General features: G+C 37.1%; 4 protein-coding genes and 1 pseudogene across 4 annotated transcripts; 1 reads left to right on the forward strand and 4 right to left on the reverse strand.

Annotated features, from left to right (window-relative positions):
• Positions 1 to 4718: 4718 nt before the first annotated feature.
• Positions 4719 to 5672, reverse strand: LOC126080213 (olfactory receptor 8H1-like). The gene has a single exon (XM_049891480.1). It carries the CDS (start codon positions 5670 to 5672, stop codon positions 4719 to 4721), a length of 954 nt encoding a protein of 317 aa, XP_049747437.1.
• Positions 5673 to 13650: 7978 nt separating this feature from the next.
• LOC126080214 (olfactory receptor 8I2-like) lies at positions 13651 to 14643 on the reverse strand. The gene has a single exon (XM_049891482.1). The coding sequence runs from the start codon at positions 14641 to 14643 to the stop codon at positions 13651 to 13653; it is 993 nt and encodes a 330-aa protein (XP_049747439.1).
• Positions 14644 to 23382: 8739 nt separating this feature from the next.
• On the forward strand, positions 23383 to 24330 carry LOC126079860 (olfactory receptor 8H1-like). Its single transcript, XM_049891225.1, has one exon. The coding sequence runs from the start codon at positions 23383 to 23385 to the stop codon at positions 24328 to 24330; it is 948 nt and encodes a 315-aa protein (XP_049747182.1).
• Positions 24331 to 40056: 15726 nt separating this feature from the next.
• On the reverse strand, positions 40057 to 41045 carry LOC126080215 (olfactory receptor 5T3-like; annotated as a pseudogene).
• A 21332-nt stretch (positions 41046 to 62377) lies between these two features.
• On the reverse strand, positions 62378 to 63364 carry LOC126079858 (olfactory receptor 1094-like). The gene has a single exon (XM_049891223.1). The coding sequence runs from the start codon at positions 63362 to 63364 to the stop codon at positions 62378 to 62380; it is 987 nt and encodes a 328-aa protein (XP_049747180.1).
• Between the last annotated feature and the right edge of the window lie 8725 nt (positions 63365 to 72089).

A 72089-nucleotide genomic window follows, 5' to 3' on the forward strand; every position in this document is an offset into this window, starting at 1 on the left:
GGGTTATATCCTTTCACCATAATTATTCAATCTGTATGCTGAGCAAATAATCCAAGGAGCTGGACTATGTGAAGAAGAATGGGACCTCATGATAGGAGGAAGACTTATTAACAATCTGCACTATGCAGATGACACAACCTTGTTGTGAAGAGGACTTGAAGCACTTACTGATGAAGATCAAAGACCACAGCCTTCAGTATGGATTACACCTTAACATAAAGAAAACAAAAATCCTCACAACTGGACCAATAAGAGACATCATGATAAATGGAGAAAAGATTGAGGTTATCAAGGATTTCATTTTACTTGGATCCACAATCAACACCCATATAAGCAGCAGTTAAGAAATCAAAAGACACATTGTATTGGGGAAATCAGCTTCAAGAGATCTCTCTAAAATGATTAAAAGCCAAGATGTCACCATGAGGAGAAAGGTACACCTGACTCATGCCATGGTGTTTTCAACTATTCATAAAAATTCACTGAGGCCCTGTTCTACATCCTGGGTGTACAGCATTGAACAAAACAGGTAAAACATTTCTCTTCATAGACCTTATATGAAAGTGGGAGAAAACAGACAAGAAAAAGAATAAGCAAAATACATAGAATGTTAGACGGAGATAAGTGCTATGGAAGACAAATGAAGCAGGAAGTGATGGCACGGGTTCTTTTTAAATAGGATGGTAAAGTATGGTCTCATTAGAAAGAGAATAAAAAGAGTCATGTAGTTATCTGTTTGGGGGAGGAAAATTTCAGGGTAAAGAAGAGCAGACAGGAAAGTCCTAGGCAGTATCAGAACCGATGAGTTCAAGGAGGAGTGAAGGGGTCAGTGTGGCGAAAAAAAGGGGGTAAAACAGATAGAATAGTGAAGAGTGAATTCTCAGAGGTAAGGAACAGGGGAAAAATTATTTTGTACCTTAGGTTCTTTTAAGGGGTTTGGCCTTTACTCTTAGTGTGCTAGGAAGTTTTGCAAGGTTTGTGAAGAAAAATGGCATTTGGCAGTATCACTGTGGCTCCTCCATTGAAATTAGATTTGAGGGGCGTAGGGGAATAAACAGAGACAAGCTAAGAAGCTGCGGCAGTAATTAAAACTGAGATGCTAGTTCCTTGGGCCAGGGAGGTAGCAGAGTTTGTTCTGAGAAGTAATCAAACTCTGAGTATACACCACAGGCAGAATCAGCATGAAATGCTGAAGGATTGGATGTGAGGGGTGTGAAATAAAAAGAAAATACAAGGATGCTTCCTCAGTTTGAGCATGAAAAAGTAGAAGGATTACCTAAAATCAGGTTACCTAAAATGAAGTTTTGAATATTGCTGTTACCCACCTGCTGGTTGAAGTCCCTGGTTGGCACAAAAGGTTAACTGAAAGGTTGGAGGTTCAAGTCTACCCAGAGCACCTTGGAAGAAAGGACTGGAGGTCTACTTCTGAAAAATCAGCCATTGCAAAGGCTGTAAAGCACGGTTCTACTGTGACATCTGTGGAATCTCCATGAATCACGGTAAACTTGATGGTGACTGTTTTATTTTTGTTTGAATCTTATCTTGTGAAGATTAGTCATGTCCATTAATATTATTATCTATTCATCAATTATTTGGAAGAAAAACATTGGAAAAAAACATTTACTGTTTTTTTACTTAATTCATCAATTATTTGGAAGAAAATCATACTTGGAAAGTGTTCACATTTTATCATTCTCTGTTCCAGTCTGATTTTCTTTTTCATTATTTCAATAATGAACTTTTACATTACATAGATTTTTGGCATAGCAGCACGAACAAGAAAATTATATTTTAAAAATATGTAAGAAAACATATTATATAAAACATGGAAAGCACTTATATAGCAGGGAAATAAGAAGGGAAGTACAGATAGTATAACTCATATTTCCCATAGGTTCTATTATTCTTATTTTATAGTGTTATATACATATTTTCTTCACTTCTCATTTGTGTTATAAAGATGATAGTGTAGCCTGAGTTTAGTTAAATTTTAAGCATTTCTTGAGATTAGTGTTGTCTACAAAACCGTAGAATATGGTGGACATCTTGCTAATACAGACTTACAGGATACCTAAAAAAAAAATACATAAATGAAAGCAAGCCAAAGATAATTTATAGAAAAGCCCAGAAAAGTAGAAATAATATGTAAATATAAGAAATGACACTGACATAATGAGCTTATAAATTTAGAGAGAAGCCAACAAATACTTTTTAAAAAATGCTTATTTATCTGTAATGTAATGTTTTATGTATATATATACACACACACACACACACATACATACATATAGATTCCAGGCAATGCAGGCTTTAAAACAAAAATAAGTTATAATAAAATAATTCTATACAGTATTGAAATACGAGGCACATTTTTATTTTTTGTTGTACTTTGGGTGAAGATTTACAGAACGAGCTATTTTCTTATCACTCAGTTATTGCACATGTTGTTCTGTGACATTGGTTAACAGCCCCACAATATGTCAACACTCTCCCTTCTCAACCCTGGATTCCCCAATACCAGCTTTCCTGTTCCCTCCTGCCTTCCAGTCCCTGCCCCAGGGCTGGAAAAAAAAAGCACCTGTTCAATCTTTGACTGGAAGGTAAAACTCAGGAGTGACCTTATTACTGAGCTGAAAGTGTGTCCGGGGCCATACTTTCCACAGCCTCTGTCAGGGAAGCAAGTCTGGTCTTTCTTTTTGAGTTAGAATTCTGTTCTACATTCTTCTCCAGCTCTGTCTGGGACCCTTTATTGTAATCCCTGTCAGAGCAGTCAGTGGTGGTAGCCAGGCACCATCTCGTTTTTCTGGATTCAATCTGGTGGAGGCTGTGGTAGATGTGGTCCGTTAGACCTTTGGACTAATCTTTCCCTTGTGTCTTTAGTTTTCTTCATTTTTCCTTGCTCCCAAAGGGTTGAGACCAGAGGCATATCCTAGGTGGCTGCTCACAGGCTTTTAAGACCCCAGGCTCTAGTCACCAAAGTAGAATGTAGAACATATCTTTTATAAACTATGTTATGCCAACTGAGCTAGATGTTCCCTGGGACCATGGCCCCCACAGGCCTCAGCCCAGCAATTCAGTCCCTCAGGGAGCTTGGAGCTACCATGACCTTGTAAGGCACATTTTTTAAATAAATTAAGAAAGTAGAAAAACAATGTTGATTAAAAGATTTGAATAAATCAGTCAGCAGTTTTCAAATAGTGGAAAATATTTAAAGTTTTTAATCCTAAAACAGAGGTTACACTTCATGTTAAACATTTAAAGAAAAAAGAAGTTTAACACTGAAAAAATATAATTTTAAAAAGAAAGCCTTAATAAAAAAAAAAAAAAAAAATTAATGGCATTACCTGAATGCAAACAACACACGTAGAAACCATAACAGAAATTAAGTATCTACTACATGGAAAATGGAAAAAAAAAAAAAAAACTTACTGAAATAATCTTTGAAAAACAGAGAAAATTAAAACTACAATACTAGTGTATGTAGGCATTATCACAAAATATATATATATATATATTTAGCAATCTCCTTGACCAAAATTTCTGGAATGCTCTAATCCTGAATTCATTATCTATTCTTAACTTTATATTTTTTTCCCATCGACAGTTTTAAAACAAGTGAATGAAGCATTTAACTTGAGAATTTATTTTTACTGAACATAATGAATCTGTAGAAATCAGAGTGAAGACAATGATTTTTTGAAATATCCAGAAGTCCAATGGAAGTAATTTATTGAGGCTTGGTAGGATTTTCAAATGTATGGCAAGTTTACACCAATGATACAGAACTGTATGCAAGGTTTTAACCCGTTGAGTTTACAACTTTCTAGGTCCAAACGTGTTACAAATATTGTAAGGATGTGCATATTCTAATGAAAATGAGCAGCATTTATTAGTACTGTACAAAATGTACCTTTTGTCAGATTTAAACTTTATAGACCAGGAATAATTTCTTTTTCACAGTTAAGAAAACTGAGGCTTAAGATGTTAATAACTTATTAAGGGTCATGCAGCTAAGAGGGTAGCAGACCTGGAATCTACTCTGCCATGCCTAACTCTAAAACAACTGCCCTTAACCATCGTGGTATACTTCTTCTCTGTATAATACATAAACTGACTTCTGAAACCGTTATCATTACGCCAAAAATGTAGCTAATGTCCATAACTGAATTCTATGAAATTGGTTATGCATGGAGGTTGGTATGATATAGTTTTAAAAAACCACCAAATCAAACCCTTTGCCACCAAGTCAATCCCGACTCATGGTGACCTACAGGACAGAAGAAGAACTGCCCCACAGGATTTCTAATGGACAGCTCATGGATTTGAGCTGCCAACCTTTTGGTTAGCAGATGAGCTCTTAACCCCTGGGCCACCAGGGCTCCATTGCCCAAAACTAAATTCTTTGAAATCAGATATGCATGAAGGTTGGTGTGATACAGTTTAAGAGATGATACTATATTTTCTTACTTTGCACATTAATTTCCCTTAAAAGCATATATATTTAAATGACAAGTTTAACTCATATTTACTGGTTTCCAATTACAATACAGATTTCTAAAAAAAGCTTATTGCTGGAAATGTCTAAGATCATATATAGTTAAATAAAGACTGGCTCAACAGAAACAGAGACTAATTGAAAGATTAGATTGTTTTTAGAGAGAAAAACCAAAGAAATACCTACTAGGAAAGAAAGAATATATGAGATTAAATAGGGAACATCACTGTCGTCTTACATGCCTTGTGCTCTCTCTCTTCTGCATAACTCTAATGAGAGCATTTTTCACTTCTTTGTTCCTGAGACTATAAATGAGTGGATTCAGCATGGGGATCACAATCGTATAAAAAACAGAGACCACTTGGTCCTTTCCCAAGGAGTAGGACTTACTTGGCTTTAAATAAGTAAAAATCATGGTACCATAGAAGATGGTGACACCCAGGAGGTGGGAGGCACAGGTAGAGAAGGCTTTTCGCTTTCCTGAAGTGGAATTGATTTTCAGGATAGTAGAGAGAATGGATGCATAGGACACAGAGATTGTGGTAAGAGACACCATTAATGTCCAGCCAGAAACAACAATTACCATGATCTCAATGTTGTGTGTGTCAGTGCAGGACAGGGCTAAAATTGGGGGTGTGTCACAGAAAAAGTGATGGATTACATTGGAATCACAGAAATGCAAAGTGTTTATGCAAAGCACATTGACAAAGGAGACACTGAAGCCAATCACATAGGATGCAGTGATGAGGGAGCGGCAGAGTGTCGTGGACATAACAACTGGGTATTGTAGAGGGCTGCAGATAGCTACGTAGCGATCATAGGTCATTGAAAAGAGAAAAAAACATTCAGTGGCACCCAAGAAGACAAAAAAATACATCTGGGTGAAACAGCCCCTGAATGAAATATCCTTGGTCGAAGTCAGTAGGTTCTCTAAGGTTTTAGGAGTAATGACTGTTGAGTAGCTGAGGTCAAGGAATGACAGATGACCGAGGAAAAAATACATGGGGGTGTGAAGCTGGAGATCCAGGTGGATTATTAGTATCATCCCTGTATTCCCCAGCAGAGTAACCAGGTATATCAGGAGAAATAGAGTAAAAAGGACCAGCCGGATCTCTTCAGAGTCCATCAGTCCCATGAGGACAAAGTCAGACACGTTTGTATTATTCCTTCTGCCCATAGTGTGCAGCTCCTCTAAGCCATAGGAGGTTAGAGTTGATACTTAGCAGCAGTGACTTCAAATAGGCTTTTGTTTGGATGAACCACCTGGTGTTAAAAAAAAAAAAAAATATATATATATATATAGTTTTGTGTTTCCAGAAAACGATAATGAAGAGTGGTTTACAAAATGTGACTAAACAAAATCTTAATTTCGTTGCCATGTATAAATATGGGTATAAATTGACACTGGAATGTTATATAATCAAAAGTAACATATATTATGTAATTAACATGAACCTACCAGCGTCCACAATGCTTCTGTTTGCAAACATGTTCAATCTCCATGGAAATATCATACTGTAGGTGCTACTATCATGCACATTTTTAGATAAGAACATCGGCAAGGAAGTTTAAGCAATTTATCCAAAATCTGAGCTTGTAAATGTTGCCCCTGTGATTACACCATGTTAGGTTTATTACAAAAACATGTTCGTAACACTATATCCGTAATTACAATTAATTTCAGCCATCCGAGAAAATTCTAAACACGGTAGTAAGTAGAAACAGAGTTTTAATGCGTCCTTTACTCTCCTCTTACTTCCAATATTATATAACACTACAGACGAAACAAAATTTTCAGCTTCTGGGGTCTTTACTGTCATGCATTAAAATTAAAAACTGCAGATTATTCATTTCCAGAAGATATTTTGTTTTCTTCACTTGAACGTTAAAAATCAAATTCCTTCTGAAAGTTGTATTTCCAAAAAATGTACATTGCTCATATACAATTGATTCTATTAACTCTGTGTATTTGTTTCCCCAAATGCTGGCCTTAAAAAAAAAAAAAATTAGGGTAAAAAAAAAAAAAGACCGAACCGGTTGCTGTCAAGTCCGACTCTTAGCGACCAGGTATTGTGTTATATTCTTCCTAGAATGTCTCTGTTTTCTTTGATTTGACCTAAACCAAATCAAAACCCATGGCTTTCCAGTTGATTCTGACTCATAGCAACCATATAGGACACAGTAGAACTGCCTCACAGGGTTTCCAAGGCTGTAAATCTTTAGGGAAGCAGACTGCCACGTCTTTCTCCCATGGAGCAGCTGGTCGGTTTGAATTTTTGGTTAGCAGCAGAGCACTTAACCACTGAGCCTACAGGGCTTCTTGATCTGACCTAAAACCCTCTAATTTTGAGAATCATACTTACATTGAGCCAAAGTTGGTGAATTTTTTTTTCTTCCAATATTACCTGACTAGAATTTTGTCAAGCTCAAAATTTTCTTCCAAAAATACATTTATAGAGATGAAAATTTCTGTGATATATTTTTTCCTTTCAGATGCATTAATTTTACATTTTCGTGCATGCATTTTTTTTTCCTGAGATAAAATAAATCAACCTACAAATTTTGTTCAGTTCCTAGTCAAATGTAAAATTCACGAGGAAATTATATCTCTTAAAAAATACCTGCGAGCTACTATGAACTTAAGCAGAGCAGAACATCCCTTACCGCTCACCCTAATAATTCCAGGGCACCTTATATACTGGGAATTGTTGATAATGCAACGTTCTGTCATCCTCGGGGACTGATTTCCAAGAGAGATTTCCTGGCACATTTCCAGGATAAAAGTTCAAGGACTAAAGTATTCATGTTAGGCTTGTAACAGATTGTTGCCTACTCTCTTAGAAGCCACATAATGAGGACCATGGTGGTTTGGTCTTCCTTTGTGATACTCCACATTTTTTACTAGGATGTTAGAGAACTCTTTCTAGAGAAATAATTACTCTGTAACTCAAAGTCCAAGTAGTTAACTATGAATGTTTGAACAGTACATTTTTTACACTGAATTATGTTAAAGTATGATACTATCATAGGAATGAAACATGTTTATTAAAAAAAAAAGTTTAAATACATGAAAATACAAAAAAAAAACTCATTCAATTCTGTTATTAATATTTCGGTTATTTTTTCCAAGTATTTTTATTGTGCATAAAATTCTTACATGTCTATTTACATATTGTATCAATTATCATACTATACATTCAGTGTCTTATCCTCGTTGTATCACTAAACACTTATAATACCCCTTGACCTATTTTAGATTAACCTTCTATAAAACACATAATTTCATGTGTCACGCATTGACTGGTTCCCTGTAGATAACTTATCTCAGGGAATATTCACTAGCAGACTGGGGAGACACTTTGCTGCATCACAAGGAAAGCATGGTGCCGGTTCTCCATTCAGGTCGCCAGTGTCATGTTAATTCATCTACACAGAAATCCATGCAACCTGTTTTACCATTTTAGTGTACTTGGCTTTTGTTTCACAGAAAGAAAAATGAGAGCAAAAAGAAGAAAAAAAAAAGGATCCTGAGATAAATCAACATTTTGCAATACTTTATTATAAAAGATTAATATAGTTAAAAAAATTATTATTCCTCTGAATATGATCAGGTCAAAACTTTTCTTAGTTACAAAGGAAAAGGAATTAAAATATGCAAAAAGCTGAAATATTTTATTTAAGATTATTTGTCCAAGATGAAGAAGCAAAGAACAAATCTGAAAACAAATATAAACTTGGAAGCAGAATAAAATATTTTTGTGATTTGTGTTGCTGGTACCTAGAAATATAATTACTTTTCATATACTGTAACTGTGTGCAGATAATGCGTGTCTTCAGCTTTCATTCATCAGCTGCACCCTCCTCCTGCAGCGCACCCTCATAAGACCTGCCATGCCAATTCTTTTCCACATGTTGCAGTAAAAAAATTCACATAAGGAGCTTCTGAAAATACCTCGAGGGGTTAGGGCATAGCCAACAAACAAATGCAGAAGAAGAGTGTTATTTGTGTAAAAATACTGTATTTACTTTATCTTAATATGTTGTCACATTTTATCTTATAGTTTTTTTTTTTTTTTTACTTAGTCTATTGTTATATTCATTTATTGTTATATTCATTTATTTTATACTTTTTTTGTGGATTCTACAATCAGGAATAAAAAAAAAAAATAGTTTAACTTCTTTTCAAATCCGTATGCTTTTCATTTGTTTTTCTTGCCTTTTTGTCCTGGCTAGGTTAATCCATACAATGCTGAATAGAAGGAGTGAGAGTATATGTATCCTTGCTTGTTTCAGGTCATTGGGGAAAAAATTAGATATGCACCAATTAAACACTAAGTTAGCCATTGCTGTTCCACGATGTCCTTGATCAGATTGAGGAAATTAGTTTTATTTTTATTTTTTATATCATGAATCCATTATGATAACATCTTTTCCTTTATTATTATTTTAATATGGTAGATTACATTGACTAGTTTTTTACTATTTACCCAGTCTTATGTTTCTGAGATAAAACTCACTTGATTATGATATATACTATTTTCAGTGTTTCTGGTTAAATTTGCAATTTTTTATTAAAGATTTTCAAACATATGAGCTTAAAAATGTTGTCTTTTTTTTTTTCCTGCTTTTTTTGTGTGTAATAAATATTTCAAATTTTGGTATTAGGCTTCTATTAGACCCATATAATGATTTTGGAAGAGTTCCTTCTATTCTCTTTTCTGAAAAAACTCATGTAATATTTGTGTTGTTTCTTCCTTAAATGTTTGATAAAAATTACCATTGAACTATATGGGTCTAAAGATTTTAGAACTTCTTTCTTTTTTTTTTTAAGGTAGTGGCACTTGTGAATTTATAATCATAAATTCAATTTTTTATATAGTGGGATGTTTCAATTTCTTTTCCATCACATTCAATTTTGGTAAATTGTGTTTTAAAAACAATATTCCCATTTAATTTCATTTTTTAAAATTCATTATTATATATATGTTTATAATACATTCCCTATTGCGCATGGCATCTGTAGGTATTTGTGTCTTATCTCATATTTTGCTGAACAATCTTTCTAGTGATTTATCAATTTTATAACTTGTTTTTTCAAAGCAGAAAATTTAGACTGTATTCATTTTCTTTATCTGTTTTCTGTTTTACTTATCTCTACACATGTTATTTCCTTCAGTTTCTAAACTTCGGGAAATTTGTTCTTCTTTTACAAACTTGTCAAGGTGAAAACTTTGATCATTGATTTAAGACTTGTCTTACTTATCATGTAAAATTATAATTCCCCCTCCCCCTGGGACTACTTAAGCTGCATCCACAGTTTGTGATACATTGTGTGTTCATTTTCCTTCAGTTTAACACTTTCTTATGATTCAATGCGAAGTTGACATTTGAGCTAAGACTTAAAGAAGGGAAGAGTTAGTGATGCAGGTATGTAGGAAGAAAGTGTTCTCAGCAGGCGGAATGTCAGGTCTTTGATCCAGTTTGAGTTAGCTTTTGTACATGGTGTGAGGTATGGTTCTTGTTTCATTTTGTCCAGGGGCTGGGCTGGGCTGTGCAATTGCAGGATTACTGAAGAGGCCTGCCTAGCAAGAAAGCCATTAGTCAGTGGGGGTGGGGAAAGGATAGACAATAAAGTATATGTGTGTTGATGATTATAACGTTATGCAGACAAAGTGGTGGGAAAACATGGGGACAGTTGGGTTTGCTATCTTAAGAAAGAATTTTCAAGAGATGGAATCTGTGTAACCTCATCTTAAACCTGGGCAGTACATTTTGGACTTCATGCCTGGCTTGTTGAATAAAATGGGGCAGAAGTGACACTGCATGTTTTTTGAGGTCATAAAAGATGGTACAATCTCCACCTGGCCCTCCCTCTCCTTTGGGAAACTCCTTTGAAACCCAGCCACCTTGCTGTGAGGAAGCCCAAACTAGCCCGTGTGAAGAGATCACATGGAGAAGCACTGAGGCCGTCAGGTAACCATCAACTGTTTCAGCGTCAGCTGTCACAAGTGAGTGAACCTTTAGATGATTCCAGTTCCCAGGTTTTGAGTCTTTCAGGTGGAGCTTCAGACATTGCGGAGATGAAATATGTCATTCTTGCCCACCTGAATTCCTGACCTATGGAATTCATGAGAAAAATAATGGTTGTTTTACACCACTAAGTTTTGGGGAAATGTGTTATACAATCACAGTAACCGCAACACAACTGCTTAACTTTGAGATTAACCATGAGTAGCAAAAAAAAGCTTTGAGCAAAAGAATGTTACTAGATGGGTTGTAGCCAAGTCTTAAGATATATTTGTGTTCTCAGGAGAGCCCTCGTGAATGTCTGTCATTGCTGCCAGACCAACAAGCTCCACTAACCTGCTGGTTCAAAGAGGATGAGAGACATGTGGGGCAAACCTGAGCCCAGCAGCAGCCTGGAGTCCAGCCTCATTGAGCCCAGCCCAGATCAATCATTCTAGCCAACGTGCAGATGCGTGAATGAGAGTTTGCAAACACCATTTGAAGCAACTCAGTTTTGGCTGATTTATTGTGTAGTAAATATGTGATCAAAAGTCATCCCCAACCATTTGAACACAACCTGGAAAAAAGAGCCTAAGTTTTAATAATGGCATAAAAATAGAGAAAAATAATCTCTAATAACTCTAAAACACAGCACTTTGACTATACATTCCTAGAAAGATAAACCTAAGGAAAAAGAATAACAATGAAGTCTTGAACTACATTTGGAAGCATCATTTTTAGTAAAAATATCTATTTATTAGTTTGAAAAAATCACACACATACATTTATGCACACACACACACACACAGGAGTATGTACACACTCTAGAATAAAGCAAATAGGTAATAATGACAATGTCTTAAGAGCTGAGATTTTTTAGTTCAAGAGATGCTGAAAATGTCCAGGTTCTATAAGAGCATGTGGAACTGAAATTCTTGCTGAAAGAAATGTTTGGAAATACAGTCTGCCACAGCCAGGAAACTCTACTCAACCACCGCTGGGAAGAAGTGCAAAGTTACAAGACAAAGGCTGGGAATCCACAGGAGGTAAAGAATTGAGAACAATAATGCCATCTACCTACATGTGAAGACTGCTGAAATAGTGACCTTTTTGTTACATACCAGGGAGTCCCCAACATATGATGGGTTTTCCTTCTGACAACTGCTGTGCCATAAGTTGGTTCTGAGATAAGCTATCTGATTTTTTTTTAGGTTTCATTAGCATTTCCTTTTGTTATCAGGATGTTTATAAATCTGATCTCTATTTGTATTTGGGGGTTGGAAACATTGCATCTGAGAAGGATAGCATCAACAAATTATGCACTACAGCGTTCAATATAGTACATATTACTAACAATCAGATGTTAAAAATAATGGTCAGTGGTAAGTGCAGGTAGTTGCAACTCAAATATGTCATACATTGGTGACTACCTGTATATTTATCACAATTAAAAAAAATAACGCTATCTACCATACTTTTTTCTTTTTTGATTTACTTTTTAAGTATGTAAACTTTCATGTGATTCCAAAGAGAAAACAATAAAACAAGATCTATTGAAAAAAATAAGACAAAATTTGCAGAGAAGTCTTCAGTGGACAGATCACATTTGAGCAGCTCGAAAGCAGTGAAGTAGAGAGCCGTAGAGACACCTGGAGGAAGTAAGGGTGTGGCAAATGGAGTAGCCAAAATAACGTTCTGTAAAATAAGACCTCAAACAAAAGAAATGCAAGGACTTTTTTAACAGGGCACCATATACTTACAGACTATACACAAATAATTATCTTTATTTTGAAGCCTGATACATCAAACATATTTTGAACTGAATGGGGGAATTTGAATATGGAGAAATAAAATATATTACTACTTCTTATGATGGGCAAGAAAAATGTAACATTAACATGTTTTTGCTCCAAGGGACAAAACGACAAGAAAATGTAAATACTTTTCAAAGAACAATTAGATGTATGATTATATTAATACTAAAGAAACAAGCATGAAAGCCACTTAACCATAGAAGAATATATATTCAATACAATTGGAAAATAAAAATAACACATAAAAGCTACATGATGGGTAAATATAAATAAGACAGCAAGCCGTGATGTTTCACACAATTATTAAAAACTGAGCAGGAAATTTAGAATGACAATCTCTGGTAGGAAAAAAAATACAAACAGTTTATAATTTTCAATGATGATGATGGTTAAAAGTCTTTAAAAACCCATTGCCATTGAGTCAATTTCAACTCACAGCAAACTCATAAAAGTCTTTAGGGTGACCAATATTAATCACAAGGAACGAACTCGTATGAGCATAATAAAGGGGAATGAATAACGAGGTAGACAGTATCTTCAACACATCCCTCCAATAATGCAGTAGTGTGTTTCAAGGTTGTCCCTTATAACAATTTAAAATACAAAATATTATATTATGAAATGAAGTTTGCAGGAGTCAGACCCCTGTAATACAGATCAGAGAAGAAAAAAGCTAACAAGTACACTCACAGGTGCACACAAACACAGACAGATCCCATCCCATGAACTACCTTAAGTCCTTCCCAAGACTAAAGACTGATTCTCTTTATAGAAGATTTGTTTTAGATATAGGAAATATGATCAAAAATTTAACTATTTTGATGAAAAGACTCCACATGATCAAGAGATTTCCCTATGCGATCCAACGTCCCCTAGCCTTATCAGTGCTGGCACCTCACTGAAATGACCATGATGTTTTATTTTTTTGTCCTGTTTGTTTTTATTAGTTCTGTACACTTTACTGCTTTGCTCCCAAGTTATCTGCTGTCATTTCTTATTGTTAGTGAAACTTAGGGGCACTTGCACCTTAATTCTCTAATTTTCTGCTCTCAATTTGCAAACAGCTGAGAAAACGGAACATCAAGCTGTATTGGGGGTCAATTTACTCTTTTGTTTACATGTTTCAGTGTGACAGCCTTCTCATACACGGATGGCCAGGCAAAAATCCAGCTACTGCTCAGATAGCTCTTTACTTACTTGTACAGGTTTATGTTCTAAATAATCTAATTCACTATACACAAATAAATGATAATTCACCTCCTAAATTTCAAGACTCAAATTGATGATTTATTTTGTGATATGTCATATTAGGTTACCATAATATTTTCCTGAAGGTTAGAGCCATTTAATGTCTGAACCCACCCAGGTTTGTTTTTGTAACATGCATAGATTTGTCATGGAGATAGTTTTTTTATGTATGACTCTCAAGACAGCGTTCTTCACATCCTTGTTCCTCAGACTATAGATCAGTGGATTCAGCATGGGAATGACAATGGTATAGAATACAGATGCCACCTGTGCCTGAGTCAGGGAGGATGTGTTTTCTGGCTGTAAATACGTGAAAATCAAGGACCCGTAGAAAATGGTTACACCCATGAGGTGGGCTGCACAGGTGGAGAAGGCCTTCTGCCTGCCCGCTGCAGACTGGATCCTCAGGATGGCTGAGATGATGGCAATGTACGTGACTATGATGATCAGAAGAGGACTAAGGAGTGTGAACCCAGCTAAAACAAAAATCACCATTTCTGTACTGAAAGCATCTACACAGGACAGGGCCAAAAGGGCTGTGGTGTCACAGAAAAAATGGTTGATTCTGGAATCACAGAACGCCAAACTGCTTATCACACAAACAGATATCAAAGAATTTGTGAAGCCAATCACATAAGGCGTGGTTCCCAGCCAGTTGCACACTTTCTGGGACATAACCACTGAATAGAGTAAGGGATTGCAGATTGCTACATAGCGGTCATAGGCCATGGATCCCAGAAGAAAACACTCACTACACAACAGACCAACAAAAAAGTACATTTGGGCAAAGCAGCCAACAAAAGAGATGGTTTTCTGGTCGGACTGGAAATTGACCAGAGCCTTGGGCGTCACGGTGGAGGAATAAAACACGTCAATGAGTGCCAGATTGCTAAGGAAAAAGTACATAGGAGTGTGAAGTTGAGGGTCCATTCTGATTAACATGATTAACCCAAGATTCCCCAAGACAGTGAACAGATAGATAAGTAGAAATATCAGAAAAAGACTGACTTGAAGTTCAGGGTGGTTTGCGAATCCAGAGAAGATGAATAGGGCCACCTCAGTGAAATTGGACTCAGCCATTTATTTCGACTGAGGTCGGTCGTTGGTTTACCTGGTACTCAAGAACAATAAAAATCAGAGAAGGGTTCAGGTCTAAGGACCTAATAATCCCAGCTTAAAAAAAAAAAAAAAATTTTTTTTTTTTTTTTTTTACTTAGACTCAAATAATGAGATATCACCATAAAGGCAAATATTTAATGATTTCAACGCAGTTAAGGATTTATATGATTTTCATTTCTTACAACAATGAGCTCAAGCATAACAACAATTGTAAGGATGGCTCAGGACTGGGCAGTGTTTCGTTCTGTTGTGCATAGGGCCGCTATGAGTCGGAATGACTCAATGGCACCTAACAACAACAACAAACAGAATTGGCAGCCGCTGATTTAAAAAAAAAAAAAAAAATTCCAAGTTCAAAACTGTGTGGAATTGATAGCATCCCCCCTAAATTTCTCTCTGAAATGATTTAAAGGGATTTCTACTGTGTTATACCATCCTCTAGCCCAGTCTATTATTAAGCCTTAAATTGTGCACTTGTCAGTTTATCTACCGGAATTAATTATACTATTGGAAAATTAAATGCTCATTTGAAGAAAAGGCACTCCAAGATTTGTGGATTGAATGATGCTGTTGTGTGGCAAACTTATTTTTTTTGTCACCTGAAAGCTACTTCGCAGTGTTTTTTAAAGAGCTGAATAAAAGCTTAGATGGTCAAAGTTTTGCAAGAGTTTGTAAAAAGAAAATAAAATTAGGAATATCTTGCTTATTTTACAAATGTATGCTTAAGTTATTCGTACTTTTCTTCTATTACTTTTTTTTTTCTCTATTGGTTGGTTAAGATCAAATTAGGAACTTAATCTGTGATATATTGCCAATTATTTTGTTTGTGGGGGAACAGAAAAAAAGATTGCTATTGTTTCCAATATAAAGCATGTAATTATCTATGACATCAGGCAGTTGCCAATTCCTTGCCAAACATTGATATTCAAAAGTGGTAATAAAACAGTGGTAATAAAAAAAGCTACAAACAGTAAAATAAGTATGGTTTGCTATGTTTAAAAATGTAAGGTGATCTAACATTAGAAGTAAATAAAAATATAGGATGATCGATCAATGAGACCCGTACGGTGACTATAAGTCAGAGTCCACGGAACGGCAAGTTTTTTTTTTTTTTTTTTTTTTTGATTTATCATTAGAAGTTAGATTGCTAATTCAATTGATGTAAATTTGTTATAAATACAATTGAAAGCTACCTGTGCAGTTAATTCCAGTTGGTTTCTGACCTATAACACACTACTTGAATAACTCAAAGGGATTTGATGTTATTTAAGCGTACTAAAACGTTCAGCTGCTAACCAAAGGTTGGCGATTGGAATTCACCAATTACTCCTTAGAAATGCTATGGGCAGTTCTACTCTGTCCTAAAGGATTGCTGTTAGTCAAACTTGACAGGACAGTAGTGGATTTGTTTTGTTTTGTTTTTGATTTAATCATTAAGTATCCACACATTTCTTTCTGTTTATCCATGTATTGATTTAGAAAGCATTTATTCAACGAAGGCATTTTGTCTTGCTTCTCCTTAGAGCCAGTTTTCTTAAGTCCTACTGGAAGATGCAGACAAGTAAAAAGGATACTTTTCATTATGGGAGATTCACACACACACACACACACACACACACGCAAGCACGAGTTTCAGATCGGACACACACACACAAAAAACCGTTGCAGTTGAGTCAATTCTGACTCATAGCGACCCTATAGGACAGGGTAGAACTGCCCCATACGGCTTCCAAGGAGCACCTGGTGGATTCGAACTGCCGACCTTTTGGTTAGCAGCTATAGTTCTTAACCACTACACCACTAGGGTTTCCATCATCAATACAGCATGACAAATAATTTAATGACTAAATATACAAAGCGTTTTAGGAACAGTCACTGGAGAACGGTTAAGCTGTTTTAGAATTCAGAAGTGTTCCACACAGTAGAAGCTTTAGAAGGGAATATTTCTAGAAGAAAGGACAGAGAATTGGAAAACACTGAGGCTGAAAAGTTCTCTTTATTTTTAGCAAATATGGATACATTTAAAATTGTTGAATCATAACCTGTGCATGGAATCTTAGAAAATGGAGAGATTAGAAGGGGAGATTAGTCCTCAAATATTCTCAAATGAAATATGTTTTATTTTTATAAGATAATAAAATTAGACTTACCCAGAATTCAGTCATCCAAAGAAAATCTCCTTCTCTCTCAACTGTCTTCTTAATTTCCGGTTTATGATCAGACATTAAGAAAAGAAAATCACCGTTAATTTTTTGCATATATTTGCCTCATCTAATAATTCTGAATCTTACGAATTGTCTGTTTAATGATCTGTATCTGTTGTTTTTGTTGTTTAGCACAGAGCTTTATTTCCTATATAATGGATGTATTTAGAATTTACATATATAATGGATATATATAGAATTTATTTTAAATATATTGGATCCCTATAAATACGATGTTGATGAAAAATACATAGGTGTTTATGGTCATAGTGCTGGGTATTGTTTCCTTCCATCGATAGGATAGAAAGAGAAAATGAATTAACTAAGATAATTATTTAAACTCTTCCCCCCCCCGCCCCAGCTCAAATCTAGATTTGTAAAAAAAAAAAAAAAAAGATTTGTAGTCAGGGTTAATTCTGTTCTTAGTGTATTTCTAAAGCAGTGTCATGGCAATGAGTTTTCTACTGAAATCTAGTGTGTTAAACCGTCTTATACAGCATCTCTTCCTCAAACTCACAAACGCATCTCATAAAGGAATTGGACAATTAGCATCTTTCTTCTCTCGAGATTTGTATTTTAATTGTACCCCAAGGTCTTTCCTTAATTTGCTTGGAATACTTCTTCAATTGAAATATACAGAAATATATATTTCTTACTTTTATCTATTTCAGTGTAAATGGTTGCACACATATTTAAAAAAACTTAGAGGTTATCATTTTAAAAATCATGTTTATATCCAAATATGATGTTTAATTACTAGTGTATGAGAAATATTTTGAAGTTCTATAGGGATTTTTGTATGTTTGCATATTTGCCTCCAATTACACAGCACCTGCGCATATATTATCATCATCACCATTCATCATCATCATCAAAATTTCTAAACTTATGGAGTTCTTAGTATACGTCAAGCATAGTTTTAAGGAATGCAATTCATAATCTTATCTAATCTTATTACAGTGAGTGAAGTTGGCACTAATAAAATACCATTTTATTAATAAGTAAACTGAGTCAAACTCTCCTTTTTTTCATTTTATTATGTCTTAAGTGAAAGGTTACAGCCCAAATTAGCTTTCTTTTCAAAAACTTTGTACACAAATTGTTTAGGGACATTAGTTGCAATCCCAGCAATGTGTCAGCACTCTCCCCTTTTGCTTTCACCCTGGGTTCTCTGTATCCATTAGTCCAGTTTTCTTGTCCCTTCTTGCTTTCTCCTCTTTGCCTTTGGGCAGGTGTTTCCCATTTAGTCTAGTATACTTGATTGAACTAAGAAGCAAGTTCCTCACGTGTATTATTACTTTATAAGTCTGTCTAAACTTTGGTGGAATGGTGGATTAGGGAGTGCTTCAGTTCTGAGTTAGCAGGGGGTCCGGGGGCTGTAGTCTCAGGGGTTCCTCCAGTCTCTGTCAGACCAATACGTTTGGTCTTTTTTTGTGGATGAGGGTTATTGTTTTACATTTTTCTCCCACTCTGTCCAGGACCTTCTATTGTGATCTCTGTGAGTGCCATCATTAGTGGTTGACGGGCACCATCTAAGTTCTTCTGGGCTCTGGCTGGTGGAGCTGTGGTTCAGGTGGTCCATTAGTCTTTTGGTCTATTATTTTCCTTGTGCCTTTGGTTTTATCTGGAGCCCTGGTGGTCCAGTGGTTAAAAGCTACAGCTACTAACCAAAGGATAAGATGACTGCTCGAAAGCTTTTAAGACCTCACGTGCTACTCACCAAATTAGGATGTCGAACATTTTCTTTATGACCTATGTTATGCCTGTTGACCTAGATGTCCTCTGACACCATGGTTCCCAGCCATCAGCCCCAGTTAACGGTCCTTCAAGGTGTTTGGAATATGTCTAGGAAGTCTGTAGGACATTGCCTTTGTCAAATTGTGCTGACTTTCCCCATATTTGTGTTGTCTTGTCTGCTATCTAGTTAGTGATTCTCTCTTGCTGCCCCTCCCCCCCCTTAACTATCAGATTTTTTTTTTCTGCAAATAAACCTTTTCTTGGGTTTTTACAATAGTGGTTTGATACAATATTTGTCCTTTTGTGATTGATTTATTTTGCTTAGCATAATGCCTTCCAGATTCATCCGTATTGTGAGATGTTTGGTGGATTCATCGTTGTTCTTTATCATTGCATGATATTCCACTGTGTGTATGTACCATAGTTTGTTAGTCTGTTCATTTTTTGATGGACACTTAGATTGTTTCCATCTTTTTGCTATTGTGGATAATGCTACAATGAACATGGGTGTGCATGTGTCTATTAATGTGATGGCTCTTATTTCTCTAGAACATATTGCTAGGAGTAGGATTGCTGTATCATATGGTATTTCTATTTGTAGCTTTTTAAGGAGATGTCCTATTATTTTCCATAGTGGTTATACCATTTTACACTTCCTCCAGCACTGTATAAGAGTTCCAATTTCCCTGCAACCTCTGCAATATTTGTTATTTTCTGTTTTTTTTTAATTTGTGCCAGTTATATCGGAATCAGATGGTATCTCATTGTAGTTCTGATTTACATTCTTCTGATGGCTAATGATCGGGAACAAGTCCTCATGTGTCTGTTAACTTCTTGAGTGTCTTCTGTGGTCGAGCATCTATTCATATCTTTGCCCATTTTTCAATTGAGTTTTTTGTCTTTTTGTTGTTGCGGTGTTGAAGTATTCTATAGATTTTAGAGATTAGACTTTTGTCAGATTTTTTTCCTAGTCTGTGAGTTATCTTTTTACTCTTTTGGTGAGGTCTTTTGATGAGCGTAAGTGTTAATTTTGAGGCGCTCCCAGTTATCTAATTTCTCTACTGGTGTTAGTGCATTGTTAGTTATGGTTTGTACACTTTTTATGCCATGTATTAGGGCCCCTAGTGTTGCCCTTATTTTTTCTTCCATGATCTTTATCTTTTTGAGTTTTATATTTAGGTTTTTGATCATTTCAAATTAGTTTTTGTGTGTGGTGTGAGGTATGGGTCCTTTATCATTTTTTTTTTTTTTACAGATGGAAGAGTCAAACATTTTTAAGTAACCTTTCAAAAGCTATTTCTTAAGTATTAAAGTTCAGTTTAAACACAATTTTCTTGTTTTCAGATGCTATCTTAAGTATCCCCTTTTACTGTTCTTAAGCATTTAATATTATGACAATTATTTTATTACGGGGGTATGTATGAGGGGTATTGGGTTCTGAGATATTAATCACAAAGAGATTATTTAGTGGATATGCCCATCAACCCTTTTTTAAAGCATTGTCAAAAAAACAAGGCTCCAGGAATTAACTTGATACCAACTGAGATGTTCCAACAAATGGATGCAGCAATGGAAGTGCTCACTTGTCTATGCCAAGAAATTTGGAAGACAGCTACCTGGCCAACCATCTTGAAGAGATCCATATTTATGCCTATTCCAAAGAAAGGTGATCTAACCCAATGTGGAAATTATTGAACAATGCCATTAATATCACACACAAGTGAAATTATGTTGAAGATCATTCAAAAGGGGCTGCAGAAATACATGGATGTGATAGAAATGGAATATCCCACCATATACTAAATACTAAATTTATGATTATAAATTCACAAATGCCACTCCCTTAAAAGAAAACAAAACAAAAAAAACCTAAAAACTTTAGACCCAGATAATTCAATGGTAATTTCTGTTAAACTTTTAAGGGAGAAATAATACAAATATTACACAAGTTCTTTCAGAAAAGAGAATAGGGGCAACTCTTCCAAAAATTGTTGTATGGATCGAATATAAGCCTAATATCAAAATTTGAAATATACATTATGGGGAAAAAAAAAATGACCGACACGTCTTTAATGCTCATGTATTTAAAAATCTTTAATAAAAGAAAAGAAAAGAAAATTTAATCCAGAAACACTAAAAATAATTATCATAATCAAGTGGGATTTATCTCAGATATATAGGATTGGGTAAATATTGAAAAATCAACCATATTAAAGTAAGAATAAAGGAAAAGATGTTATCATATTGGATTCAGAAGATTCCTGAGATTTTTTTCATATTTCAATTTCTTTTCCTTTATAATTAAGAAAGCTTTTGACCTGATCATATTTAGAGTTTTTATGATATATTAACATATCTTAATAATTATTTTAATAATAATTTATATTATAATAAATTAATACATTTTATGATATATTAATATTTTTCTTCTATAACACTGTAAAATGTTTACTAGTCTCAGCATCTTTTTTTTTTGTCCTTTCTTCTCTCATTTCTCTTTCTATAAACCAAAAGCCAAGTACCTTAAAATGGTAATACAAGTTGCACGTATTTCTGTGCAGATGAATTAGGTAACACTGCCAAACCTGAATGGAGAACCCACGCCACGGTTTCCTTGTTATCCCTCAAAATGTCCCCCTGTCTGCTGCTGAATACTCCTGGAGAGAATTTATCTACAGAGTACCAGTCAATGCATGACACATGAAATTGTGTGTTTTGTAGAAGACTAATCTAACATAGCCCAAGGGGTATTATTAGTGTTTCGTGATAAAATGAGGGTAACATACTGAATATATAGGATAATTGATACACTATGTAAGTAGACATATAAGTAAACATTTTAAACACAAAGAAAAATTATTGGAAGAAAATACATCAAAATATTAAAAACAGTTTTGAATGAGCTTCATTTTCTTTGAATTTTGTTGTATACTCTGCTTTTTCTAATAAGCAATGCTTTACTCCTATGATAGTATCATACTTAAAAGTATAAAAAGAATTCATTGTAAAGAACGTACTATCCTACCATTGGTAGTCAACTACTTGGCCTTTGAGTTACAGAGTAATTAAGCATTTTTCTAAAAAGAGTTTATCTAACATTCTAGTAAAAAATGTGGAGGATCACAAAGGAAGACTAAATCATCATGGTTCTCATTATGTCTCTTCTAAAGGAGTAGGCAACAATCTGTTACAAGCCTAGTGTGAATATATTAGTCCTTGAGTTTTTATCTTTGGAAAGGTGCCAAGCAATGTCCCTTGGAAATTAGTCCCCAAGGATGATGGAATGTTGCATTCTCAGCAACTCCCAGTATATGAAGTGCCGTGGAATTATTAGGGTGAGAGGCAAGGGATAGTCAGCTCTGCTTAAGTTCATAGTCTCTCGCAGGTATTTTTTAGAGATATAACTTCCTCTCAAATTTTGCATTTGACAAGGAACTGAACAAAATTCAAAGATTGATTTACCTCAGGAAAAAAATGCATGCACAGAAATGTAAAAATTATGCATTTAAAAGGAAAACAGTATTATATCACAGAAATTTTCATCTCCTTGAAGGCTTTATTTTATTTTACTTTATTTTTTTGAAGAATACTTTGAGCTTGACAAAATTCCAGACAGGTAATATTGGAAGAAGAAAATTTTCACCACGTTTGGCTCACTGTAAGTATTATTCTCAAAATTAGAGGGTTTTAGGTCAGATCATGAAGACTGGTGGTACAGTGGTTATACGCTCGGCTGCTAATCAAATCGTCAGCAGTTCAAATCCACCAAGTCCATCCGTGGGACAAAGACGTGGCAGTCTGCTTCCGGTAAAGACCTACAGCCTGGGAAACCCTGTGGGGCACGTGGTACTCTGTCCTACAGGGTCACAATGAGTCGGAGTCAACTCCACGGCAACGGGTTTTGGTTTCGTTTAGGTCAGATCAAATAAAATGGAGACATCTGCATATGCCTCACCATAAGTGACGCTAGGGTTTGTGGAAACAGACTTATGGAGCTGGTGGAATCAGCTGCATATGAGCAGTTGTTCATATTTTGGAACTATAACTTTCAGAAGGAATTTTATTTTCAATAGTCAAGAAAACAAAATGTCTTCTGCAAATGAATATTCTGTGGTCTCCAATTTTAATACATCACAGTAAAGACTCCAAAGGTTGAAGTTTCCGATCTGTCTGTTGTATTAAATGATATTGAAAGCAAAAGGACAGTAAATGATGGTTTAAAACTTTGTTTCTATCACTGCTTACTACACATTTAGAATTTTTCTTCAGGTTGCCGAAATTAATTATAATTAAGAACATAGTGTATGAGCATGCTTTTTGTAGTAAACCTAACATGGTAGAATCACAGAGCCAACATTTACTCGCTTTTACTTTGGATAAATTACTTAAACTTCTGTGCCAATTTTCTTATCAAAAAATGAGAGTAATAATAACACCTAGGGCATGATATTTTCATGGAGATTAAATGTGTTAGGAAAGGGGAGCCTTGAGAACACTGGTCATTTCATGCGAATTACATATGTTACTTTCTGATTATATAACATTCCAATGTCCTTTTACACCCATATTTACATATAGCAATGCAATTAAGATTCTGTTCAGTCATATTTTGTAATCTACTCTGTATTACCAATGTATAGAAACACAAAACTGTTCTTTTTTTTTTAATGCCAGATCATTCATCCAAACAAAAACCTGTTTGAAGTAACTGATGCTAAGTATTAATTTAATCTTCTACAGTTTAGAGAAGTTGCATACTATGAGTAGAAGTAATAACACAAACATGTCTGACTTCATCCTCATGGGACTGACAGACTCTGAAGAGATCCGGCTGGTCCTCTTTACTCTATTTCTCCTGATATACCTGGTTACTGTGCTGGGGAATACAGGGATGATACTAATAATCCACCTGGATCTCCAGCTTCACACCCCCATGTATTTTTTCCTCAGTCATCTGTCATTCCTTGACCTCAGCTACTCGACGGTCATTACTCCTAAAACCTTAGAGAACCTACTGACTTCGACCAAGGATATTTCATTCAGGGGCTGTTTCACCCAGATGTATTTTTTTGTCTTCTTGGGTGCCACAGAATGTTTTCTTCTGTCTTCTATGGCCTACGATCGCTACGTAGCTATCTGCAATCCTCTACGATACCCAGTTATTATGTCCACGACACTCTGCCGCTCCCTCATCACTGCATCCTATGTGACTGGCTTCATTGACTCCTTTGTCAATGTCCTTTGCATGAACACATTGCGTTTCTGTGACTCCAATGTAATCCGTCACTTTTTCTGTGACACACCCCCAATTTTAGCCCTGTCCTGCACTGATACACATGGTACTGAGATCATGATACTCATTTTTGCTGGCTCTACCTTAATGGTGTCTCTTATCACAATCTCTGTGTCCTATGCATCCATTCTCTCCACTATCCTGAAAATCAATTCCACTTCAGGAAAGCGAAAAGCCTTCTCTACCTGTGCCTCCCACCTCCTGGGTGTCACCATCTTCTATGGTACCATGATTTTTACTTATTTAAAGCCAAGTAAGTCCTACTCCTTGGGAAAGGACCAAGTGGTCTCTGTTTTTTATACGATTGTGATCCCCATGCTGAATCCACTCATTTATAGTCTCAGGAACAAAGAAGTGAAAAATGCTCTCATTAGAGTTATACAGAAGAGAGAGAGCACAAGGCATGTAAGATGACAGTGATGTTCCCTATTTAATCTCATGTTTTCTTTCTTTCCTACTAGGTATTTCCTTGGTCTTTCTCTCTAATAACAATTTCATCTTTCAATTGGCCTCTATTTCTGTTGAACTATTTTTTACTTGACTGTATACGATCTTGGACATCTCTAGCCATATATATATATTTTTTTTTTTTTAGAAATCTATAGAGTAATTGGAAGCCAGGAAATATGAGTTGAACCTGTGGTTTAAATACATATGCCTTTAAGGAAAATTAATGTGCAAAATAAGAAAATAGGCTATCATTTTTAAAACTCTATTGTACCAACCTCCATGTATATCCAATTTCAGAGAATTTAGTTATGGGTAATGAAGCCCTGGTGGTGCAGCGGTTAAGAGCTCGGCAGCTAACCAAAAGATCAGCAGTTCAAATCCAGCAGCTGTTCTTTAGAAACCCTGTGGGACAGTTCTACCCTGTCCTGTAGGGTCTCTATGAGGCAGAATGGACTCAACAGTAACGGGTTTGGTTTGGTGATTTTTTTGTTGGTTTTAAATTACATTATATCAACCTCCATGCACACCCAATTTCAGAGAATTCAGTTGGGGATAATAGCTACATTTTTGGCACAATGATAACAGTTTCAGAGATCAATTTACGCATTATACAGAGAGATGTATATATAGCTCAGTGATTATGAGCACTTGTTTTTGAGTTAGACATTCCAGGGTAGATTCCAGGTCAGCTACCCATTTAGCTGTATGACCCTTAATAAGTTACTAACACTTTAAGCCTCAGTTTTCTTAACTGTGAAAAATAAATAATTCCTGGTCCATAGAGTTCCAGTAAAGTTTAAATCTGACAAAAATGCATTTCTTGCAGTACTTAAGTGGTGCTCATTATCATTAGAATATATGCATCCTTGCAATATTTAAGGAGGCCTGATGGTAGAATGGTTAAAGCACTCAGCTGCTAACCAAATGGTCGGAGGTTCCGACCCACCAGGCACTCTGTGGGAGAAAAACGTGGCAGTCTGCTTTCGTAAAAATTCACAGCCCTAGAAACCCCATGGGGCAGTTCTACTCTGTCCTGTGGAGTCGCTATGAGTTGGAATCAACTAGAAGGCAGGGGGTTAGGGTGCAATACTTTGAATGCACAATGCCATTTGTTATGAAGAATTTTCCTGGTGTTTTGTAAATTATTTTTAATTAACTTAATTGATACACACACCAATAGCTTAAAAATTAAAATAAAAAAACTCACCCCTTCACATTTTTGAGCTTGTAATGAAGTAAATATTGTAATATAATTAAGTATAGAAAAATGGTTTACGTTAATATTCAAGAAAACTTGGAAAATATTCAAAAATATTAAAGAAAATAGAGATGAACTAATCTTTCTTGGTATGTTCCTGTTCTTACTAACACCTGTGTATGTGTATATATTACACACAGAAACAAAAATTCAGTATTCTTTTGCATCTTTCTGCTTCCACTTACCTGTATAATATTGTTAATTGCTTTCCATTTAAACCTTGAAATGAATATGATCTTATCAAGGGGGAAAATCATCTTGCAACGCTTTTGAACTTGGAAAGTTGTAAATTCATCAGGTTAAAAATCTGCGTGCAGTGATGTATCATTGGTGTAAATTTGCAGAACACTTGAAAATCCTATATTTCTATGATTGTCAACAAGCCTCGATACATTACTTCTATTGGACTTTTGTCTATTTCAAAAACTCAGTGTCTTCACCCTGATTTCTATAGGCTAATTATGTTCTTTAAACGTAAATTTTCAAGTTAAATGCTTCAGTCACTTGTCTCAAAACTGTCGATAGGGAAAAATTATAAAGCTAAGAATTGACGATGAATTCAGGATTAGGGCATTCCATATATTTTGATCAAGTAGATTGCTAAACATCTTTTTTTTTTTTTTTTTATGTCCCCTACATATCCTACAATTGGGGTTTCAATTTTCTCTATTGTTCAAAGATTATTTCAGAAAGTATTTTTTTCATTTTCCATGTATTAGATTTTTAATTTCCATAACGGTTACTTCATATGTTGTTTCCATTCAGGTAATATCTTTATTATTATTGTCTTTTTAATTTATATTAGGGTTTTCTTTTAAAAATTATACTTTGTTATTTGTGTTAAATTTGTTTCTTTAAATGTTTAACATGAAGTATAATCTCTGTTTTAGGATTAAAAACTAATTATTTTCCACTATTTGAAAACTGTTCATTGATTTGTTCAAATCCTGTAAATCAACATTATGTTTTTCTACTTTCTTAATGTATTTAAAAAATGTGCCTTATATACCAATACCGTATAGAATTATTTCATTATAACTTATTTCTACTTTGAAGCATGAAGCATGTGTTGTCTGGAATCTCTCTCTCTATTTACATTAGAGATAAGTGATAAGCATTTTTTCAGTAAGAATTTGTTGGCTTGTTTCTAATCTTGTAAATGCATTGTGTCTTTTCTTATATTTACATGTTATTTCCATTTTCTGGTCTTTTCTGTAAACTACATTTGGCTTGCTTTCATTTATGTATTCTTTTATATATCCTGTAGATCTGTATTGGCAACAGATTCTACTATTTTGTAGACAACACAAATCTCAAGAAATGCTTAAAAATTAACTCAGGCTACACTACCATCTTTATAATACAATATAAAAGTAAAGAAAATACATATATAACATTAAATAAGAATAGTATAACCTATGGGCAATGTGACTTAAACCATCTGTATTTCCCATCTCATTTTTCTACTACATAAGTGCTTTCCAAGTTTTATGTACTATTTGTTCTTATGTATTTTTAAAACAATTTTCTTGTTCATGGTAACTATGCCAAAATCTATGTATGGTAAAATTTCAACTATTTATGTAGTAATAAAGACAATAAGACTGAGATAGAGCATGACAAAATGTGAACATTTTCCAAGTACATTTTATTTCCAAATAATTGATGAATAGATAGTAATATTAATGGGCATGGCTTATCTTCACAAGCTAATTCTCAGATTTAAATAAAAATAAAACAATTGCTATCAACTTTATTCTGATTCAAAGTGATCCCAAGTATGTCATAGTAGAACTGTGCTTCATAGTGTTTTCATTGGCTGGTTTTTTGAAAGTAGATCTCCAGTCCTTTCTTCTGAGGTACTCTGGGTAGACTTCGACCTCCATCCTCTCAGTTAACCATTTGTGCGACCCAGGGACTCCAGCTTGCAGATGGGTAATAGCAATATTCACAACTTAATTTTAGGTAATGGGAAACCATCCTTCTACTTGTTCATATTAAAACTAAGAAAGCATCCATAGGTTTTCTTTTTATTTCACAAAACTCACAATCAGTCCTTCAGCATATCATGTTGATTCTACCCACAGTATATACTCAGAGTTTGACTACTTCTCAACGCCTCCTCTGCTACGGCCCTGGCCCAAGGAACTATTATATCAGCCTTAATTACTGCTGCGTCCTCTTAGTTTGTCCCTGTGCATTCTCTTACTCCCCTTGAATCTAGTTTCAAAAGTACCATTTTTCTTCTCAAACTTTGCAAGACTACCTAGCATACTAAGAGTAAAGGCCATAACACTTAAAAGAGCCTAAGGTACAACATGATCTTGCCCCTGCTTCTTACTTCTTGGAATTCACCCTCTACTGTTCTGTCATACTCACTTTGTTTTGGCCACACTGACTCTTTCACTCCTCCCTGGACACATCAGTTCTGATACTGCCTAAGACTTTCCTGTCTGTTCTTCTTCATTCAGAAATTCCCGCCCCCGCCCCCCGCCAGATAAATGCTTGACTTTTTTTTTTGTTCTCTTTCTTGTAAGACCATCCTGCCCCATCACTCTTCTTGCTTCATTTTGTTTTCCATAGCACTTATCTCCATTTGGAAACGCTGGTGGTGTAGTGCTTGAGTGCTACAGCTGCTAACCAAAGGGTTGGCAGTTCAAGTCCACCAGGTGCTCCCTGGAAACTCTATGGGGCAGTTCTACTCTGTCCTATAGGGTCACTATGAGTCAGAATCGACTCCAAGGCACTGGGTTTGGTTTTTTTTTTTTTTTTTTGGTTATTTCCATACTCTTATTGAAAAATTGCCTTAGCAAGGCTTGAAAGGCCAAAGTCATCAACCTGTGTTAGAAACAGTAGTTAAATTTTAAAATCACGCTCACATGAAGTATAAATTTTACCTAACACAAAAGTTACTATCAAATTCAAAGCTTACAGCCAAACACTAGGTCCAAATGAAACTTTCTTTTCCTTGAGGAGTATGTGCACTGAGATACAAATTCCCTTTAAAAGAATGGCCTTTTATTCCTATAGTAGCACAAATGTAGTTTGGGGTTAACAGGCACGCTTGCACATTATTCTCGCATCATACCTATTTTAGTTTTGGTAAATTTCAAATTATACATCTTTCATGACACAGTTTATGTGTCTAGCTCCCATTCACCAGTGTGTCATGCTTTATCAATTCATACACTCCCAGTTTCCTGATAGTCAATGATCTATTCTAATAAGGTATTTTTACCTGTTGTCTTCAAGTTGATTCTGACTCATGGCAAACCCACACGTTTCAGAGTAGAACTGCAATCCATAGGGTTTTCTGCTGTTGTAATCTTACTAAAATTTCCCTAGGTGGCACAAACCAATTGTCCTTGACTACTAACCTAAAGGTTGGTTGATTGAATTCACCCAGCATCTTTGCAGAAGAAAGGCCTTGTAATCTGTTCCATAAAGATTACAGCCAAGGAATCCCCTTGGAGCATATCTCCTCTGTAACACATGATGTCACCATATGTCAGAATCGGCTACACTGGCACCAGGTTTTTCTTTTTTTTTTTTTTAACTTTATGGAAGTAGGTCTCTAGACCTTTCTTCTGCAGCACCACTGGGTATATTTGAACCACCAACCTTTCAGTTAGTACCCAAGAGCAAACTATTTGTACTACCTAGAAACTCTCTGTTGTTGTTGTTGTTAGGTGCCCTAGAATCAGTTCCAAGTCATAGCAAACTTCTGAACAACAGAACAAAACACTGCCTGGTCCAGTCCCATGCCCACAATCAATGTTATGCTTGAGGCCGTTGTCGTAGTCACTGTGTCAATCCATCTTCTTGAGGGCCTTGCTCTTTTTTATTGACACCGTACTGTACCAAGTATGATGTCCTGCTCCAAGGACTGATCTCTCCTGACAACATGCCCAAAGCATGTAAGACATACTGTCACCATTCTTGCTTCTAACGAGCATTCTGGTTGTACTTCTTCCAAGACTGATTTGTTTATTCTTTTGGCAGTCCATGGTATATATTCAATATTCTTTGTTAACATCCCAATTCAAAAGTGTCAATTTTTCTTCTGTATTCCTTATTTATTGTCCAGCTTCTGCACGCATATGATGCAACTGAAAATACCATGGCTTGGGTCAGGCACACCTTAGTCTTCAAGGTGACATCTTTGCTTTTTAACACTTTAAAAAGGTCTTTTGAGGCAGATTTGCCTAATACGATGCATCTTTTGATTTCTTGACTGCTGCTTCCACGGGTGTTGATTACGGAGACAAGTAAAATGAGATCCTTGACAGCTTCAATCTTTTCTCCATTTATCATGATGTTGTTTATTGGTCCAGTTGTGAGGATTTTTGTTGGCTTTATGTTGAGGTGTAATCTATACTGAAGGCTGTGGTCTTTGATCTTCATCAATAAGTGCTTCAAGTCCTTGTCACTTTCAGCAAGCAAGGTTGTGTCATCTCCATAATGCAGGTTGTTAATGAGTCTTCCTCCAACCCTGATGCCCCATTCTTCTTCATATAGCCCAGCTTCTTGGATTATTTGCTGAGTTTACAGATTGAATAGGTATGGTGAAAAGATACAACCCTGACACACAACTTTACTGACTTTAAACCATGCAGTATCCTCTCATTCTGTCTGGACAACTGCCTTTTGATCTAAATACAGATTCCTCATAAGTTCTAGAATTTCCATTCTCCACAATGTTATGCATAATTTGTTATAATCCACACAGTCAAATGCCTTTGCATAGTCAGTAAAACACAGGTAAACATCTTTTTTTATTCCCTAATTTCAGCCAGGATCCATCTGACATCAGCAATGATATCCCCAGTTCCACGTCCTCTTCTGAATCCAGCCTGAATTTCTGGCAGTTTCCTGTTGATATATCGCTGCAGCTGCTTTTGAATTATCTTCTGCAAAATTTTACTTGCATATGGCACTGGGTTAACTGGGTTTTTATGATGTTAATGATTTTGTTTGATAATTTACTCATTCGGTTGGATCAATTTTCTTGGTCATAGGCATGAATATGGATCCCCCTCTTCCAGTCATTCGGTCAGGTAGCTGTCTTCCAAATTTCTTGGCATAGACAAGTGAGCACTTCCAGTACTGCATCCACTTGTTGAAACATCTCAATTGATATTCCGTCAATTCCTGGAGCCTTGTTTTTTGCCATTGCATTCAGTGCCGCTTGGACTTCTTCCTCAGTACCGTTGGTTCCTGATTGTATCCTACCTCTTGAAATGGTTGAACATCGACTAACTCTTTTTGGCATGACGGTTCTGTGTATTCCTGCCATCTTCTTTTGATGCTTTCTGCACTGTTTAATATTACCCCTATAGAAACCTTCACTATCGCAACTTGAGGCTTGAATTTTTTCTTCAGCTCTTTCAGCTTGAGAAACTCTGAGCGTGTCCTTCCCTTTTGATTTTCTATCTCCAGCTCTTTGCACATGTAATTATAATGCTTTACTTTGTCTTCTCAAGCCACCCACTGAAACCTTCAGTTCTTTTACTTGATCAATTCCTCCTTTGGCTTTAGGGACTCAATGTTCAAGAGCAAGTTCCAGAGTCTCTTCTGACATCTATTTTGGTGTTTTCTTTCTTTCCCGTCTTTTTAATGACCTCTTGCTTTCTTCATGTGTGGTGTCTTTGATGTCATTCCACAACTCGTCTGGTCTTCTGTCATTAGTGTTCAATGTGTCAAATCTATTCTTGAGATGGTCTCTAAATTCAGGTGGGATATGCTTGAGGTCATTCTTTGACTCGCATGGACTTGTTCTAATTTTCTTCAGTTTCAACTTGAAATGACATATGAGTAATTGATGATCTGTTCCACAATTTCCCCCTAACCTTGAAGTGACTGAGGATATTGAACTTTTCTATTGCCTGTTCCCACAGATGTAGTTTTTTGATTCCTGTGATCCCATCTGGTGAGGTCCATGTGTATAATCACTGTTTATGTTAGTGAAAAAAGGTATTTGCAATGAAGAAGTCATTGCTCTTGCAAAATTCTGTCATGTGATCTCTGGGATCATTTCTATCACCAAGGCCATCTTGTCCAACTACCAATCCTTCTTCTTTGTTTCCAAATTTGCATTCCAATAACCAGTAATTATCAATGCATCCTGATTGCATGTTCAATTGTACTGTAGAAGTTGTAAAAATCTTCAGTTTCTTCATCTTTGGCCTTAGTAATTGGTACGTAAATACGAATAATAGTCATTGGCTTAGTTAATTGGTGGTGGTATAACAGAAATACCACAAGTGAATGGCTTTAAAAAAGAGAAATTTATTTTCTCACAGCCTACTAGGTTACAATTCCAAATTTAGGGTGTCAGTTCCAGGGGAAGGCTTTCTGTCTTTGTCAGCTCTGGAGAAAGGTCCTTGTCCTCAATCTTCCCTGGGTCGAGGAGCTTCTCAGGTGCAGGGATCCCTTGTCCAAAGGATGTGCTGTGCTTCTGGTACTGCTTTCTTGGTGATATGAGGTCTCCAACTCTATGCTTGCTTCCTTTTCCTTTGATCTTTTGGAGATAAAAGTTGGTGCAGGCCACACCCCAGGGAAACTCCCTTTACCTTAATCCTCTCAACAGAAAATTAAAATCACAAAATGGAGGACAACTACATAATACTGGGAATCAAGGCTTAACCAAGTTGATACACACATTTTCAGGGGGACAAAATTCAATCCGTGACAAAGTATTAACTAGTCTTCCTTGTAGGAGTATGGATATTATCCAATCACTGATAGCCTTGTACTTCAGGGTCGATCTTGAAATGTCCTTTATGAGGATGAATGCAATGCCATTCCTCTTCAAGTTGTCATTCTGAGCATAGTAGGCCATATGATTGTCTGATTCAAAATGGCCAGCACCAATCCATTTCAGCTCACTAATGCCTAGGATATCAATGTTTATGCATTCCATTTCATTTTTGACAATTCCCAAATTTTCCTGGATTCATGCTTGGTACATTCCGTATTTTTGGGTAGTACCACATCAGCAAATGAAGGTCCCAAAAGTTTGACTCCATCCATTTCATCAAGGTCGACTCTATTTTAAGGAGGCAGCTCTTCCCTGGTAGTCTTTTGAGCGTCTTCCAACTTGGAGGGCTCATCTTCTGGCACTATATCAGAAAATGTTTTCACTGGCTAATTCTTTTCAGAAGTAGACTGCTGGGTCCTTCTTTCTAGGCTCTCTTAGTCTAGAAGCTCAGCTGAAACCTGTCCGCCATGGGGACCCTGCTGGTATCTGAACACCTGTGGCATAGCTTTCAGTGTCACAGCCACACACAAGCCCACACAGTAGGACAAACTGACAGGCATGTGGGGGAATAACTCTGTAGACAAGGTGTATCACCTACAAACTTTTTATAGGAATGGCAGTCCCTCCATTAGCTTTTCATTAATCACTAATTAACACTGTATTGTTTACCAAGAGGTTTGCTTGGGTGCATGGGCATTAGCCTATTTACAAATAGATTTGGTTGAATCCATTTATTCCTTTCTAGTGTCCTGGTTGAGACAAAATGGGTGCAGACTTCGTGTTAAACCTTTCTTCCCATGACTGCAATATGAAAGATCACACTAAGAGGAAGAAAAGAGAGAAAGATAGAGAGAACAAAAAATACAGAAGGAAGCTGAAGAAGAAAATATAAAAACAAACAAAACAAAAACCTCTCGCTACATCTCTAGTACACTTAGAGATGTAAAATTTCATTTTCACCCTGAATATAAAAAAAATACTAAATGAACAAAGACAATTCCAGAAATTTAAAAATGGTAGCATAAATTAAACATGATTGGAGATTAATAAAGAATCTTAAAATGCTCCATCAAAGTAAAACAAAAAGATGAACAAATCAGAAAGAAAATAAGAGATTCAGTCAAGCAGGTTCAACATCTGAATTAAAGTAGATTAAAAAAGAGACATTAAAAAATATGAGGGACAATTCCTGGAGAATTGATTAAAGGCACATTTGCAGATCAGAGAAAATGATTCCCCATGTGTCTGGTAGAATACTTGAAAATTGTCAGAAAACTTTAGAAGAATGAGGAAATGGGAAAATTCTAAAAGTTTCTGAAGAGAGAGATGTGGTCTCATTAAAAGAATCAGTCAGAATAACTCTGATTACCTCTCACTTCTCAACAATAATATCTATAAAGCAAAGAAAAAAATTCCAAATTTTTATTCATCTAGAACAATGGTGTCATTAGGGTTAGTTTCACCCATTCCAGAACTCATGGTGTCACCCCCTCCCTCCATGGGTGGGCCGGTGGGAGAACTGCCTCCCCATGGATGGAGCTGCCCAAAACCTCCCCCACTCAGGACCAGGCACCATGCTGAGGTGCACCATCCCTCCCACATCCACCTCCCACATCTGCCCCTCACAGCTCCCCCCCACTGGCCTGTCACTGACAGGGTGCATGCAGATGAGCCTCCATGCTGCCATTGAACAGAAAGAGGGTCTCCACATTGGGATAGTGACAACTTACTACACTGGGTGATGGGTGACACCAAAATTAGTGAAACCACTGCCGTGTCAGCCCCTCTTGATGAGGTGTCAGCCTGCTTACCACCTCTGCAGACCCTGGAGACATTTTGGAGTCACCCCCTCTGCCAGTGCCAGGGGGTGTGGTTCACACATCACCCACCCAGTTCCCTAGTGATGCTACTAATGTAGAAAATTTTAAAAGGATTTATTTGATTTCTCTAAGAGATTATTTAATGGGTTATCCATTTTTTTTTTTTTTCTGGTATGAACCTTTTAAGAAGTATCTATTTCATCAAAATTATCAAATATATTAGCAAAAAGGTCATTTATAATATTTTCTTATCATTCCATTAATATGTATGAGGATATTGTGATATCCCTTCTTTCATTCCTGGTAATAGTAATTTGTGTCTTCTCTTTTTTCTTTTTCTTTTTGATCAACCTGATCAATCTATTAACTTCCTCATAGAGAGAAATTTTGGTTTCATTTTTTTCGAATTTATTGATTTCTGCTCTTATTTTCTTCCTTTTGTTTGCTTTTATTTTTAATTTATTATTATTATCTTCTTTTTTTGGTCCAAGCTTAGCCTGTTGATTAAAATCTTCCCTTGTTTTCTAAAATAAGTATTAATTCAATAAATTTCTTTTAAAACAGGAAGGTCAGCTCAACTGGACTGGACCAAAAGCAAAGAAGTTTCCAGGATAAACTGAATGCTTCAAAGGTCAGCAGAGCAAGGGTGGGGGTTTGGGGACTATGGCTTAAGGGGACTTCTAAGTCAATTGGCAAAATAACACTATTATGAAAACATTCTGCATCCCACTTTGAAATGTGGCATCTGGGGCTTAAATGCTAACAAGCGGCCATCTAAGATGCATCAATTGGTCTCAACCCACCTGGAGCAAAGGAGAATGAAGAACACCAAGGTCACACGATATCTATGAGCCCAAGAGACAGAAAGGGCCACATGAACCACAGACTTATATCATCTTGATACCAGAAGAACTAGATGGTATCTGGCCACAACCGATGACTGCCCTGACAGGGAGAACAACAGAGAACTCCTGAGGGAGCAGGAGACTAGTGGGATGCAGACCCCAAATTCTCATAAAAGGACCAGACTTAATGGTCTGACTGAGACTAGAGGAATCCCGGCGGGCATGGTCCCCAAACCTTCTGTAGGCCCAGGACAGGAACCATTCCCAAAGACAACTCATGAGACATGGAAAGGACTGGACAATGGGTAGGAGAGAGATGCTGACAAAGAGTGAGCTACTTGTATCAGGTGGACTCTTGAGACTGTGTTGGCATCTCCTGTCTGGAGGGGAAATAGGAGGGTAGAGAGGGTTAGAAACTGGGAAAATTGTCACGAAAGGAGAGACTGAAAGGAGGGAGCAGACTGACCCATTAGGGGGAGAGTAAGTGGGAGTATGGAGTAAGGTGTATATAAGCTTATATGTGACAGACTGACTTGATTTGTAAACTTTCACTTAAAGCACAACAAATATTATTAAAAAAAAAAAAATACAATCAAAAAAAGAAAAAAAAGAAAACAGGGACTTAACTACATCCCCCAGTTTGAGAAATGTTCTATTTTCATTTTCATTCAAATAAAAATATATTGTAATTTCCCTTAAGATTGCCTCCTTGACGCATGGATGATTTAGAAATGCACTGTTAGCATTAACCATTTGCCCCATCCAGGAACAAATTATAAAATATGCGAAGCAGATTTCAGTAGAGATTTCTTTTATCTGTGGAATTTATCAATTACTGAGAGAAGAATGTGCAAATCTCCAGTTATAGTCGTGTATTTGTATATTGCTCCTTTCCATTCTAACAATGTTTTCCGCATGCCTTCTGAACTTCCATTGTTAGATGTATACAAGTTTCAAAGTTTTAGGTCTTAGGGAAAAACTGAGGTTTTTTGGTCCCTCCCCCCCCACACACAGACACAATGTAACAACTGTGTTTATCCTTATAACATGCCTTTGTCTGGTCTACTTCACTGTTCTCACCAGTACAATATCTACTTGGGATTCTAGTTCTGCACTTTGAAAATGTTAAACAGCATCACCTCAATTGATGATAATCAAAATGTATATTTCAAGGTGCTGTGGCTTCTAATTGCATGATTTTTATAAGATAAAATGTTTCCCATATTGCATCTTTGAAAATTCGTGTTTCAGAGAATATCTTTGCTGTCCAGTGCTGCTATAACAGAAATACCACAAGTGGATGGCCTTAACAAAGAGAAATTTATTCTCTCACAGTCCAGGAGGCTAGAAGTCCAATTTCAGGGTGCCAGCTCTAGGGGAAGGCTTTCTCTCTCTATCGGCTCCGGGAAAGGCACTTGTCATCAGTCTTTCCCGGTGGAGGAGCTTCTCAGTGCACGGATCCCAAGTCCAAAGGACACGCTCTTCTCATGGCTCATGTTTCTTGGTGGTACGAGGTTCCCATGTTTCTCTGCTCTTTTCACTCTTTTATATCTCAAAAGTGATTGGCTTAAGACACAACCTAATCTTGTAGACTGAGTCCTGCCTCATCAACATAACTGCCACTAATTCCGTCTCATTAACATCATCAACATCATAGGGATAGGATTTACAACACACGGGAAAATCACATTAGGTGGCTAAATGGTGGATGATCACACAAAACTAGGAATCATGGACTAACCAAGTTAACACTTATTTTGGGGGACACGATTCAATCCATGACATTCCACACTTTGGTCTACAAAATTCATGTCCTCACCACATGTAAAATGCATTCACTCCATCATATCATAACAAAAGCCTTAAATCAACTCCAAGTCCAAAATCCAAACATTCCTATTCATCTGTGAAATCTAGAATACAAGTTATCTGTTTCCAAAGTACAATTATGGAACAGCCACAAGCTATACATTTCCATTACAAATGGGAGAAATTAGAGGGAAACAAGGGATAACAGGCACCAAGGAAGTCAGCAGAACATATTACATTAGCTCTCAAGGCTTGAAAATATCCTCTGTTCTCCGAGACCATTCACACAATGACCCTGCCCTCAAGACTCTAGGTATTGGCCACACTTTCTGGATTCTGAGTGGAGCCCCCTTGGCCCTGGGTTTCAACTCTGCCTTCCAGACCCACTGGAATGGAAACTGTAGTCCCTTGGCTTTGGGAGGCCCCATTCTCCGACTCCATCTGAGTGGCTACTCCACCCTTTGAGACCTCAGAATTCGTGGTCATACCCTTTGGGATAGAGGTATCTCTGCTTCCTGTGTTCCTTCTCTTTTCAGCATCTGCTTCCTGGTCTCTTGGCCTCTTGGCCCTTTGGGCCTCTCCTCCCAAGTTGCCGTTCTTGGGCAAGTGTTCCAAAGCTCTGTATATCCACCAGTAATCACCTGGAGGCACCCCACTTGGCCAATAAACTTAGTCTGGGAGGCACTCAGCTCTCTTGCTTCATGGATCAGCAAGCCTAGCTCCACCAATAAGTTCTTAGAGGCACCCCACTCCACCAGGAAACCTCCTTCGCAAAGGCACTCAGCACTCTCGCTCCCTGGGTCAGCTCCAGCACCATCACACCCTGGTGTGGTTGTGCCACTTCCAGTTCTCTGTTACGGCTGGTTCTCTACTGCTGCTGGTTTTCACCATCTACAGCTTTAAAACCACTTCCATATTTTAGGTATCTGTTAGAGCAGCACCCCACTCTCTAGGTACCACATTTCGTCTTAGTTATCCAGTGCTGCTATAACAGAAATACCCCAAGTGGATGGCTTTAACAAAGAGAAATTTATTCTCTCACAGTCTAGGAAGCTAGAAGCCCAAATTCAGGGTGTCACTTCTAGGGGAAGGTTTTTTCTCTCTGTTGGCTCTGGGGGAAAGTCTTTGTCATCAGTCTTCCAGTTCAAGTAGTTCTCAACGCAAGGACGCTGGGTCCAAAAGACATACTATTCTCCTGGTTCTTGTTTCTTGGTGTTATGAGGTCCCCAGTCTCTCTGCTCATTTTTCTCTTTTAAATCTCAAAAGAGATTGGCTTAATACACAACCTGATCTTAGTTCAGAACTCAACTTACACTTAAGAATTGACTCTTAAAGGAACATTGTTTTAATTATAATAGTCTGATGACTTTGTTGTGGTTGAGTCACATGTTAGGCACCACAGATGGGAAGAGAGTGACTTTCATTGAGAGAAAAAGAACTCTTCATTCTCAGTGACTCTCTAATAAAAAATCTTGGAACAAAAACCAATAAATAAATGGAACTTAGCATAAGCAGGACAGAGTTGCCGTGATGTGGGATCTATTTTAATTTCCTGGGCCTTGATCATTGGGCTTTTGAGGAACTTTGAGGAACAATGGCCAGTGCAAGACTGTTCTTCACATTTACTGAATAAAGGTAGAACTAAGAATCAACCCAATGGCAACTAACAACAACAACAGGAATTGAACTAAGATCACTAAAGAGTTTCCCAAAGGTGGGCTAGTTTTTCAGATCTTGGAGAAACCACACATAGTAGTCAGTTGTAGGTTATTCTCTAAGTTATATCTTTGGTTATTCTCTAAGTTATATCTTTGTTTTTCCTGGGCTATAAGTATACTCTCAATAAATATTACTACCTGGTCTCAGTATCAATACAATAACTTGAATTGTGTTGTTGGCAAAGAATATTGAATATACAATGGAAATTCTGAAGAACAGACAAATCCATAATGAAGGAAGTACAGCCATTATGTTCCTTAGAAGTTAAGGTAGCTACACTTTGTCTTGCTTATGTTGGACACATCATAAGAAAAGATCAATCACTAGGAAGGGACAACATGTTTGGTAAAGTAGAGGGTCAGCAAAAACAAGGGAAAACCTTCAAGAGATAGACAAGACACAGTGGCTGCAACAATGGTTCAAACAGACCAAACTGTGAGGATGGCACAGGATCCGACAATATTTCTTTCTGTTATACATAAGGTCACCAAGAGTGGGAGCTGACTTCACAGCGACCTAACAAATAACAATAAAGTCTTAGGATGGGATTCCTGGAAGGTACAAATGTTTAATACACCCAGCTGATAATCAAAAGTTTGGATGTTGAGCTCACCCAGAGATGCCTCAAAAGAAAAGCCTGGTGATCTACTTCCATAAACTCAGCCATTGAATAACCTATGGAGTACAGTTCTACTGTAACATACTTGGGGTCACAAGAGTTGAAGTAGGCTCAATAGCTATTGGTTTGGTTTAGTCTCAGTATATATTTCATATTTTCAAAATGGATAGAGTCAATTGCTGAGACTGGGCAATGTCAATGAAAAACTTTAATAACGGATTAAAAGTTTATGGTATTGAGCCAAACAAGGCAAAAGACATGCTCAGAGGATGCGTGGATTTGAATGTGTGAGGGCACAGAGGGCAAGTAAAGTAACCTTTGGGAGAGTCTTCACAGGGATTTCAGGGTGAGGAATTAAACTTCCAAAAGAGTGCTGAGTAATTGTTATAAAAAATGTGAGGGTAAGTTACGTCATAGAGTTTTGAGGGCATCACCATTATACCAAAACCTGTTGCGGTCGAGTCAATTTTGACTTGTAGCAACCCTGTGGGACAGAGTAGAACTGCCATGTAGAGCTTCCGAAGAGCACCGGGCAGATTTGAATTGCAGACCCTTTGGTTAGCAGCTGTTACACTTAGCCACTATGCCACCAGGGTTTCCATCATCATTATAGTAAGTGAAAATACAGTTATACAAATACTAATTCATCAATAAATGTTTAATATGGATCATTTTGAATACAGCCATAGGTATATAGAGGTAAAATTTATTTGCACTTGTAAAATTCTGCATTGAAAGATTAATTAATGGTTTATTTGAAAATGTTCTAGGACATAGGGACACTATTAACTACAAGCAAGACATTTTCTTCGATAGTTTTGAGTAGAAATATGGACTAACATCCAACATTCTTTTTGGTTTTACTCAATGCTAAAAATGTACTTTACAAACCAATTTCTCTCAAACACTTTTTTCATTGCTTCTTTTGCATCTTTGTTCCTCAAACTGTAAAGGATTGGATTCAGCATGGGAATCACAATGGTGTAGAATACAGACACTATCATGTCATGGTCTAAAGCATAGCTGGAACTTGGTCTCATACACATGAAGAGGATTGCTCCATGGTAAACTGACACTCCAGTTAAGTGAGAACCACAAGAGAAAAGACTTTTTGCCTCCCTTCAGGAGAGTGCATCCTCAGAATGGCCAACAAAATGAAGCCATAGAAGATCAGGACAATCACAATGGTGAATACCTCAATATAATCCACAAAGTAGAAGAGCAGAAGCTGGTTGATGTGAGTGTCAGAACAGGAGATAGCAAGGAGTGGAGGGATATCACAAAAGACATGTCTAATTTCATTGCATGCACAGAAGGAGAGGCTAAAAGTCGCAACTGTGTGTAAAGTACCATGCACAATACCACCAACATATGAAGCAGTGATGAGTGGCACATAGACTCTGGGTGACATGTTAACTGAATACAGAAGTGGGTTGTTGATTGCTACATAGCGATCATATGCCATTGCCACCAAGAGAAAGCATTCTGTGGTCCCAAAAGTGACAAAGAGCAGCATCTGTGTTGCACATCCAATGAATGAAATGGCTTTATTGTCTGTCAGGAAGTTGACCAACATTTTTGGAGTGACAACTGAAGAATAGCAGGCATCCAAGATGGATAACACGCACAGAAAATAGTACATCGGATTGTGAAGTTGGGCATCTGCTGTGACTAATAAAACCAGCCCCAAATTTCCCAGCAGAGTAAAAACATAAATTGCAAAATATAGCAAAAAAAGGTAGACTTGAATCTCAAAGTCATCTGTGAAGCCCAGCAAGGTAAACATGGTGACTTTGGTGATATTCTTCAACTCAGTCCTGTATGGCTCTACCGCTGACAACACCGACATTTCAGTGGCTATGTCTGGGTCCTAAATGCAACATTCGGACATCCTGTGGAAACAGAGTGTACCCAATTACATCTTCATCTTTGTTTTTTGAAGGGGGTAGTAACATCCTATAGGCAGCGATGGGATGTTGTTGTTGTTAACAGCCTTTGAGTTGACCTCCAACTCATGGCAACCACATGCACAACAGGATCAGACCTTTGTGATCCACGGAGTTTCTATTAACCGATTTTCGGAAGTAGATCGCCAAGCCTTACTTCCTAGTCCATCCTAATCTGGAAGTTCTGCTGAAGCCTGTTCAGCATCACAGCAAATGCAAGTTCTACTGACAAATGGGCAGTGGCTGCACTTGAGGTGCTTTGGCCAGAGATCAAACCTGGGTTTCCCATATGAAAGGTCAGAATTCTACCACAGGACCACTACTGCCCCCTAGAGATGGGATAGGCAATGACAAAGTGATTGAGCCCCAAGAACACCAAACCCTTTGACATCCAGTACATTCTGAGTCATAGCAACGTTACAAGACAGGGCAGAACTGCTGCACAGTGTTTCCAAGGAACGGCTGCTGAATTTGAACTGGCGACCTTTTGGTTAGCAGCTGACCTCTTAACCCCGGTACCACCAGGGCTCCATTTGGTCCCATATGGATACAATTTTCTGATTATATATAAAAGAAATGGTTTCATTGCTTTGTTAGCCAAACCTGACATGTTAAAAGAAACAAACAAAAAACAACCACAAAAAAAAACTTGACAACTTAAGTGGTTCTCAAAAATGCAAAATCCTGTTATTCTCAAAGACCAATGAATAGAAGAATTTAAAAATCCAAAAACCATACAATTGAAAGTACACACTAGGACACTAGTCCAGAATTTGCTGCAGTGTGCATCAGCACCTTTCCTTAACGTCCTTGATTATAAAATGAGAACAACAGCATTAACCACTTACAAGATTGCATTACATTTAAATGAGAAAAACTTTGTAAAAAAGACCTAATTTTGAAATTTTTTCAGATACTAGAGAATAGGATAATTTAGACTTACATTTCAAGTTGTTTTAAAAGGCAGTCTCTGATGATCCAACCATTTGGTGTGCCGTTTTCTCTTAATTACCCCATTCCATTGTCATTTCTAGAACAGTGGTGAGCAGGACAGCAGACTCTTCTGGAGACAGATTCATCTCATATGCAAAGGAAAACAGGACATCATCTTTTTTTTTTTTTTTAACTTTTATTGAGCTTCAAGTGAACGTTTACAAATCAAGTCAGTCTGTCACATATAAGTGTATATACATCTTACTCCTTACTCCCACTTGCTCTCCCCCTAATGAGTCAGCCCTTCCAGTCTCTCCTTTCGTGACAATTTTGCCAGCTTCCATCTCTCTCTACCCTCCCATCCCCCCTCCAGACAGGAGATGCCAACAAAGTCTCAAGTGTCCATCTGATATAATTAGCTCACTCTTCATCAGCATCTCTCTCCTACCCCACTGTCCAGTCCCTTTCATGTCTGATGATGGCTCCTGTCCTGTGCCAACAGAAGGTTTGGGGACCATGCCCGCCGGGATTCCTCTAGTCTCAGTCAGACCATTAAGTATGGTCTTTTTATGAGAATTTGGGGTCTGCATCCCAATGATCTCCTGCTCCCTCAGGGGTTCTCTATTGTGCTCCCTGTCAGGGCAGTCATCGATTGTGGCCGGGCACCAACTAGTTCTTCTGGTCTCAGGATGATGTAGGTCTCTGGTTCATGTGGCCCTTTCTGTCTCTTGGGCTCTTACTTGTCCTGTGACCTTGGTGTTCTTCATTCTCCTTTGATCCAGGTGGGTTGAGACCAATTGATGCATCTTAGATGGCCGCTTGTTAGCATTTAAGACCCCAGACGCCACATTTCAAAGTGGGATGCAGAATGTTTTCATAATAGAATTATTTTGCCAATTGACTTAGAAGTCCCCTTAAACCATGGTTCCCAAACCCCCGCCCTTGCTCCGCTGACCTTTGAAGCATTCATTTTATCCCGGAAACTTCTTTGCTTTTGGTCCAGTCCAATTGAGCTGACCTTCCATGTATTGAGTGTTGTCCTTCCCTTCACCTAAAGCAGTTCTTATCGACAAATTAATCAGTAAAAAACCCTCTCCCTCTCTCCCTCTCTCCCTCCCCGCCTCGTAACCACAAAAGTGTGTGTTCTTCTCAGTTTATACTATTTCTCAAGATCTTATACTTGTGGTCTTATACAATATTTGTCCTTTTGCCTCTGACTGATTTCACTCAACATAATGCCTTCCAGGTTCCTCCATGTTATGAAACGTTTCACAGATTCATCACTGTTCTTTATCGATGCGTAGTATTCCATTGTGTGAATATACCACAATTTATTTACCCATTCATCCGTTGATGGACACCTTGGTTGATTCCAGCTTTTTTGCTATTGTAAACAGAGCTGCAATAAACATGGGTGTGCATATATCTGTTTGTGTGAAGGCTCTTGTTTCTCTAGGGTATATTCCAAGGAGTGGGATATCTGGGTTGTATGGTAGTTCTATTTCTAACTGTTTAAGATAACGCCAGATAGATTTCCAAAGTGGTTGTAGCATTTTACATTCCCACCAGCAGTGTATAAGAGTTCCAATCTCTCCGCAGCCTCTCCAACATTTCTTATTTTGTGTTTTTTGGATTAATGCCAGCCTTGTTGGAGTGAGATGGAATCTCATCGTAGTTTTAGTTTGCATTTCTCTAATGGCTAATGATCGAGAACATTTTCTCATGTATCTGTTAGCTGCCTGAATATCTTCTTTAGTGAAGTGTGTGTTCATATCCTTTGCCCACTTCTTGATTGGGTTGTTTGTCTTTCTGTGGTTGAGTTTTGACAGAATCATGTAGATTTTAGAGATCAGGCGCTGGTCGGAGATGTCATAGCTGAAAATTCTTTCCCAGTCTGTAGGTGGTCTTTTTACTCTTTTGGTGAAGTCTTTAGATGAGCATAGGTGTTTGATTTTTAGGAGCACCCAGTTACCTGGTTTCTCTCCGTCATTTTTAGTAATGTTTTGTATTCTGTTTATGCCTTGTATTAGGGCTCCTACGGTTGTCCCAATTTTTTCTTCCATAATCTTTATCGTTTTAGTCTTTATGTTTAGGTCTTTGATCCACTTGGAGTTAGTTTTTGTGCATGGTGTGAGGTATGGGTCCTGTTTCATTTTTTTGCAAATGGATATCCAGTTATGCCAGCACCATTTGTTAAAAAGACTATCTCTTCCCCAATTAACTGCCACTGGGCCTTTGTCGAATATCAGCTGCTCATATGTGGATGGATTTATATCTGGGTTCTCAATTCTGTTCCACTGGTCTATGTGTCTGTTGTACCAATACCAGGCTGTTTTGACTACTGTGGCTGTATAATAGCTTCCGAAATCAGGTAGAGTGAGACCTCCCACTTTCTTCTTCTTTTTCAGTAATGCTTTGCTTATCCGAGGCTTCTTTCCCTTCCATATGAAGTTGGTGATCTGTTTCTCTATCACCTTAAAAAATGACATTGGAATTTGGATCAGAAGTGCATTGTATGTATAGATGGCTTTTGGTAGAATAGACATTTTTACTATGTTAAGTCTTTCTATCCATGAGCAAGGTATGTTTTTCCACTTAAGTATGTCCTTTTTAATTTCTTGTAGTAGAGCTTTGTAGTTTTCTTTGTATAGGTCTTTTACATCTTTGGTAAGATTTATTCCTAAGTATTTTATCTTCTTGGGGGCTACTGTGAATGGTATTGATTTGGTTATTTCCTGTTCGAAGTTCTTTTTGTTGATGTAGAGGAATCCAAGTGATTTTTGTATGTTTATCTTATAACCTGAGACTCTGCCAAACTCTTCTATCAGTTTCAGTAGTTTTCTGGAGGATTCCTTAGGGTTTTCTGTGTATAAGATCATGTCATCTGCAAATAGAGATCATTTTACTTCCTCTTTGCCAATCTGGATGCCCTTTATTTCTTTGTCTAGCCTGATTGCCCTGGCTAGGACTTCTAGCACGATGTTGAATAAGAGCGGTGATAAAGGGCATCCTTGTCTGGTTCCCATTCTCAAGGGAAATGCTTTCAGGTTCTCTCCATTTAGAGTGATGTTGGCTGTTGGCTTTGCATAGATGCCCTTTATTATGTTGAGGAATTTTCCTTCAATTCCTATTTTGGTGAGAGTTTTTATCATAAATGGGTGTTGGACTTTGTCAAATGCCTTTTCTGCATCAATTGATAAGATCATGTGTTTTTTGTCTTTTGTTTTATTTATGTGGTGGATTGCATTAATGGTTTTTCTGATATTAAACCAGCCTTGCATACCTGGTTTAAATCCCACTTGATCGTGGTGAATTATTTTTTTATATGTTGTTGAATTCTATTGGCTAGAATTTTGTTGAGGATTTTTGCATCTATGTTCATGAGGGATATATGTCTGTAATTTTCCTTTTTTGTGATGTCTTTACCTGGTTTTGGTATCAGGGATATGGTGGCTTCATAGAATGAGTTAAGTAGTATTCCGTCATTTTCTATGCTTTGAAATACCTTTAGTAGTAGTGGTGTTAACTCTTCTCTGAAAGTTTGGTAGAACTCTGCAGTGAAGCCGTCTGGGCTAGGGCTTTTTTTTTTTGTTGTTGGGAGTTTTTTGATTACCGTTTCAATCTCTTTTTTTGTTATGGGTCTATTTAGTTGTTCTACTTCTGATTGTGTTAGTTTAGGTAGGTAGTGTTTTTCCAGGAATTCATCCATTTCTTCTAGGTTTGCAAATTTGTTAGAGTACAATTTTTCGTAATAATCTGATATGATTCTTTCAATTTCAGTTGGGTCTGTTCTCATGTGGCCCTTCTCATTTCTTATTCGGGTTATTTGTTTCCTTTCCTGTATTTCTTTAGTCAGTCTAGCCAATGGTTTATCAATTGTGTTAATTTTTTCAAAGAACCAGCTTTTGGCTTTGTTAATTCTTTCAATTGTTTTTCTGTTCTCTAATTCATTTAGTTCAGCTCTAATTTTTATTATTTGTTTTCTTCTGGTGCCTGATGGATTCTTTTGTTGCTCTCTTTCTATTTTTTCAAGTTTTAGGGATGGTTCTCTGCTTTTGGCTCTTTCTTCTTTTTGTATATGTGCATTTATCGATATAAATTGGCCTCTGAGCACTGCTTTTGCTGTGTCCCAGAGGTTTTGATAGGACGTCTTTTCATTCTCGTTGCATTCTATGAATTTCCTTATTCCCTCTTTGATGTCTTCTATAACCCAGTCTTTTTTGAGTAGGGTATTGTTCAGTTTCCAAGTATTTGATTTCTTTTCCCTAGTTTTTCTGTTATCAATCTCTAGTTTTATTGCCGTGTGGTCTGAGAAGTTGCTTTGTAATAGTTCGATGTTTTGGACTCTGCAAAGGTTTGTTTTATGACCTAATACGTGGTCTATTCTAGAGAATGTTCCATGTGCACTAGAAAAAATAGTATACTTTGCAGCAGTTGGGTGGAGAGTTCTGTATAAGTCAATGAGGTCAAGTTGGTTGATTGTTGTAATTAGGTCTTCTGTGCTATTGAGCTTCTTACTGGATGTCCTGTCCTCCGATAGTGGTGTGCTGAAGTCTCCTACTATAATTGTGGAGGTGTCTATCTCACTTTTCAGTTCTGTTAAGATTTGATTTATGTATCTTGCAGCCCTGTCATTGGGTGCATAAATATTTAATATGGTTATGTCTTCCTGATCAATTGTCCCTTTTATCATTATGTAGTGTCCTTCTTTATCCTTTGTGGTGGATTTAAGTCTAAAGTCTATTTTGTCAGAAATTAATATTGCTACTCCTCTTCTTTTTTGCTTATTTTTTGCTTGATATATTTTTTTCCATCCTTTGAGTTTTAGTTTGTTTGTGTCTCTAAGTCTAAGGTGTGTCTCTTGTAGGCAGCATATAGACGGATCGTGTTTCTTTATCCAGTCTGAGACTCTCTGTCTCTTTATTGGTGCATTTAGTCCATTTACATTCAGCGTAATTATAGATAAATAAGTGTTTAGTGTTGTCGTTTTGATGCCTTTTTATGCGTATTGTTGACAATTTCATTTTTCCACATACATTTTTGTGCTGAGATGGTTTTCTTAGTAAATTGTGAGATGCTCATTTTCGTAGTGTTTGACTTTATGTTTGTTGAGTCGTTATGTTTTTCTTGGCTTTTATCTTGAGTTATGGAGTTGTTATACCTCTTTGTGGTTACCTTAATATTTACCCCTATTTTTCTAAGTAAAAATCTAACTTATATTGTTCTATATCGCCTTGTATCACTCTTCATATGGCAGTTCTCTGCCACCTGTATTTAGTCCCTCTTTTTGATTATTGTGATCTTTTACATATTGACTTCAGTGATTCCCTGTTATGAGCATTTTTTTTTAATTAATCTTAATTTGTTTTTGTGATTTCCCTATTTGAGTTGATATCAGTATGTTCTGTTTTGTGACCTTGTGGTTTGCTGGTATCTGATATTATTGGTTTTCTGACCAAACAATATCCTTTAGTATTTTTTGTAGCTTTGGTTTTGTTTTTGCAAATTCTCTAAACTTGTATTTATCTGTAAATATCTTAATTTCGCCTTCATATTTCAGAGAGAGTTTTGCTGGATATATGATCCTTGGCTGGCAGTTTTTCTCCTCCAGTGCTCTGTATATGTCGTCCCATTCCCTTCTTGCCTGCATGGTTTCTGCTGAGTAGTCTGAACTTATTCTTATTGATTCTCCCTTGAAGGAAACCTTTCTTTTCTTCCTGGCTGCTTTAAAATTTTCTCTTTATCTTTGGTTTTGGCAAGTTTGATGATAATATGTCTTGGTTTTTCTTTTTGGATCAATCCTAAATGGGGTTCGACGAGTATCTTGGATAGATATCCTTTCGTCATTCATAATATCAGGGAAGTTTTTTGTCAGGAGATCTTCAACTATTTTCTCTGTGTTTTCTGTCCTCCCTCCCTGTTTTGGGACTCCAAACACAAGCAAGTTATCCTTCTTGATAGAGTCCCACATGATTCTTAGGGTTTCTTCATTTTTTTTAATTCTTTTATCTGATTTTTTTTTTCAGCTATGTTGATATTAATTCTCTGGTCCTCCAGATTTCCCAGTCTGCATGCTAATTGCTCGAGTCTGCTCCTCTGACTTCCTATTGCGTTGTCTAATTCTGTAATTTTATTGTTAATCTGTTGGATTTCTACATGCTGTCTCTCTATGGATTCTTGCAACTTATTAATTTTTCCACTATGTTCTTGAATAATCTTTTTGAGTTCTTCAACAGTTTTATCAGTGTGTTCCTTGGCTTTTTCTGCAGTTTGCCTTATTTCGTTTCTGATGTCTTGAAGCATTCTTTAAATTAGTTTTTTATATTCTGTATTTGATAATTCCAGGATTGTATCTTCATTTGGGAAAGATTTTGATTCTTTTTTTGGGGGGGTTGTAGAAGCTGTCATGGTCTGCTTCTTTATGTGGTTTGATATCGACTGCTGTCTCTGAGCCATCACTGGGAAACTTGTTTTTCCAGAAAATCCACTAAAAAAAATGCAGTCAGATCCCTATCAGAACTACCTTTGGATTATAACCGCCACCTTGTTCCCTGTAAGGATGAAAGTCTGAGATTTGGATCATATATGCTTGGCTGTAGCTGGTTCTGTGTTTTTAGTCCAATTAGGGATGGATTTTTGGTCCCTGGGTTTTTTGTAGTTCCTTCTGTCAGGCCGGAAGAATGGGTTAGGAAAAGACCAAAAGAAAAAAAAAAAGGGGGGGGGAGCAAAGCCGCTGAGCCGGAGCTGTTCTCTCTCTGGCTCAGGAAATTCCAATGTTAATGAAGCCGCCTAGGAAGGGTGGGGGAGGGATCAGAGAGATAGGAGAGTAGCACCTTGGAATATAGCCAGAGTTGCTTGTCATGCTTGGAATGACTATTTTATCTGAGATTCCCGAGAGACGTGTCGCCTACGTGTGCTGGCTGTGTGGAGATTGCCCCCGGGGTCTGGCCTGCTGAAGCCACGGTCAGATCCTCCACTGCCAATCCAAAGCCCAGCGTCAAGGTTCCCCTGCTGGGACACTGCACTCCCAGCTCCAAAATCAGTTGCTGCCTCCCGGGGACTTCTTGTCCCGCCAGCCGTGTCGCCGCGCTGCCCCCGAGGACCAGCTGGGCCCCCTCCCAGGGTTAGTTCAGGGGAATAGAGCTGTGCCCCGTGCTCGGTCCGTGACAGTGCCCAGTCAAAAGCCCAGCACCAAGGTTTCCCGGCTGGGACGCTGCACTCCCGGCTCCAAAACCAGTCACTGCCTCCCAGGGACTTCTCCCAGCAGCCGCGTCGTCACGCCGCCCACGCTGACCGGCTGTGCCCCCTCCCGGGTTCAGTTCCGGGGGGTAGGGCCGTGCCCCTTTTTGCGCCATCACAAGATTTATGAGTTCAGCTCCCCTGGGCCCAATCCTAAGCCTGTCGCCAAGGTTACCTGACTGGGACTCTGGCTCCAGGCTCTGAAAACAGTCGCTGCTTCCCCGTATTTGTTTGTTTTCCGTCTCTAAATCTGTGTTTGTTGTTCAGGGTTCCTAGATTGTTATGTATGTGATTGATTCTCTTGTTTTTCCGAGTCTTTTTTGCAAGAGGGATCCGAGGTAGTGTTTACCTAGTCTGCCATCTTGGCCCCGCCTCCATTATCTTTTTTTTTAAAGTTTCTCTTTCAAACACTTATTATTAAGTTGTCCGTTTTTCCTTTGCAGCTTATTGTACCATTATTGCTGTTTTTCAAGTTTTAACTTAATGACTATTTTGAAACTTCTTTCTATTCGTAAGTAGTCCTGGTGGAACAGTGGTTGAGTGCTTGGCTTCTAATCTAAAGGTCAGCAGTTGGAACCACCAGCCACTACAGAGGAGAAAAATGTGGTAGGCTGCTTTGGCAAAGATTACAGCTTTGGAAAACCTATAAGATTTTCTGTCTAAGGCCACTGTAGAGTCACTATAAGTGACAATCAACTTGACTGCAATGGGTTTGGTTTCTGGTTTTTCTCTCGTTAGTCCTGCAAAGTCCTTGGGTGGATTTTAGAGACATATTTCTTCCCTTGCCCCGCCCCAAGAATAACATGGTCATTTCTTTAATATATTATAGTTGCTTATGGAGTCTTAGAATAACTATGAAATAAATGTCACCCAATAATTACTAATAAATTTATCGCTGTTATTGTTAAAAGACTAAAATCACTATTATTCCCACAAAGTAGTACTATTTATTTATTTATTTCCTGTATGCCATCAGGCTGTTTCTCATTTAATGGAGTATGAATAAAGAAAAGTACATGGGAAAAAAAAAAAAAAACCAAAGAGGCATCCGTACCTCACGTGAAAGCCTCACCTGCTGAAACACCATTAAATACTGGATTCATCTTATTTAGGAGTGAGATTTCAGGACTTTCCTTTTTCCTTCATTGTGTCATAGACTGATGTGTTTCACCCATTTTTTTTCAGCATTTAAGGAAGTGGTTTGTGTGTTGCTATGATTCTGGAAGCTAAGCCACCAGTATTTCAAATGCCGAAGGGTCATCTGAGGTGAATAGGTTTGAGAGGAGCTTCCCGACTAAAACAGACCAGGAAGAAAGGCCTGGAGAATTACTTCTGAAAATTAGCTAATGAAAACTCCACGGATCATAACAGACTATTGCCAGATCTAGTGCTAAATATAAGCCACCAAGTTTTGACCAAATCAAACCAACTCATTGCCATTAATCCTTTCCGACTTATAAGAACCCCACAGCACAGAATAGAGCTGCCCCATAGGGCTTCGAAGGCTGTAATTTTTATGGAAGAAGACTGCCACATCTCTCTCTGGCAGAGCAACTGGTAGGTTAAAAGTGCTGACCTTTTGGTTAGCAGCCCAGGGCATAACCATTGCACCATCAGGACTCCCGTAGGTTGAAAGGCACTCAGAATACACAGTGGCCACAACAACAGATTGGAGCATGTCACTAGTCATGAAGAAAGCACAGGACCAGGAGACACTATGCATTTTTGTAAATGGAGCTGCCATTAATCAGAACTGGTTTGAGGGCAACTAACAACAACGGGAAGTATAAAATCTGTCATGAATAGAGTGGGACTTCAATCAGCATTCTACAAATGATTTATATTCATCTCATGCCACTTATTACAGTTTTATCTTATTCAGACATCATTTTTAAAGAAGAGAATGAGCTAATCAGCTTTATTACCGTTGGAAGGAGAGGAAGGTACATGTCTCCTTTTTCTCTAAAATGCTCCTCACAGATCCATGTGGGAGGTTTTTCCAATACCTAGAATAAATAGCTTCATAAACTGGGGTCACAGAGCCAAAAATGGTCATTTGATCTTCAGAGAACTCTAGTATAAAAAGATAAATTTAAATTAAATTGCTGTGAAATTAAATTGCTAGCGCTGTCTAAATCCAGGTAATTTGTATATAACTCTTGGGAGTATACACACTAATATCTTCTTATAATAAATTCTAATTGTATTTTAGGTTATATAAATCAGAACTAATAAAGGCATCCAATAAATAATAAAATATATATTAATGTGTTCTTCAAAATTCATAATTTCATTTCTGTTCAAATCGTCCTCGATTCTCTTTCTCTCTTTTTTTGCCTATCTCTTTCTTTTCCTTCCTCTCTTCTCTCTTTGCCTTTCAAGAATCCATGGAAGACAAAAAAAAAAAAATTATTGAAGAGAAAAACAAAACAAAACCCTTTTCAATCGAGTCATTTCTAACTAATAACAACATCATAGCACAGAGTAGAAATAGGAACTAGTAGTAGATAGGAAAAAGCACAGTGAAGGGAAATAAAAATATGCCAGCAAATTTTGAATAAGAGGCTAATTATTACTGTACTAAAGGAATCCATTACAAAATCTATTACAAAATATAACTTGACTAATACATGCAGGAAAAATGCCAGCTAGGTTGAAGTTCTAACAGTCTCTTCACATACGAGTCTGAGATGAAGCAGCATAGTGGAAGATTAAGGACATTATATTTGGACTTGAAAAACCTCTATTAAAATCTCAGAAACAGCACCTATGACAGTGTGAGCTTGGAGAAATAACATCATCCTCTGTACCAAGCAATAGGTAAGATTGACAAAATATTTCAGACACATCCTGTTCAACCAGATGGACAAAGTATTCATGCGGAGTGCTTATTAATGCGATGTATCAACATAATTTACTAAATTAAATTTTTGATTATATGTGAAACATACATTAAATTTAAAAGTAACTTTCAAATTCTATTTATTAAAAAAAAGTTACAAATTCAATTTTTTTTCCATCAAAACACTGAACGATGACTGACCCTGAAGCCAGTAGCTAGGTGTTTTTTTTAGTTATTCATATTTGTTAAATGAAACATACACACACACACAAAGTTGTCATGGAATTATTTCTGACTCACAGTGACCCTGTAAAACAGAGTAGAACTGCCCCATAGGATTTCTTAGGCTGCAGTCTTTACTGAAAAGTGCTGGTGGCATAGTGGTTAAGAGCTTGGATGCTAACCAAAAAGTCAGAAGTTCAAATTCACCAGCTGCTCCTTGGAAACACTATGGGGCAGTTCTACTCTGTCCTATGGAGATGCTATGAGTTGGAATGGACTCAGTGAGAGTGGGTTTGGTTTTTTGCTTTTAAATCTTTACTGAAGCCGGCTGTTGCTTCTTTCTCCCACCGACAGCTGGTGGATTCAAAATGCCACCTTTTAGTTAGCAGCCTAGCACTTAACCACTGCATCACCTGGTCTCCTTTATGACACTAAATTTGTATTCAAATACCATTTTATTGAAATTACACCCAATGAATCCTAAGGTTCTATGCTGTAAAGGATCATGAAAAATGCACCTCTGCCAGTGCACTCTGCCTTTGTCTTGTCAGTGAAATAATTGTGTGTTTTGTTTAAGTTCTCCCGATACTCTCGCTGATGTAACTTTCAGGCACCGTTCATGGCTCTGAGCTTGTCTGTAGAACAAGAATGTGATTTATAAAGGAAGCTAGATTTTACACCAAGTTAGCTCCCATTAAAGTAATTATCTACATCACTGTAGGGAACTGGAGACTTGATAGAGAAAAAAGTATGGGGTTTAAATGCTTCTTCAACCTTCTTCAAACAGACATTTCTCTTTACTAAGCTGTAAGGAAATTAGAGCTACTGTTTTTACAACTAGTTGATTTCACGTTAACAGGAGATAGAGACTAGAAAGACAAAAACAAATACCCTGAGATATTTAACAAAACCTGAACCATCAGGAAGAGTAAAATGAAATTAGTTCCTCAAGTCTCATACAGTCAGAAAATGTAAGGTATCAGAAGTTCCTGAGAACAATACCACAAATACTAAGGTTGAGAAGCTATGACAGTAGCTACTGTATATTATTGAGTGGATCAGTTGCTGGAGAAGGACATCATGCTTAGTAAAGCAGAGGGTCAGTGAAAAAGAGGAAGACCGTCAATGAGATGAATTGACAAGGCCGCAACAATGGGCTGAAGCATAACAAGGATCATGAGGATGGCACAGGCCCAGCAGTGTTTCATTCTGTTTTACATAGGGTCACTATGAGTCAGAACTGACTTGCAGCACCTAATAACAGCAAGGAAACTAAATGAAAAAAGAAAAAAGCCCTGTTGTGGTCCAGTCTATTCCGACTCATAGAAACTCTATAAAACTGCCCCATGTGGTTCCCAAGAAGTGGCTGGTGGATTCTAACTGCTGATCTTTTGGTTAGCAGCAGAGCTCTTAACCACTGCATCACCAAGGCTCCAAGTGGATCCTAGCGGTTAGGAATTTTGTGTACATTATCATATGTAATCTACAGAGCAAACTTAAAACTATCTAAGTTAATGTCCTTTTATAGATGAAAGAATTGAGGCCCACCTAGACATATAACTTGGGCAAAGTCATACAGATAGTGACTAGTGGAGCAAAAATTCCAACTCAGATTTCTCTGATTCCATAGTCTACACCGTTTCCAATTGACCATACTGCAATTCCATTATGCCATGCCATAATTCTGGTGTCATCATTCCCTAGAAAAAATGCATAATAATATCCTCACATATTTTAATTTTTTTTTAATTAACCCAGCTTAAATAGACCAGGAAATTAAAAAAAAAAAAAAAATCAATGTTTTCTAGAACAAAATAATTTTAAAATTAATTTATATTTCTTCAAGTGAAAGCAATTATGAAATCTGGTTTTCTCTTCATTTAATTATTTCCTTGATTTTAAAATATAGCTTCTTAATTATACTGCTGCTATGATGAAATTAAAGCAAATTTCTGATTTACACATCTATTGACCTAACTATATAAGGAGCTCTTTCTGCTTTCTTTGCTATTTTCTCAGGAAGATACCAGATTCAATTTTTAATACAAGTCTGAATTAATGAGAATCACCTATTTCAAATTTAAATATTAAATCATGTACATTAGTTTGAGATTCAAGTATCTAGCTTCTGAAATATTTTGTAAGTGTGGAAAAAGGTTCCCTCTTACCTGTGGAACCAAACTGCTCACTCAGTCAATGTTTGCTATGACCTTTATGTGTATGGATTTTTATACCAGCTTTTTAAGGCCTTCTTGTAAGCCATAGGGGATTTCCCAAGGAGAAAACACACTAACTCTTTTCTGGAACAGAAAAGAAACAAGATCCCCCCCTCCCCCTGCAGTAAACAAGAGAATAAAGCTTGGGTAAAATAAGCCACCTGATAAAAATAATTCAATGAATCACCTTGACTTCCTAAAAAATGGTTCCTCAGTTGAAAAGCTTATGGCATAGGATTGGAAAATAAATCTAATGATGCAGGGCATAGTTCTTGCTCTGATGCTAATTAGCTATGGGTCACTAGACTAATAAATCCAATTCCATGAAAACCAGTTTCTTTCTTCCAGTAATATAGTCTGTTTAATTTTTTCAAAATAAAAAGAATGTTGTAAAGAAATCAGAACCCTCACCTACTACTGCTGGGAATGTAAAATGGCACAGCCATTGTGGAAAATAATTTCACACTTCCTCAAAAATTAATGTCATGTCCCTGATCCAATGTAAAGGGAGTTTCACAGGAATGTGGCCTGTACCACCTTTTTCTACAAGGGATAAAGGAAAGGGAAGCAAACAGAGAGTGGGGAACTCATATCACCAAGACAACAGTGCCAGGAGCAGAGCAGGTACTTTTGACCTGGGTTCTTGCATGGAAAAGGTCCTAATCCAGAAGATTGATGACAAGTGCCTTCCTCCAGAGTTGACAGAGAAAGCCTTGCCCTGGAGCTTATGATCTTAATTTGGACTTCTAGACTACTCGACTGTGAGAGAATAAATTTCTCTTTGTTAAAGCCATCCACTTGTGGTATTTCTGTTACAACAGCACTAGACGACGAAGACAGAAATTTGGTGCCAAGAGTGGGATGCTCCTGTAACAAATACCTAAAATGTGGAGGTGGTTTTGAATATTGTGAATGGATAGAGAAGCTGCAGCGTCAGGGGACCAGCAGCAGCAGAGAACATGAAGCAGTAGAGAAATGGCAGTGGCAAAGAACCAGCAGCAGCAGAACCAGGAGACCAGCACCAGACAGCACTGGAGCCAACCCACAAATGGAGCCAGAGAGCTGAGTGCCTGCAAGCATGAGGCTTCCTGGTGGAGTGGGGTGCCTCTGGGCACTTATTGGTGGAGCTAGGCTTTCCAACCCACAGAGCAAGACGGCTGAGTTCCTGTGTGCACGAGGCTTCCTGGTGGGGTGGGGTGCCTCCAGGCACTTATTGTTGAAGCTACAGAGCTTTGGAACACTTGCTGGAGCTGGGAAGATGAGGGCAGCGAGGCCTGAGATGCAGAGAGCCAAGGAACACTGCAAGCCAAGGTGACTCAGTCTCAAAAGTTATGGCCTCCACCTCTGGGATTTCAAAGGGTGGAGCCCTGGCCTCTGATGTTTCTAAGGGTGACATTGCTACTCAGATGAACTGGGAGAATGTTGTACCTGAAGCCGAGGGAGCAGAGTTACTGTTCCAATGGGCCTGGAAGGAGGAGCTGAAGCCCAGGGTCAAGCAACTCCACTCAGGGTCCTAACTGATGATATAGAGCTTTTCCATCATCTCTTTGCACAGTTGTAGTTGACTTGATTCCCGTGTATTTCTTCTGTAAAGGTCCATGTATATAGTCACCATTTATGTTGGCGAAAAATGGTATTTACAATGAAGTCGTTGGTCTTGCAAAATTCTGGCCAGTATCTAGAGTCTGGAAGGCAGAGCTACTGTGTTAATGGCCTCAGAGAACAGAGAATTGTTTCTAACTCTTACCGGCTAGTGTAATGTGTTCTGCTGAGTTGCTTTGTGCCTGTTATGCCTTCTTTCCCTCCAGTTTCTCCCATTTATAATGGAAATGTCTAGCTTGTGTCTGATTTGCCATTGTACTTTGGAAGCAGATAACTTGTATTCTAGATTTCACAGATGAAGAGGAATTTTTGAATTTTGGACTTGGAGCCAATTTTGCTATGTTGTGGTGGGGTGACTATGTTTTAAGTGTGGCAAGGACATGAATTTTGGGGAGTGAAAGGATGGAGTGTCATAGATTGAATTGTGTTCCCCCAAAATGTGTATCAAATTAGGCCATGACTCCCAGTATTGTGTGGTTGTCCTCCATTTTGTGATTGTAATTTTACATTAAAGAAGATTAGGGTGGGATTGTAACACCTTTATTGAGGTCACATCCTTGATTCAATGTAAAGCGAGTTTCCCCGACATGTGACGTGCACCTCCTTTTATCTTACAAGAGATAGAAGGAAACGGAAGCAAGCAGACCTCATATCACCAAGAAACCAGTGCCAAGAGCAGAGCACATAGTTTGGGCCTGGAGTTCCTGCATGGAGAAGCTTCTAGTCCAGGGTAAGACTGATGACAAGGGCCTTCCTCCAGAGCTGACAGAGAAAGTCTTCCCCTGGAGCTGATGCCCTGAGTTTGTACTTCTAGCTTACTAAACTCTGAGAGAATAAATTTCTCTTTATTAAAGCCATCCACTTGTGGTATTTCTGTTACAGCAACAGTAAATGACTAAGACAAAATCTGACCAAACTTTCCCTGATTTTAGACTGCACAGTATCCCATTGTTCTCTTCATATGACTGACTCTTGATCTATGTACAGCTTCCTCATGAGCACAATTAAGTATTCTGTAATTCCCAGTCTTTACAAAGTTAGAAAAGTTATCCATAATTTGTTATGAGCCACGCAGTCCAATGCTTTTGCGTAGTCAACGCATCACAGGTAAACATCTTTCTGGTATTTTCTGCTTTCCACCAGGATCCATCTGACATCAGCAATGATATTCATGGTTCCACATCCTCTTCTGAATTCAGCTTGAATTTCTGGCAATTTCCATCGGTATAGTGCTGCAACCACTTTTGAATGATCTTTAGCAAAATTTTACTCGAGTGTCATATTAACAATATTGCTCAATAGCTTCCACATTCAGTTGGATCACCTTTCTTGGGAATAGACATAAATATGGACCTCTTCTAGTTGGTTGGCCAGATAGCTGTCTTCCAAATTTCTTGACATAGGTGAGTGAGCACTTCTAGTGCTGCATCAGTTTGTTGAAACATCTCAACTGGTATTCTGCCAATTCCTGGAGCCTTGTTTTTCTCCATTCCCTTCAGTGTAGCTTGGACCTCTTCCTTCAGTACCATCAGTTTCTGATCGTATGCTACCTCCTGAAATGGATGAAAGTCGACAAATTTTTTTTGGTATCATGACTCTCTGTATTCTTTCCATCTTTTTTTTGATGCTTCCTGAGTCGTTTAATATTTCCCCCTGTAGAATCCTTCAACATTGCAACCCAAGGCTTGAATTTTTTCTTCAGTCCTGTCAGCTTGAAAAATGTCTAGTGTGTTCTTCCCTTTTGGTTTTCTAACTACAGGTCTTTGAATGTGTCATTATAATACTTTACTTTGTCTTCTCTATCTGGCCTTTGAAATCTGTTCAGCTCTTTTACTTCATTATTTCTTCTGTTTGTTTTAGCTTCTCTATGTTCAAGATCAAGTTTCAGAATCTCTTCTGACATCCATTTTGGTCTTTTCTTTCTTTCCTGTCTTTTTAATGACCTCTTGCTTTCTTCATGCATGATGTCATTTCACAACTCGGTCTGGTCATTAGTGTTCAAGGCATCAAATCTATTCTAGAGATGGTTTCTAAATTGAGATGGGATATATCAAGGTTGTATTTTGGCTCTCGTAGACAGGTTCTGATTTTTTTCAGCCTCAACTTGAAATTGCATATGAGTAACTAATGGTCTGTTCTGCAGTCTGCCACTGGCCTTGTTCTGACTGATGATATTGAGCTTTTCCTTCATCTTTTTGCACAGTTGAGTTGACTTGATTCCTGTGTATTTCTTCTATAAAGGTCCGTGTATATAGTCACCATTTATGTTGGTGAAAAAAGGTATTTGCAATGAAGTCGTTGGTCTTGCAAAATTTTATCATGCCATCTCTGGTATTGTTCCTAAAACCAAGGCCATATATTCCAACTACCAATTCTTCTTTGTTTCCAACTTTCAAATTTCTATCACCAAAAATTTTCAATGTATCCTGATTGCATGTTTCATCACTTTCAGGCTAGTATCTTAAAAAAATGAAATACATAGGAGTAAATCTAACAAAGGATATAAGAGATCTATACAAAGAAAACTTGAAAACATGGTTGTAAGAAACCAAAAGAGACCTACGTAAATAGGAAAACATACCAAGTACATGAATAGGAAGATACAACATTGTAAAAATGCCAATTCTATGCAAAGAAATCTACAAATACAATGCAATCCCGATCCAAATAATAACAGCATTCTTTAAGTAGATGGAAAAACTAATCGTTAAATTTGTATGAAAAGAAAAGAGGCCCTGATAAGTAAAGCAGAAATGAAGAAGAAGAATAGGTAGGAGGACTTACACTACCTTACCTCAGAACCTACTATGCAGCTATGGTAGTCAAAGCAGTCTGGCACTGGTACAACAACAGACACATTGACCAATGGAACAGAGCTGAGAACCCAGATGTAAATCCATTCCAGTGTCCATGGAATGGGGAAAAGACAGTCTTTTTAACAAATGATGGTGGCAAAACTGGATATTCATCAGCAAAAAAATGAAACAGTACCTATACCTTACACCATACAAAACAACTAACTTAAAATACATCAAAAACTTAAATATAAAATCAAACTAAAAAGATCATGAAAGAAAATGTAAGGTCAATGCTAGAGTCACTAATGCATGGCATAAATAGGATACAAAACATAGTTAACAATACACGAATAGCAGAAGATAAGCTATGTAACTAGGATCTTCTAAAACTTAAACACTTATGCTCATCAAAAGCCTTCACCAAAAGAGTAGAAAGAGAACCTACAGACTAGGGAAAAAAAAAAAGAAATTGGCTATGATCTATCCAAAAAGGCCATATCCCAAAAAATCTATAGGAAAATCCAACACCTCTATGACAAAAAGACAATCCATTTAAATCATGGACAAAGGATATGAGCAGACACTTCACCCAAAAAAAACAAAAAAAACACACTAAAGCAGCCAACAGAGCAAGAGGAAATGTTCACGATCACTAGCCATTAAAGAAATGCAAATCAAAACTACAATGAGATACCATCTCATGCTGCATTACTGGCACGCACACACACAAAAAAAATAATAATCGTAAATAAAAAATGTTGAAGAGGCCCCAGGGAGATCGGAACTCTTATGCAGTGCTGATGGGAATGCCAAATGCTACAATCGTTTTGGAAAATAATAAGGAACTTCCTTAAAAAGCTACAAATAGAAATACCATATGATCCCTCCATCTCACTGCTAGGAATATATCCTAGAGAAGTAAGAGCTGTCACATAAATAGACATAGATACACTCATGTTCATTGCAGCAATGTTCACAATAGCAAAAACATGGAAACAACTTAAGTGCCCATCAACAGATGAATGGATAAACAAACTATGGTACATACACACAAAATGAAGAACAGTGATGAATTTGAGAAACATCTGACAACATGTATGAATCTGGAAGACATTATGCTGAGTAAAATAAGTCAATCACAAAAGGACAAATACTGTATGACACCACTATTATAAAATTTCATGAAAAGATTTACACACAGAAAGCAACAGTCTTTGATGGTTATGAGGCAGGGAAGGGATGGAGAGGGAAAAACACTAACTAGACAATTGAAGGGTAAGATGGTACACAGTACTGGGGTAGTCAGCAAAACTTCAGCCAGGCAAAGTCATAGAAGGTTGGTTCATAGACACATCAAAACTCCCTGAAGGACCAAATTACTGGGCTGAAGGCTGGGGAACATGGCCTCGGGGGACACCTAGCTCAATCGGCACAACATAGTGTATAAATAAAAAGTTCTACATTATACTTTGCTGAGTAGCATTTGGCATCTTAAAAGCTTATGAGCAGCCATCTAAGAGACACCATTGGTTCTACCCAGTCTGGTTCAAGGAAAAATGAAGAAAAAACATAATGGAAAGATTAGTCCAAAAGACAAATGGACCCACAACTACCACAGCCTCCAACAGACTGAGTCCAGTACAACTAGATGGTGTCCAGCTACCGCCACTGACTGTGCTGAAAAGAATCACAATAGAGCGTCCTGGTCAGAGCTGGAGAAAAATGTAGAACAAATTCTAACTCACAAAAAAAGATCAGATGTACTGGTCTGACAGAGACTGAAGAAACCTCAAGAGTATGGCTCCAAGAAACCCTTTTAACTCAGTACTGAATTCACTCCTGAGGTTCATTTTAAGCCAAAAGTTACCCCTGAAACAAACAAACAAAAAAGTCATCGAATCCATTGCAAACCATACTGACCCTACAGGACAGAGTAGAACTGCCCCATGGGGTTTTCAAGGAGTGACTGGTTGATTCAAACTACCAACCTTTTGGTTAGCAACTGAGTTCTTAAGCACTGCATCATCAGAGCTCCTATAGGCCCATAAAAATAATAATAATACACATAGTTCAAACAAGTAAAAAAAAAAAATGTGCTTATATACTTCAACCAAGTATATAAGACTAAATGGGCACACCAGCCTAGAGGCAAGGGTGAGAAGGCAGGAGAGGACAGGAAAACTAAACGAATGGAAATGGGGAACCCAAGGTTGAGAAGGGGAGATTGTTGACAACTTGCAGGGTTGCAAACTAATGTCACAAAACTATATGTATATTAGTTGGTCTGTAAACCTTCATCTAAAGCACAATAAGAAAAAAAAAGAATTGTCTTTTGTAGGAACATTGTTTTGCTTGCTAGGTTCCAACGATTTTGTTATGGTAGAGCCACAAGGTAACCAACACTGATAGAAAGAAAATGAGTTTTACTAAATGAAGCATAATTTTTACTTATAATGAATCTTAAAATAAATATTGAAATAAAAACAAATAATTAAATGAGGAGTCTGCATAATCAGGAGAGAGTTGAGGTAATGTAGAATCTTTTTCATTCCCTGAGCCATGCTCATCGGTCCATTAAGTTTTTTTTTTTTTTTTACATATTGACCAATGCAGGGTTGTTCTTCATAGAGAATAAAGGAAGAGCTAGTAATTGAACTAGAATCATTAAAATATTTACAATGATAGGATAGTTTTTTTTTTTTTTTTTCAGATTTTGAAGCAACCACACAGAGTAGCCAGTAGTAGATTATTCTCCAAGCTATACATTCATTTTTACTGAGCCTTACATATACTCTCAATAAATGCTACCACCTAGTCCCTCAGTAGTTGCAGAATGAGTCTAATCAATTTTTGTGATTGGACGACAGCAAAGAAAAACTGTAATAATGGGATCAACATTTATGGTGTTGAGCCAAATGGTGTAAAAAAAAATGGTACAGAAGACATATTCAAAGGCCTAGATAGACCTGAGTGTGTCAGGGCATAAGGGGCTAGTAATCTTTGGCAGGTCCTACCCAGGGGTTCCAGAATGGGAAATCAACTTCCAAATGTTTGCTGAAGAGTTACTATAAACAATGTGAGAATATGTGAAGTCATAGAGTTCTCAGGACATCATCATTATAAGTAAGTGAAGATCAACTTAAACAAATCCTAATCATACCAATATACATCCATCATTGAATGTTTAACATGGGTAAATTCGAAAATAATCCTATAGGCATATAAATGATGCAATTTATCTGAACTTATAAAATTCTGCCTTGGAAGGTTGATTAATGCTTTATTAGGAAATATTCTAGAACCTACAGACACTTTAACAGAAAAAACAAGACAGTTTCTTTTCTAGATTCATCTTTAGAAATATGGACTTTAGTTTTACAATGCTAAAAATGTACTTTGTTTATGAACCAATTTCTCTGAAACAATTTTTTCATTGCTTCTTTTACATCTTTGTTCCTCAAACTGTAGATGATGGGATTCAGCATGGGAATCACAATGGTGTAGAATACAGACACTATCATGTCATGGTCCAAAGCATAGCTGGAACTTGGTCTCAAGTACATGAAGAGGATTGTTCCATGGTAAATTGATACTCCAGTTAGGTGAGAGCCACAGGTGGAAAACACTTTTTGCCTTCCTTCAGCAGAATGCACCTTCAGAATGGCCAAAAAAATGAATCCATAAGATATCAAGACAATCAGAATATTGACCATCTCAATAGAACCCACAAAGTAGAAGAGTAGAAGTTGGTTGATAAGAGTTTCAGAACAGGAGATAGCAAGGAGTGGAGGGATATCACAAAAGATGTGTCTAATTTCATTGGATGCACAGAAGGAGAGGCTAAAAGTTGCTACTGTGTGTAAAGTAGCATGTGAAATACCACAAATATAAGAAGCAATGATGAGTGACACATAGACCCTGCGTGACATGTTAACTGAATAGAGAAGTGGGTTGTAGATTGCTACATAACGATCATATGCCATTGCTGCCAAAAGAAAGGATTTTGTGGTCCCAAAAGTGATAAAGAGCAGCATCTGTGTTGCACATCCAGTAAATGAAATGGCTTTATTCTCTGCCAGGAAATTGACTAACATTTTTGGGGTGACAACTGAAGAAGAGCAGGCATCTAAGAAAGATAACACACTCAGAAAATAGTACATGGGGTTGTGGAGCCGGGCATCTGCCATGACTAATAGAACCAGTCCCAAATTTCCCACCAGAGTAAAAATATAGATTGCAAGAAATAGTAAAAAGAGAGATACTTGTAGCTCAAAATCACCCGTAAAACCCAGCAAAGTAAATATGGTGACTTCAGTTATATTCCTCAACTGAATTTTGTATGGATCCAGTGTTGATAACAATATTGACATTTCCTAAATGCAATATCCTGATATTATGTGAAAAATAGATTGCACCCAATTACATCTTCATTTTTGTTTTTCAAAAGGTGGTAATAACATCCTAAGCAGCCAAGGGATGTGTTGTTAACTGCTTTTAGTTGACCTACAACTCATGGCAAGCCCACTCACAAGGGGATCAGAGCACTGTGATCTATAAGGTTTCCATTGACTGATTCTCAGAAGTAGATCACCTGGCCTTACTTCCTAGTCTATCTTAATTTGGAAGCTTCCCTGAAACCTATTTGTTATCATAGCAGAACGCAAGCCTGCATTGACAAATAAGAATCAAACCTGGCATTCCCTCACGGAAGGTGAAAATTCTACCACTGAACCATGACTGCCCTCTAGAAAGTTGATAGGCAGTGACAAAATAGTTGGAATCATGTTGATGCAATTTCCTGTATAAAAAAAGAGAAAGAAATGATCATTCCTTTGTTAACTAAACTTTTCATGTTAAAAGAAACAAACAGAAAAAGAGAAAAAAAAAAAACTTGCCAATGTAAGTGGTTCTTAAAAATACAATATTTTGTGATTCCCAAAGACCATTTGAAAATCCAAAATCATAGATACACGAGACGAAATGGGCAGTTGCTGTCCAGAGGTAAGATGAGAAGGCAGAAAGGGCTAGGAGCTGGTTGAATGGACACAGGAAATTCGGGGTGGAAGGGGGAAGTGTGCTGTCACATTACAGGAATAGCAACTAGGTTCACATAACAATGTGTGTATAAATTTTTGTATGAGAAACTAACTTGAGGGGTAAACTTTCACCTAAAAAAGTACAATTAAAAAAAAATCCAAAAGCAATATAATTGATAGTACACACTAATACACTAGTCCTGAATTTGCTGCGGTGTGCATCAGCACCTTTCCTTAATGTCCTCTATTGTAAAGTGAGAACAACGTCACCTACCACTTAGAAGACTGGATTGAATTTAAATGAGGAAAACTATGCAGAAACGATTTAATTTTAAAATATTCTCAGATGACTAGAGAAGAGGATAATTTAGACTTACATTTCATGTTGTCTTAGAAGGTAGCCTTCAATGGCCCAGCTATTTCATGTGCTCTTTTCTCTTAATTACTCCATTCCATTGACATTTCTGGAACAATGGTGAGCAGGACAGCAGGTGGTATTCTGGAGATAATGCACCTTGTATGCAAACAAAAACAGGATGTTATGTTTTAATTTTTTTTCAAACACTTATTATTAATTTGTCCATTTTTAGCTTTGCAGGTTATCATATCGTTATTATTGTCTTTTAAGTTTTAACTTAATGACAATTTTAAGATGTTTTTCTATTCGTAAGGAACCCTGATAGAGAAGTGGTTAAGTGCTTGTTGCTAACCTAAAGGTCAGCCATTTGAATCTACCAGCCACTCAGCAGGAGAAAGATGGGACAGGCTGCTTCTGTAAACATTACAGCCTACAGGGCTTTTCTATTCTGTCGTATAAGGTCACTACAGGGTCACTATGTGTCCAAATGAATGCAACTGCAAAGCATTTGTTTGTTTTTTCTCTCTATTTGTATGCTCGTTAGCCCTGCAAGTCCTTGTGTGAATTTGAGAGACTATGCCTGCCCAAAGAAACCATAACTGTTTCTTTAATATATTCTAGTTGCTTATGCAATCTTGGAATAACTATGAAATTAAATTAAAAAACAAAAAAAACCTGTTGCCATCGAGTCAATTCTGACTCATTGAGACCCTATAGGACAGAGTAGGACTGTCCCATAGAGTTTCCAAGGAGTGCCTGGTAGATTCTAGCTGCTGGCCTTTGGGTTAGCAGCCATTGCATTTAACCACTACCCCACCCAGGTTTCCATGAAATAAATATTGCCCAATAATTACAAATCACATATTGCCCAGTAATTACTAATAAAGCTATTGCAAAAAGAATAAAACCACTATTTTTGCCACAAAGTGGTATTTGTTTTTTATTTATGTATTTATTTCCTCTCTAACATCAGTAAACTCTGGTGGCCTGTGCTTAAGTGCTATGGCAGCTAACCTTGGAAACTCTATGGGCACTTCTATTCTGTCCTGTAGGGCCGCTAGGAGTCGGAATCTACTCGACAGCAATGGGCTTGTTTTTGTTTTTGTTTTTTGGTCTATGCCATCAGACTGCTTCTCATTATAGGAGTACGAATAAAGAAAAATGCATGGAAAAATAAAAAAAAGAAGAAAAAAAAAATCAAAGAAGCACCAGAATCTCAACTGAAAGCCTCACTGATTAAAACACAATTGAAGAGTGGATTTAACTTATTTAGGAGCGAGATTTCAAGGCTTCCTTTTTTTTTTTTTCATTGTGTCATAGACTGATGCGTTTGATTCATTAAGTGTTTGGCATCTGTATTTTCCAGTGATTAAGGGAGTGAAACCACCATTCATCTGTCAGTTTGTCATACTATTGTGGCCTGCTTGTTGCTATGATGCTGGAAGCTACGCCATCAGTATTTCAAATACCAGCAGGGTCATCCCTGGTCGATAGGTTTTTGAGACGAGCTTCCAGACTAAGACAGACTGGGAAGAAAGGCCTAGAGATCTATTTCCAAAAATTAGCCAATGAAAATACTAGGGATCCTAACAGAATATTGTCCAATATAGGGCTAAAGATAAGACATCAAGCTTGGAACAAACCAAACCTGTTGCCTTCTAGTGAATTCTGACTCATAACAGAGTAGAACTGTCCCATAGGTTTTCCAAGGCTGTAACCTTTATGGAAGCTGACTGACCCACCTTTCTCTGGCAGCGAAGCTAGTTAGTTAAAACTACTGACCTTTTGGTTGGCAGCCCAGAGCATAACCGTTGCACCACCAGGACTCCCCTAGGTTGGGAGACACTCAAAATACATGGTGGCCAAAACAGTGAACTGGACCATACCAATAATCATGAAGACAGTGCAAAATCAGGCAACATTTTGTACTTTAGTAAATGGAGCTGCCATTAATGGGAGCTTAAAACAACAATAGGAAGTGAAAAATCTGTCATATGTACAGTGGAACTTCACTCGGTGTTTTACAATTGATTTATATTCATCGCATGCCACTTGCCACAGTTTTGTCTTATTCAGATGTAGTTTTAAAAGAAGAGAGCAAGCTAATCAGCTTTATTACCATTGGAAGGAGGGGAAGGTACATGTCTTTGTTTTTCTAAAATGCTCCCTACAGATCCACGTGGGAGATTTTTCTAATACCTAGAAAAAATGGCTTCATAAATGTGGGGTTACAGAGCAAAAAATACTCATTTGATCTTTAGAGAACTCTAGTATAAAAAACATAATTAAATTAAGTTGTTAGTTCTGTGTAAATCCAGGTAATTTGTACATAACTCTTGGGAATACACACAATAATATCATATTATAATACCTTCTAATTGTATTTTAATAGTTATGTTAATAAGACAATAAAGGCCTCAAACAATTAATAAAATTTGTATTAATGTATTCTTTGGAATTCATAAAAATTTAATTTCTGTTCAAAAAATTCTCCATCCTCTTTCTCTCTCTTTTTGTCTATTTCTCTTTTCCCTTGCTCTCTTCTCCCTTTTCGTTTCCAGAATCCAAGGAAGACAAACAAAATTTTTACTGAAGAGAGCCAGAGACAAAAGGGGAATGAGGTAGACAGGAAGAATCACAGTGAAAGGAAATAACAATATGCAATGAAAGTTTGAATAATGGACAAATGATTAGTCTATTAATGGAATCCATTACAAAATCTATTAGAAAACATGACTTGACTAACATATGCAGGAGAAATGTCGGCTAGGTTGCAATTCTAACAGTCTCTTCACATACGAGTTTGAGATAAAACAGCAGTAATGGAAGGTTAAGAACATTGTATTTGGACTTGAAAAACATCTATTAAAGTCTCAGAAATAGCACCTAGTGACAGTGTGAGCGTGGAGAAGTAATGTCATCCTCTATGCCAAGCAATAGGTAAGACTGATAAAATGTTTCAGGCACATCCTGTTCAACTACATGAACATGGTATTCACGTGGAGTGCTTATTTATGTGAGGTATCAAAATATTTTATTAAATTAAATTTTTGATCATATGTGAAAAATGCACACAATTCAAATGTAATTTCTAAATTTTATTTGTCTAAAACAAAATAATAGGAAGTTACAAAATCTTTTTTTATCAAAACACTGAGTAATGACTGAGCCCCAAACCAGAAGCTAAAATGTTTTTCTTTTAGTTATACTTGTTTATTATATGACACACACAAACACACATACACACACACACAAAACTTGTCATTGAGTTGATTCCAGCTCATTGTGACCCTATAGAACAGAGTAGAACTGCCCCTATGTTTTCCCAGGCTGTAATCTTTATGGAAGCAGACTACCGCATCTTTCTCCCATGGAGCAGCTGGTGGGTTGAACTGCCAAGCTTTTGGTTAGCGGATGAGCACTTAATCACTGCACCACCAGGGCTGCTTTATAACACTAAACACGTATTAAACTACCATTCTATTGGAATTATACCAAATGAACCCTAAGAGTCTATGCTGTAAAGGATCATAAAAACTCACCACTATTACTGCATTATGCCTGTGAGCTTAAAAAAGCTTATCACTGAAATAATAGTGTGTTTTGCTTAGATTCTCCTGATATTCTTCCTGATATAGTTTTCAGGTACCCTTGATGGCTCTGATCCTATCTGTAGAGCAAGAATTTGATTCATGAATGATAGGCGTATTTTATATCATATCAACTGCTATTAGAGCAATTATCTACTTCCCTATAGGGAACCAGAGACTTGACAAAAGAAAAAGTATGGGGTTTAACTACTTCTTCCAAGGTTCTTCAAACAGACATTTCTGTTAAGCAATCTTTAAGGAAATCAGAACTGGTTATGTTTACAACTAGCTGATTTCACATTAACAGGAGAAAGAGACTAGAAAGACAAGAACAAATACCCTGAAATTTCTAAGAAAACATGGACCATCTAGAAGAGTAAAACAAAATTAGTCCTTCAGCTCTGATACAGTCAGAAAATATGAAGTATCAGACATTCATGAGAACAATACCACAAATACTAAGTTTGAGAAGAGAGCTAGGTTTTTTTTTTTTTTATGACACCAGCTACCATGTATTAAGTGGATCTAAACCTTAAAAACAAACAAACAAACCTGTTGCTGTCAAGTCCATTCCAACTCACACCGAACCTATAGGACAGAGTAGAATTGCACCATAGGGTTTCCCAGGAGTTGCTGGTGGATTTGAACTGCTGACATTTTTGTTAGCGGCCAAACTCTTTATCACTGTGTCACCAGGGCTCTAAGCAGATCCTAGAGTTTAGGAATTTTGTGCACATTATCAGATGCCATCTACAGAGCAACCTTAAAACTATCTAATTTAGTGTCGTTTTAGAGATAAGAGAATTGGGGCTCACCTCCATAGTCTAAAGTATTTCCGTTTGAGCATATTGCAATTCCACTATATCATGTCATAATTCTGGAATCAATATTCCCTAGAAAATTGCAAAATAATATCCTCACATATTTTAATTCTTTTTTAAATTCAACCAGCTTCAAGGGACCATTAATTAAAAAAAAAAAAATCTAAAATGGCTTCTAAAGTAAATTAAATTTAAAATTAATTTGTATTTTTTCAAGAGAAAGCAAATCCTGAAGTAGCATATACCTAAATGCTGATTGAAGTGTCATTTTCTCTCCATTTAATGATTTCCTTGATTTTTAAATATAGCTTCTTAATTATAGTGCTTCTATTCGGATTATCATCTACTAAGAAAATTAAAGCAAATATCTGATTTGTACCTCTATCAAGCAAAATATGTAGAGTCCTATCTGTTTTCTTTGCTATTTTCTCAGGAAAAGGTGTGATTCAATTTCCAATACAAGACTGAATTAACTAGAATCACCTATTTCAGCTTTAAATATTAAGTCATATACTCTAGTGTGAGATTCAAGTTTCTAGCTTCTAAAATGTTTGTAAGTGATAAAAAGCTTTTCCTCTTACCTGTGGAACTGCTTACTTAAAGTTTGCTATGCACTTTTTTTTTTATGCCTATTATAAGTATGGATTTTTATACCAGCTTCTGGAGGCCTTCTTATAGGCCATAGGGGATTCCCCAAGGAGAAAACACACTGACTCTCTTCTGGAACAGAAAAGAAATTAGTTTTTTTTTTTTTTTCCCCCAGGCAGTGAACAAGTGAATGGTCATGGCACAATAAATTACATGATAAAAATAATTAAATGAATCACGTTGGTCTTTAAAAAAATGATTCTTCAGTTGAAAAGCTTATGGCAAAGGATTGGAAATCTGATGATACAGGGCATAGTTCTTGCTCTGATGCTAATTAGGTATGGGCCATTGGATTATAAAATCAAATTCCCTAAAATCCAATTTATATACTTCACATCTTAATTATAACGTGCTAGGTATCAAAGAGGTGTGAGGGATAGATATAAGCTCATTGAGAGTTTGTGGTAGGAGAGATGGAGCAATATGCAGACAGCTATATTATTCTATGGGACAGAACATTAGAATATTAAAAGTAAGGTGGAGTTAAAGGTCAAACTTTTTGTGTTGTAGAGGGTTTTTTCTGTCTTGGGAATCCTGTATACAAATTTATAGAAGAGTACATGAGGAGTTTTAGAAAGTCCTTAAGAATATGTACTTAAAGAACTCTTGGAAACATTGTAAAAAGTACATAGGTGTCTAGGCCCCATAGGAAGAGATTCTAAGTAGACAGTAATTATTGGTCATGGAATCTGAATTGAAAGAAGGAAGGAAGGAAGGATGATACATTGATACTGGTGGGCAACCCAGTTGGGATTAATCAATGTGTTCATTAAATGCAATCCCAAATTGATCTATAGATATAATGTAATTTCAATTAAAATGCAACATTTTTTTGTAGCCCTTAACAAACTGACTCCACATTTTATATAAAAAAGCAAAAGAACTAAAACAGTAAAAATTATTTTGAAAAAGGAGAACAGTGTTTGAAGATTCCCATAATCTAATTTTTGGGTTTATCTTATGTTAAAATAATAAAAAAAAATGTGGTATATAGGCTAAAAAATAGACACATACGTCAATGAAACAGAATAGAATGTTCAGAAAGATATTCACGCATACATGGTCAACTGATTTTTTATAAAAATGCCAAGGAAAACCTATGGAGAAAGGACACACTTTTTAAACAATGGTGGTGAAAAAAACTGAATAGCCTTATGCCACAAAAAATGGGAATTGATTAATTCTTTCACCATTTGTAAAATTTGTCCCAATATGAATCCTTCCCCCCAAAAACTGTACAAAGGACTTGATCAGTCAACTCACAGAAGAGCATATTCAAATGGCCAACAAGCACATGAAAATAATATAATTAGCCATTACCAAAAAAAAAAAAAACCAGTGCCTTCGAGTCGATTCCTACTCATAGCGACCCTATAGGACAGAGTAAAATGGCCCCATAGAGTTTCCAAAGAGCACCTGGCAGATTCCAACTGCCGACATCTTGGTTAGCAGCCGTAGCACTTAACCACTGTGCCACCAGGGTTTCTAATTAGCCATTAGGGATATGCAAATCAAAACCATAATGAAATAACACCTCACCCCCATTAGAATGGCAATGATTAAAAAAATGTAAAACTAGCATTGGTGAGGTTGTGGAGAAATTGAAACCGAAATCCACTGCTGTTGGGAATGTAAAATGGTGGCGCTATTGTGGAGAACAGATTGATTCATAGTTCCTCAAAAAGTTGAACAGTGAATTACCACATGATTCAGTAATCCCAGTCTTAGGTAATGTACTCAGAAGAAGTGAAGGCAGGAACAGAAACAGAAAATTTTACACCAATGTTCATTGCAGCACTTTTCACAACAGCCAAATGGTGGAAACCACCAATATGCCTATCAACAGATAAATGGATAAACAAACGGGGTATAAACATACAATAGAATATTATCGAGCTGTAAAAAGAAATGAAGTTCTGATGTATGTCACAACATGGATGAGCCTTAAAAACATTATGCTGAGTGAAATAAGTCAGTAAAAAAAGGACAAATATTGGAAGATGGAAGATGTCACTTATATAAAATGAGAAATATACGGACACCAAGGATTATTAATGGTGCCAAAAGTAAGAAGGAGGGAGAAAGGGGAAGTATTTGTATGGGGGAGCACTGAGTTTATGTTAATGGTGGTGAAGTATTTTGGAAAAAGCAATAATGATTGCACAATATGAAAAATGTAATCAATGTCATTGAATTGTAAATGTGGAAGTAGTGTGGGCAAATGTTTTGGTGGGTATATTTTCTGCACAAAAATAATAATAATAATAAAGACCCACTCCACTTTGGACTTCTGAATTCCAGAACTGTAAGATAATATTATTTATTTATTTATTTATTTTAAAAAAGGCCTTTTGCAGCAGACTTGCCCAATGCAATACACTGTTTGATTTCTTGACTGCTGTATCCATGGACATTGACTATTGATAAAAATAAACATGTGTATCAAATTTGGTACCAGGAGAGTGCAGAGCATCTCTAACAGATACCTAAAATGGGGAACTGGTTTTGAAACTGTGAATGGGTAGGAGTTAAAAGAGCTTTAAAGTGCTTAATAATAAAAGCGGAGATTGCTTTGAAAAGACTGTTGGTGGAATCATGGACATCAAAGCCAATTCTGATGAGGAGTCAGAAGAAGGTGAGCA

Source organism: Elephas maximus, chromosome 7, assembly GCF_024166365.1.
Source record: "Elephas maximus indicus isolate mEleMax1 chromosome 7, mEleMax1 primary haplotype, whole genome shotgun sequence".
NCBI lineage: Eukaryota > Metazoa > Chordata > Mammalia > Proboscidea > Elephantidae > Elephas > Elephas maximus.

Coding starts and splice junctions, on each gene's coding strand:
- LOC126080214 (XM_049891482.1), bottom strand. CDS start 14,643: ATGGCTGAGTCCAATTTCACTGAGGTGGCCCTATTCATCTTCTCTGGA.
- LOC126079860 (XM_049891225.1), top strand. CDS start 23,383: ATGAGTAGAAGTAATAACACAAACATGTCTGACTTCATCCTCATGGGA.
- LOC126079858 (XM_049891223.1), bottom strand. CDS start 63,364: ATGTCAATATTGTTATCAACACTGGATCCATACAAAATTCAGTTGAGG.
- LOC126080213 (XM_049891480.1), bottom strand. CDS start 5,672: ATGGGCAGAAGGAATAATACAAACGTGTCTGACTTTGTCCTCATGGGA.